Source organism: Coregonus clupeaformis, chromosome 35 (genome assembly GCF_020615455.1).
Source record: "Coregonus clupeaformis isolate EN_2021a chromosome 35, ASM2061545v1, whole genome shotgun sequence".
Lineage (NCBI taxonomy): Eukaryota > Metazoa > Chordata > Actinopteri > Salmoniformes > Salmonidae > Coregonus > Coregonus clupeaformis.
Window position 1 is genome coordinate 28,716,129 of NC_059226.1, and position 65,995 is coordinate 28,782,123.

Below are 65,995 nucleotides of genomic sequence, written 5' to 3' on the forward strand. Positions count from 1 at the left end.
CATCATACTAAAGCCATTATATATAGTCAACACATCATACTAAAGCCATTATATATAGTCAAGATATCATACTAAATCCATTATATATAGTCAACACATCATACTAAAGCCATCATATATAGTCAACACATCATACTAAAGCCATTATATATAGTCAACACATCATACTAAAGCCATTATATATAGTCAACACATCATACTAAAGCCATTATATGCAGTCAACACATCATACTAAAGCCATTATATATAGTCAACACATCATACTAAAGCCATTATATATAGTCAACACATCATACTAAAGCCATTATATATAGTCAACACATCATACTAAAGCCATTATATATAGTCAACACATCATACTAAAGCCATTATATATAGTCAACACATCATACTAAAGCCATTATATATAGTCAACACATCATACTAAAGCCATTATATATAGTCAACACATCATACTAAAGCCATTATATATAGTCAACACATCATACTAAAGCCATTATATATAGTCAACACATCATACTTAAGCCATTATATATAGTCAACACGTCTCATCAGTAAAATCTGAACTACAGAGAGTAGAATAAAGGACAGGGAGAAGAGAATCAAGGAATAGAATAGAAGATCTCTCCCCTGTCAGGATATTTAAACCTCTAGAGGGCGGTCTATGCAAAGTCTCCCTCCCCCTTCATCCCTTTATAATCAGACACTGAGCTCTGGCTTCTCATTATAGGCAGCTTGGACTGATATTACAACATTACAAGTCCTGTATTAACTAATACTGAACAATGGAGCTTATGACTGTCTGGAGATTAGTTCTCATAGTGATGTCCATACACAGTAAGTAAAGCATTACATGGTGACTGAAGAATGTGTGAGTATCATGGTAAAACTCAAAATGTCTGTTAATACCAGATCTTCAACTGAGCGTCAACATTTTTGTTTTGCAGGTGTTTTCTGTGATGAGATGGATCAGTCACCTTCTCAGGTGAAAAGACCTGGAGACGCTGTTAAATTGTCCTGTACAATCTCTGGGTTTGATATGACAAGCTACTACATGAACTGGATAAGGCACAAACCAGGCAAAGCTCTGGAGTGGATTGGGGGTGTTAACTCTGGTTCAACAGATGATCCAGACTACTCAGACACCCTGAAAGGCCAGTTCACCCTGACTGAGGACGTCTCTACAAGCACACAGTTCTTAGAGGCCAAGAGTCTGAGAGCAGAGGACTCTGCTGTTTATTATTGTGCTCGAGAGACACACTGACTGGAGCTGGTGAAGCAGCTGTACAGAAACCCACACCCCACCTAACAACACGGATAGGTGGTGTACTACTTCCTCTCTTTGTGTCACACTAGAATAGTTCTGGGTATCATTACTGTAAATAATACAACATCAATATCACAAAGCACTACACAATAAAAGACTCCAGCTTCTTACATTCAAACTACACAATCACATGATCTCTTGCCCAGTCTGGTCAAGCTTTCTTCTTGTCACACAAACAAGTAATTAACAAAGTATTCAGAACGTATGAATCTGTTCCCCATCTCTGAATTCTCTATTTAATCTCTGTGTGATCTTCCCTGTGAGGAGGAGTCAATGCAAAACTCTGAGGTCATCCATCACTACTTATCTCACTGCAGAGTGGAGGAGAGGACTGAAGCTCTGACTAGACTGAGGAACAGAGACACACCATAACTACTAATAGTTCATCATGACATTGAATATTGTGGTTCTACTGATGACAATAGGCTTGACAGGTGAACACTATTAGATAGTTTATTGTTTGATAAAGAATAATCACAGTGGTTTTGAGTCCAGGGATTTTCTCTAATGTTACTTTGTTTCCACAGGTGTTCAGGGTCAGACACTGACTGAGTCTGGACCAGTTGTTAAAAAGCCTGGAGATCCACACAAACTGACCTGCACAGCCTCTGGTTTGGACATGAATAGATACTGGATGGCTTGGATCAGACATACTCCTGGGAAAGGAGGGAGGTTGCAATTATTACCTGTGACAGCAGTGGCACTTACTACCCCCAGTCTGTTAAGGGTCAGTAAACCATCTCCAATAGCATGAAACAGGTGTATCTCCAGATGAACAGTCTCTGCTGTTTATTATTGTGCCAGAGACACAGTGACACAGGATCCTGCAGCCCTGTACAAAAACTGATCAAGCACTTCTCTCACTAGCAAATCAAAAGCAAAGTCAAATGTGATGTGAGACAGACAAAATAAGGATCCAGCATAAATTCCAAGTTTATTCAAAGCATACCATTCCTTATCAAGCTCAACGCAGCTTAATCCACTCTTCAGGCCATTTTAGTCAGTAAACATCATCTTGATGACATCTTATTTACATTCACCTGTATATCAGTCTAATCCAATTAAGAGTTTTAATTACTGATAGCAGACTTTTACTGTTATCTAAAAAGAGTAATGGGTCAAGCATATACTGTATCTTTGGGGACAACAATAGTTAGATTCTCACCATCTGTGCCTTTTGTGCAGTTCTCCAAAGCATCAATGATAATGATTATAATAACATACTGTAAGCAATGAGCAGAACAGAACCATTCATAATGCAAGTCATTGCATCCCATAATAGATCATTGTATTATTATTAATAGTATTATGATACATAATTGTTCTACTCAAAATGTCACTGTGATTCTAGTAATTTTACTGTAGTACTGTAATCCTAAATCTCTGACTTTGATGCAAATCAATTATCCTCTTTGTATTAAAGAAGAGTCTGTTTCTCTTTCACTCAGTTGGAGTAAATAAGTATTATTCCCATCAGTTCAGCTTCCTCACAAACCATGTTCCCTGCATTTCTCCTGCTGCTGCTGGCAGCAGCCTCCTGTTTCTTTTTTAAAAATACATTTTACTACAACATAATCAAACTGTATAAATGTATCATGTACCTAATGTTAGACCATTTTCAAATATCTAGATTTTTCCCCTGGCAGGTATGCATGGTATTGTTGACCCAGAACTCAGCAGCCAAGCTCAATGGTTGTAAAGCCAAGATAATCTTTGAGCATCACCTGTAAGGTCTCTGGGTATTCTATCAGTGATGATAGCTATACCACAAACTGGATTAGATATCCTGTAGATAAAGCTATGGAATGGTTCAGATGGAAATTGCAAATATTCTTTCAAAAGCAGGTTCATCATCTCCAAAGATGTTTCCAACAACATAGACACTTTAGAAGGGCAGAGAAGTTAAACTGAAGACACAACTGTCTATCACTGTGTCAGATATAATTACACACAGTGGTGTGAAGCAAAGCATGACCTGTACAAAAACAACAAAAATGTCTATTGCAGGAAACCATCGTTCCCTAAGGACAACACAGTTCATATTGTCACAGTCAAAATTGACACTTCCTGGGAATGTGAGATAAACTGTCTAAAAAGCTTTATACATAATTAATACATGTATCTGCAGTCATATTCAAACCATGAATAACAGACTTGTACATGTAAGTTCAAAACTGTTTAATGTTTATAAGCAGGTTATAAGCAGGTTTTTCTTATAAAGTGATACTATGTGTTTTCTTCATTATTTTAGTGATAGAAATAATGAACATCCAAATGCACCAAAGGGGCTGGAGTGCCTAGTATTAAACAGAAAGGTTAAACCATTCATTCATAATGATGCTGACTAAATAACAACTATTAAAGGTTAAACCATTCATAATGATGCTGACTAAATAACAACTATTAAAGGTTAAACCATTCATAATGATGCTGACTAAATAACTATTAAAGGTTAAACCATTTATAATGATGCTGAATAAATAACAACTATTAAATCTTAAACCATTCATGATGACGCTGACTAAATAACAACTATTAATGGTTAAACCATTCATAACAATGCTGACAAAATAACAACTATTATAGGTTAAACCATTCATGATGATGCTGACTAAATAACAACTATTAAAGGTTGAACCATTCATAATGATGCTGCCTAAATAACAACTATTAAAGGTTAAACCATTCGTAATAATGCTGACTAAATTACAACTATTAAATGTAAAACAGTTCATAATGATGACGATTAAATATCAATTATTAAAGGTTAAACCATTCATAATGATAATGACTAAATAACAACTATTAATGGTTAAACATTCATAATGATGCTGACTGAATAACAACTATTAATGGTTAAACCATTCATAATGATGCTGACTAAATAACAACTATTAAAGTTAAACCATTCATAATGATGCTGACTAAATAACAACTATTATAAAGTTAAACCATTCATAATGATGCTGACTAAATAACAACTATTAAAGGTTAAACCATTAATAGTGATGCTGACTAAATAACAACTATTAAAGGTTAAACCATTCATAATGATGCTGACTGAATTACAACTATTAAATGTTAAACCGTTCATAATGATGCTGACTAAATACCAACTATTAAATGTTAAACCATTCATAATGATGCTGACTAAATAACAACTATTAAAGGTTAAATCATTCATATTGATGCTGACTTTGTAACAAATATTAATCAAGGTTAAACCATTCATACAAATTCTGACTAAATTATTTTGAGTGAGTTGAAAATTAAAATTTTATAAAGCTCATTAATAAAAAGTCTCATAGATGTTTATAACAGTTGTAAAGCATTGTACCTGCAGGACTTAGGTAAAATGTTCTAATTTTAAAGAATACTTAAATCATGTTATAATATATAATATTTTAAAATATTCAAAAATATTTGAAGAAATAATATATATGTGTGTTATTACCTATCCACATACCATCTGAATGTGTTGCTATCCTCATAGAGCAGGTGTTTGGTACTGGTGGGAGGTTTTTGTTATGGTGTGTATCACTGTGACTATACGGGGGCCACAGTGATATTACGCCGTACAAAAACCCCTTTGCTCCTGTATGGACACATCAACACTGAACAGGTCAAATAAACACCCCCCACGACAATGGTACCAATGTAAACCTAATGAAACCTCACCATAAACATGATTTGGCCATAGCCATGATATTGGATTTTGTACTGTGACATAAATCCATACATTTGCAAACAACTGTCACAAACTGACAATGGATACACCTTTAGTCACAAACAATAATAACAAACATTGAAGATTAATCCACCAACCCATAGATAATTTAATACTGTAAGAATCTGTATTAATGCTACAATGTATAGTTTTAGCCATGGTTTTATGTTTCTTATACCTGACTGAGAGCAGACAGTCATATGCAATCCCTATGGAGATGTGAAGGAGGTGTTTTTGTGCTGGGGTATATCACTGTGATATGGGGTGGGGGTACACAGTGACATGAGGCTGTACAAAAACCTCAGAGACAGAACTTGCATTATATCTGCCTGAGGATAGGGACAATGGGGGAGAAACCATACAATATTCTTCAAATGATCGTCTGATATTGATATAACCCCATTGTAAATTGTTTTACATTTTTAAAAGTATGTTTTGATGGAGTGAGTGATGTCATGACATGGACCTGAGCATCAGTTTTTAAAAGGTATACAAAACTGAATTCACAACGTATGTCCTTAAGAAATCAGGTGTATGATAATATTACAATATTGCGTTATATCTTCATGTCTGTTGGATTCAGTGTCATGACTTTAAAGCTGCCTATTGAGGTGCAGGGTTTTTGTACAGGCAGTGAATGGAGACATAGCACTGTGATGCTTTTGACTACTGGGGTAAAGGGACACAAGTCACCGTCTCAACAGGTAAGCAAACGTACATTTATTACATCCATCAAATGTTTAATTTTCCCATTCTATTTTCTGTGTAGAAATAACATATGTTGTCTTGTGCGTTTTGCAGATGCAAAACGTCATTGAATAGACCTGTTCATAGTCCACTAAAGGAATGGTTTACTTATTTCCTTGAAAGTCAAATAGTTCCTCAATTTCTAGGTTCTGCTGTTGTAGAATAATGCAGAAGTTTGTTTCCTAAAGTCTTATAAATAGAAAACCCTTCGTTCCTCAGAAGAAAATGACAGTCTAAGAGAAAATTATCCATATTGTGGAAATATATTGTTGACCAAGTGTGACTATGTTAGAATGTAGTATCTATTTAGATTTTTTTTTACAAACCAAATTACTTTGGTTTAGTGATGAAGTTATCAAGATTAGTTGAAACCAATTGCTGTAAAGAGGGTAGTTTTGTATTGCTTGGCATACGCCCTTGTCACACTGTGTTCAGCTACTTTGACTATTGGGGAAAGGGACAATGGTCACAGTATCATCAGGTAAGCCATTGTTTTGTGTCTTTTTTTACGCAGTTAAATTGCTATAGTTTGAAGATAAATCATTGTTTAATGGAGGAAAGTTAAAATTCTGACTTGGATACTGTTGTTAGTGTAGTACACCTAGGTAGGGCAGTATGTTGTTTGGTCATTTCCTCACATACTTCTTTCACTGTTTGTGATTGGTGTTTAATTGGTTAATTATGTAGGCTTTGCTTTATGTCGAAAATGACACCATGAAAATGAAAATGTAGGAGTCAAACACATAAACCAAATGAAGGGTATGATAATATGAGCAGAGTTCATCTTAGCCTATATTGAATTGAGTGTTAATTGGCATCACCTTAATCCATATAAATCATTTATTTAAAATTATTTCAATTAATTGGTATTAGAGGAACAGCATGTTTTATGTTATGGTTGTTTTCACTGGTAGAAATACAAAGAAATACACTTCTTTGAAAGAAGAGAAACACTGCTTGTATGAAAGCAACGCATGCACGCACACACCCACACAAGCACACACCCATATACAGTATATAAATATATATATTAACAAAACCCTAAGTATTTTAGTGCTTTTCCTATGTATGTCGTATGGTCGTGTGAACATGGGTGTGTTGCTTTGTATTTCTAGAATTGGGCTACCACGCACACAATATATATTATCTTATGTCATAAAAGTCATTAATTTCGTTCAAATGTAGGTTTCTTTTCTAAGTTGTTGATTATTTGGTAACTTAGATCAGTGGTTCCCAATCGATGTGCCGCCACACACTGGTGTGAGTTGAGGAACTCTCAGGTATGCTTAGAAACTTTTCCTAATCTAGTTTTTTTTTAAATGAAACACTCAATAAATGAATAAATACATAATTTGGACTTAGGAGCACTAGTGGCGGTCAGATAATACATTAAATGGCACAGGGTTACATCTGTATCGTTGTTTCAAGTCCAGTGCCCTCTGGCTATTGAGGGGCAACCAACAAGGGCAAAGTCATTTGAATCATTTCACTTTGTCTGTGAAAACCATTTAAGCACAGGAAAGTATGATTAGGTTTAGCCAGAGTATTTTATTTCTATATGGCTCTGGGCTTAACTATACCACAGCCTCTGCCATAGATACAAATGGAGCATGGCTTTAGGTACGTGGTTGTGCCTTTACAATGCAGAAAACCGCTTGTCTCTAGCTCAAACCATTCAAAACCTATTTTACTGGAGCTAAAAACATATATTTCTGGAGCAGATTCGTGGACACTCTTCACCCTAAAAGTTTAAGCCTTAGGGGAGGGTGGGGGTGGGAGTGGGGGGGGTTCCACTAACATATGGAATTGTTTTAAGATGGTCAAAACATGGATCATTTATGTATTTGATTTTGAATTTTAAGACCCCTTTAGGTCTCAATAAAAATATATAAACAAATTACAGTATTTGATAAAATAGTGAACTTGGCCTTTACTGCTATATAGTCCACAGAAATGCATTCATTGAATAACACATTTATAAATGGCAAAAAAGACAAATCTATCAAAAGTGATATGGTTTTGAAGTGTCTGTCCTATATCTAGGAGATATGAGAAAGCTCCGGATATTTTATTATCAAACCGGTAGTGGGTTACCTTCATGATACTTCTTTGGGTTGTAGGACAAAACGGAGAACACCATTGTGTTTGTGAGAGTCTCATCCTGTTGGCCAATCCATTCAGACACTACAGATTTTAATGACAAGACCGATTTTAGAGATGTCCCCTGGTCTGGAAAACAGCACTGTAGCTCTGCCACTTCCCACCTCAGATGCCGAAGGCATCTCATACACAAAACAGATATATCCCTAGCTTAAACTGACAGATTTAGATTTAGATTTTTGTTATTATTTTAGTTACGTTTACACGGGACTAATCAACGTTTAAGGACAAATTAACCATAATGAGTAAGAAACTATAAAAACTATGAACATATTTATCATAAACGCTAAGTAATTTATTACTAAAAAATATTTGTCACAAGAAATAGATGATTTGTAGAATGGATCAGATGAGATGGAGGTCGTTACCACTAAATTAATTAATAGGGAAAGTTTACATGTGCCACAGAATGTTATATCCCATCACGGTTGTGAACCACTGACTTAGATAAAGGCCACTTTCTAGGTGTGCAAATGCTACTGGAGACTAACAGGCTGCCAGGCATCAGAGCTGCTATCCACAGCAACACTTATATTCAGTGCATGAGGCTACTTCTGCTAACAATTACAGGGAGCTTGAGGACAGCAGCTCTTGTTAAGCAGCTAAACACTATCATTTAGTATGAAAAAATAAAAATAAAAGTGTATTACCTCACTAACTGTAAGTCGCTCTGGATAAGAGCGTCTGCTAAATGACTAAAAATGTAAAAAAAATGTAAAATGTAGTGAAATCTGAAGTCACACCATGAAGGAAGTATTTTTTTACTGTAATAAGAGACGGCCCTCATCTCAGCTATATATAATACAATAAGTATTTTTCAGAGAGAATGATGTTGAATAGTGCTGGAGATCAAACCAAATCAAAAGTTTATTGGTCGTGTATATGATTCGCAGGTGTTATGGCAACTTTGATTTGATCTCTAGTGCTATTCAACATCATTATTTTTGAATATGGAATGAAATGATGGAAAATATGGAAAAGGTCTATCCTATGCAGCATTTGGTAATAAATGGTAAGTCTATTCAGTGACAGGTGTAGAACCTACAGGAGATAAGTTAAATAGCCCAGTGCCAGTTGTGGCCAACCTCCAGAGGGAGAGCTATGCTAACATACTTCCCCTTCCCCTCTGTATATAAAGCAGCATGTTGCCAACTCATCACTCAACTCATACAATAGTTATTAGAGTTATATGACATTTCAGAAACCAGAATAATTTTGAACAGCTGTGGGTTTGTTATTTTCACACTAGCATGCATATAGGGTGAGTATGAAGCCAGTACATTTTCACCAGAAAAGTTACATCTGTTGAATTAATAATTTACTACATGAACTGGATAAGGCAGAAACCAGGCAGAACTCTGGAGTGGATTGGGAGAGTTGACTCTGGTTCAACAGATGCTCCAGACTACTCAGACTCCCTGAAAGGCCAGTTCACCCTGACTGAGATTGTCTCCACAAGCACACAGTTCTTAGAGGCCAAGAGTCTGAGATCAGAAGACTCTGCTGTTTAATAATAATAATAATATGCCATTTAGCAGACACTTTTATCCAAAGCGACTTACAGTCATGCGTGCATACATTTTTGTGTATGGGTGGTCCCGGGGATCGAACCCACTACCTTGGCGTTACAAGCGCCGTGCTCTACCAGCTGAGCTACAGAGGACCACTTTGTTTGTTATTGTGCTTGAGAGACACCTTGACTGAAATTGCTGGGGCAGCTGCACCAAAACTGCCCAGCCAAAACTATGCCACATACGCACACGCAATACCTCTGTGGCCCACCTAGGGGTCACTGCCCCGTCTTAAAATACCACTGTTCTACAGTATGATGTCCCAATACTGTACCATAATATGTAACACTCTCCACATTCTTACAAATTCCATTCATATTCCTGTAGTGCAAAGAGCATTTATTTGACAACCTAAAGAGATGCTGCATAACTCACTATAAGATGTATTATTATCCATGCTCATCTGTGCACTCTCTCCTTCAAACGCAACGGCCTGTGAGAACGGAATGGATTGGCATTTTTTCATATACATTCGGATTATAAAATCTGGCAAGATCAACTCTACTGGCTAAAGACACATTTCCAAGGTAAAAATAAGATCATTCATTGAATCAGAGAGACTTGTGATGACTCCAGGGAAATATGACAGGTCCCTGATAGATGTACTGGTCTCTGGTGTGTGGAGAGGTTTTTGTATGGGTGTGCGTCATCGTGATAACTAAGGGCGCACAGTGGTAAACGCCATAACAAAAACCACTGTGGTGGAATATGGCTACATACTAAGTCTCAAACGCAATTACAAGAGAAAACATTTAAACAGCTACTCCAATTATTGGATTCTGACAACAGAATGTATTTGTTAAAAATATATATACATATATTTTTCACTTTAAATAAGAACAAAAAATTAACTTAATTACTGTGTATAAAACTGTCCACAGCAAGGTTCTTTAATCATTGTCATGGTCAAAATGCCTGACAGATGAAAAGCTGAAAGCCCAAACTAATCAAAGAGTTATTAATAAGTAGTAAAACATAATGTTCATCAGATTAAAATCAATAGATCATGTTATGGTTGTTGTGAAAAGTTGCACATGTTTATTCCAGCTTTGGCCCTGCACAGAGTGGTGGGGAGGTTTTTGTACAGGGTTAAAGCACTGTGCCATATAGCAGGTCACAATGATACAGTCCATGACAAAACCTACCACCTCTACCAAACACAGAGTGTGAGAGTGCTGACACCAAAGGCACACAGGCATATACATTCTGATTGTCTACAGGTAGCTAACCTAAATGTGCTTGTACGTTTCTACACATTATCAACTCAAACAAATGTCCATACTCTTTAGGCCTGTTTCAGAGAAAGAACTCTCATCATTAAAAACTTTAAAACAGACACACTGGGGAACAACTATTTTCTGTACACTGTAAATCATGTGATCTACAAATTAGCTTGAATTGAACTTCAATGGTTGTTGTAAATTACACAGGATTGGAAAATGCATGGTCCACATGGAGACATTGGAGGTTTCAGTGAGTTTTACTGAGAGGATACCGTGGCTGTGTGTGACACACAAGCGCTAGCACACACACTCTACACACACGTACAGTGTAATATTGTTGGATGGTGGTATTATACATTTTGTATTGTAGATATGTAGTGGTGTAATAATGCTATATGATGTACTGCTTTATCTTTTGTTTTATATGTAATGTAAGTGCCTTAATGTGTTTGGACCCCAGGAAAAGTAGCTGCTGCCTTGGCAGGAACTCATGGGGATCCTTAATAAATACAAATACAAATACATCGGTTTTTGTAATGGCGTGAGTCACTGTGTACCTGAGTGACCACAGTGATAAACATCAATACAAAAACCTCTCCATGGACATGAGGGTTGACAGGATTGTACTGTCTGCACACTGCACATTGACTGCACTCTGGACCCATATGGGAGATAATTTTACTGCTTGAATTTGAATGGTCATATTCTCATCTCAATTCCATTATTGGTTGCTATTCTGCTATTGTGTCCTATGTTTCTGATTTCATACTGATTTCTACTGTGCTGTTTTTAGCCAAATTATTGAATGACAATCATGTTTATTTTTCTGACATTCCTGTCAACATAAATATTTAGTCTAGCACCCTTTCAAGGTGGTCTATCCTGACATTAAATATGTAACAATCAAGGTTATCATGTTGCCCAGACATATAGCTTAATTTACAGGAGGTATTGACATTTTGAAACAAAACCCATGCCCTGTTAAGTAGAACCAATGAATTGTGAACATGTAGAGACTTGTTAACTAAACTTAAGGCCCAGTCTATCCTGTCTCAGGTGCCAGATTTATTATGGACAGAGCACTCCATCTTCAGTGGACTGTTACTTTTCAAACCGTTATTATGCTTTAAGACATGCAAATATACAGAAAATATGAAAATGCAGATGGTTTCAGCTACAGTTGTGGTCTGTAGCACCACCAAGGACTATTCAATGACGTAGACCCTCTGAGAAAACTGAACCAGGAGAACATTACCTTGTAAGAATCAGATTTTCTGGGCCTGAGATATTGAAACTGTAATGTCATATTTAAGAGGTAAAATGTACAAGTAGCCAAATAGTCATAGATTCTGACAAAATTTACTGAACATATCAAAATAAACGGACTATTTATTCGTACATACTTAGAGTATGGAATAAACATATTTATAGATACTTTTGTCGTAATTATTATGCTTTAAGTCATAGAAACAGCATATTTTCCATCATTTTGGTCAAACTGTATGAGAAGTAACTATTAATGCATCCATTCCATAGTCTAAGGGTTTATGTTTGATAATCCATTCCGTTCCACACTGTCACGCCCTGGCTCTAGGGAATCTTGTATGTTGAGCCAGGGTGTTCGTTTCTTTGTGTAGTGTCTATGTTTCGTTTTCTATGTTCTGTTCTAGGTTATGTGTTTCTATGTTGGCGGGGTGGTTCTCAATCAGAGGCAACGAGAATCAGCTGTTGCTTGTTGTCTCTGATTGGGAACCATACTTAGCAGCCTTTTGTGCACTTGTGATTCGTGGGATCTTGTTCCGTGTTGGTTTGTGTTATGACCGAGGACTTCACGTATCGCTTTTGTTATTTGTTGAAAGTACCTATTAAAGTATGTACTCATATCACGCTGCGTCTTGGTCCGCTCATTATGACGATCGTGACAGAAGATCCCACCAATACAGTACCAAGCAGCGTGTCCAGGAGCACACGCAGGAGCTAACGTTAGTGGATGTCCTCCTCGGTTGGGGACAGATCACGGAGGAGGAGGCCGTCCGTTACTGGAGGGCTATGAAGGGAGAGACCCAGGCAGGAGAGGAGAAGCGGCGGCAACCGGGCCGTCGTCGGACAGGCGAGAGGCACCCCCAATAAAACATTTTGGGGGGGCACATGGCATGGACGACGGGGCTGCTGGAGGCAGATAAAGGGCGAGTTTGTGGACATGGAGAGAAGGCCACCAGGTTACGGGGGCCATTGGTCATTAGAGGGAAGGAAAGTGTAGAGGCACGGCGAGAGGTACTGAAGTGTGTTACCAGTCCGGTCCGGCCCGTTCCTGATCCCTGTATAAGACAGAGTGATGTGTGTTCCCAGTGCGGTCTGACCTGTTCCTGTCCCTCGCACCAAGCCTGTGATGCACGTCGCCAGCCCAGCCCGGCCTGTTCCTGCCCCTCGCACCAAGCCTATGGTGCGCGTCGCCAGCCCGGCCCGGCCTGTTCCTGCTCCCCGCACCAAGCCAATGGTGCATGTCGCCAGCCCGGCCCGGCCTCTTCCTGCTCCCCGCACCAAGCCTATGGTACGCGTCACCAGCCCGGCCCGGCCTGTTCCTGCCCCTCGCACCAAGCCAATGGTGCGCGTCGCCAGCCCGGCCCGGCCTGTTCCTGCCCCGCCCGCCAAGCCAATGGTGCGCGTCGCCAGCCCGGCCCGGCCTGTTCCTGCTCCTCGCACCAAGCCAATGGTGCGCGTCGCCAGCCCGGCCCGGCCGGTTCCTGCTCCCCGCACCAAGCCTATGGTGCGGCGTCGCCAGCCCGGCCCGGCCTGTTCTAACCCTCGCACCAAGCCAATGGTGCGCGTCGCCAGCCCGGCCCGGCCTGTTCCTGCTCCTCGCACAAAGCCAATGGTGCGCGTCGCCAGCCCGGCCCGGCCTGTTCCTGCCCCTCGCACCAAGCCAATGGTGCGCGTCGCCAGCCCGGCCCTGCCTGTTCCTGCTCCTCGCACAAAGCCAATGGTGCGCGTCGCCAGCCCGGCCCGGCCTGTTCCTGCCCCTCGCACCAAGCCAATGGTGCGCGTCGCCAGCCCGGCCCGGCCTGTTCCTGCCCCTCGCACCAAGCCTATGGTGCGCGTCGCCAGCCCAGCCCGGCCTGTTCCTGCCCCTCGCACCAAGCCAATGGTGCGCGTGCCAGCCCGGCCCCGCCTGTTCCTGCCCCTCGCACCAAGCCAATGGTGCGCGTCGACAGCCCAGCCCGGCCTGTTCCTGCCCCTCGCACCAAGCCAATGGTGCGCGTCGCCAGCCCGGCCCGGCCTGTTCCTGCTCCCCGCACCAAGCCAATGGTGCGCGTCGCCAGCCCGGCCCCGCCTGTTCCTGCCCCTCGCACCAAGCCAATGGTGCTTATCGCCAGCCCAGCCCGGCCTGTTCCTGCTCCCGCACCAAGCCTGTGGTGCGCGTCGTCAGCCCGGTCTGGCCCGTTCCTGCTCCCCGCACCAAGGCAGTGGTGCGCACGTCACCCGGTCCGGCCCGTTCCTGCTCCCCGCACCAACCCAGTGGTGCGCGTCGTCAGCCCGGTCCGGCCCATTCCGGCTCCCCGCACCAAGCCTGTAGTGCGCATCGTCAGCCCGGTCCGGCCCGTTCCTGCTCCCCGCACCAAGCCTGTGGTGCGCGTCGTCAGTCCGGCACAGCCCGTGCCTGTTTCACCGGTGCCTGGTCAGGTACCGGTCAGCTGCTCCACACCGGAGCCTAAGCAATCCGCTCCACCGATGTCCAGTCCAGCTCCAGCCAGCGTGGCCAGACCAGACCAGGGGCGCTATGGGGGTGTTGTTAGAGGGTGGTGGTCACGCCCGGAGCCGGATCCGCCTCCGAGGCGGAATGCCCACCCGGCCCCTCCGCTGTTGGGTTTATGTTGGCGCGGTCGCAGTCCGCGCCTTTGGGTGGGGGGTACTGTACACCCTGGCTCTAGGGACTCTTGTATGTTGAGCCAGGGTGTTAGTTTCTTTGTGTAGTGTCTATGTTTCGTTTTCTATGTTCTGTTCTAGGTTATGTGTTTCTATGTTGGCCGGGGTGGTTCTCAATCAGAGGCAACGAGAATCAGCTGTTGCTTGTTGTCTCTGATTGGGAACCATACTTAGGCAGCCTTTTGTGCACTTGTGATTCGTGGGATCTTGTTCCGTGTTGGTTTGTGTTATGACCGAGGACTTCACGTATCGTTTTTGTTATTTGTTGAAAGTACCTATTAAAGTATGTACTCATATCACGCTGCGCCTTGGTCCGCTCATTATGACGATTGTGACACAGAAAGGCCCTGCTCTCCTTTTATCAGTTGTGTCTGTTTCTCTCACACACCCCACCCCTCTCTCTTCCCCTCTGTGACCCTCACAGCTGTATGGCACCACGCCTGGTGAACTCCAATCTGTCACCTGAGCATTTCAGGGTCCCAGTTTAGCATCTCTGATGATTCAGATAGACAGTTAAAGCAGTTAAGTAGCCCAGGGACTGCAGGGACTGTCCCTATAAACTTTCAAGATCTAATTCTCACTACCTTGTTTCAGTTGAGGAGAAACAGCCTTTTGCATAAACCAGCTGGTGGCTGGTAACCATACAATGTTTCAACCACATGAACACGATTTGCATTTGGTTTGAATAAATGGTGAGATGGATAATTTAATCACTATTTCATTTATATTATAGGCCATTGTCAACAGTTGTATTAATTATATTATTTAATATTCTCAGTCATTCACCGCTACTCATCACACACAACTTTATTGACAGACCATATTCATGGTTTGTGTTTGTAATAAATATAACACACTTTTCAAGAATTGCATTAAACAATGAGTCCTTCTCTAAAATAACAAATTCCTCTATGTGGTTTCTCATAGCTGTCCTGGGCACCTCCCCCTAAATACTTTAGTATGTCTTGATTATAATTGTTTATAGGGGAGAGAGTTTAAGAATGTGTTTTTATAAGGCATCTATCAAAATGAGTGTTGGGCGCAGTAGTTCAAAGCTACCCAAGCATGACTTCTACCCCATGATGCACCTGTACTCTGATAAATCAATTTCCCTGATATAGTATATTGATTAACCCTAAAAATGGACCAATGTATCATTGTAAAAGTGCAGTAACACATTTAAAAACTAAATAGATTCACTGTTGCTATCGAACTCATTCCAAATGGTAGGTTTAACAGAGCAAATGAAATGTGACCATACTTTCATATGATAGGGAAGCTAATCAAAACGTTGCAGAGAGCCTATCTCTTCGAAAAATATATAAATCATTGGAACCAAGATTTAAAAATAACAGATATTGGCACAAGATGGAGGGAATGTTGGAACATAACTAACGAGATTACAGTTAACTCAAATGTAGGCTTAATCAAGTATACATTAATGTATAGAATGTATTATACAAGAGACAAAAATCACTAATTTTACAGCACAAGGGCAGAGTCATGTCTGAAGTGTAAAACTAATTATTCATGCCTTTTAGGAATGTTAAAAAGTCCAAAAGTTATGGGCAGAGTTGGAAAGATGGCTGTCAGAAGTATTACACTCTAAATGTAATTAAGTCTACTTATTTCAAGACATGGAAAATGAGGGTGCAGTGAGAGACCCGATGGGTTGGACAATACTTTACCCATCAATCACCTTAAAACAACTGTATACTTAAAAACTGGAAATCAACCAATTGTCTGTCGTTCACGCAATGGAAAGGTCAAATGCTTTACAATCATAAAATTGAAAGTGCGTGCGAGCGACGGGGAGAAACAGAATCGTTAAGTTTGAGGCCCTGTGGCAGAAAGTGACCCGGGAGGTGGAGATAGGGGTGAGGGCTAGTGGGTCTGAGCAGGTGTGATTTAGTTGATGTTTGCATGATGTCGTTGTTTGTATGTGTATGTTTTGTATTGTTGATAAGAGATAACATGCATAGGCCATCTGCAGGTCTGTGGAGATCTTCACAATTGCACCAGCATTGATCACCTGCACCATGTATTTTTTATGTAATCTCAACTGCAATCCAGGCCATTTGGTTCTGATATTAGATGAAGCACAGCAATATCACATTAATATGTTGTATAAATAAACAAAATATCTGATATTGTATTCCCATTTGAACTTCGCTGTGCTTTTTGAATGGTTGAAAGCGCAGCGATATCCATTTGGGTGACAACCAAACCAAAAATCTGACATTGTTTTTTCCTTTGGAATTCGGTTGTGCTTTTAGATGGTTGAAAGCATAGTGATTACACATTGGAAATTCAACAAACTTTTGGCTTTCTTTTTTCAGAGGGTGAATATACCCAATTCTGCACGTTGAAATGATGTAGTGCGACCAGTCGGTAGCCATCGAAGGCAAGTAGTTTGGTGACAGTTGCTGACCATGTGACGTTGAAACAATAGGAACACATTTCAGGGTACATTGCATCAGGATTTTTGTCTTGTTTTATGTGTTTAATAAAAAGTTTTAACATTTTAAAGGTATTTTCTGACTATTGAATAGATAGAGAGAGAGAATGACAGTGATAAAAGACAGAGAGAGGTTGTGTCAAAGGGCAGTAGGACGGATTCAAACCTATGCTGATAACGTGACAAGATACCGCAATTTCTTTAAGGCACCACTTGTATGAATGTGTTTGTGATATTGTTGTGATAATATTAAAGTGCAATTTGATTAAATATAAATTATTTAATGACTGTTCTTTATGTCAATTGTTGAAAAATACACAAAAAAACTAAGACTTTACTGTCTGAGCAATACAGAAAAAGTTTGCTGATCGACAGTAAACGCTGATGTCTGGCGTTGTCTTAGAATTGAATATATACTTTGAAACCTCTTTTATATGCATGTGACATAATACCACCCAACCACGGTTGTCATGCAAATTCTGTCTCCCAAGTCTGTGTACTTATATGATGTTTTCTACAATGGGTGAATTGTCTTCCATCCTGAAAAGATGACAGGCAAACTACACCTCCTCCTGGTCTTGCTGGGCCTCTGTAGTATGTACTCAATAATCTAGCAATTTATTGGAACAAAGTATTTTACGTATAGAGATAATGATCATATCAATTGAGTTAACATATTAGTGATCTATTGTCTTCATTCTCTTTTCTCTATTAGGGGTGTATGGTCAGAGTCTGGAGGCCATTCCCTCCAGTCCAGTCCTGAAAAAAGCCTGCAGAACCTCTCAGCCTCTCCTGCAAGGGATCTGGATTTACATTTAGTAGCTACAACATGGCCTGGATACGTCAACCTGCAGGAGGAGCACTTGAATGGATAGGCATTATATGGAATGATGCTAGTGGAACTGCATATGCAAAAGGTGTTGAAGGACGGATTGAAGTCACCAGAGACAATTCTAACAGCATGGTGTATCTGAAGCTGTCTGGTCTGAGAGCAGAGGACTCTGCTGTGTATTACTGTGCAAGAGACACAGTGGTGTGAGTGAGAGGAGGATCTGTACAAAAAACCCTCAGAGAATCTAACTGCCAGCAGAGTCAACAGAGGGCAGTAGAGCATCAGTACAACAGCCTATAAAAACTGCACATATTCCACTGAGAACATAGCAACCAGTAAACCATCAACTGAACTACTATTAACATGAGCATTGTCCTATAGGCAAGAGTAGAAAGTTAGAAGTTAGAAAAAATGATTAAAGTGTCACTCCACAATACATACTGAGTTCCATCTGAAAATGATCACTGCACCTCCATAAGAATATCATGTTCATGTTGCTCTCCGAATCGTCTCTTGTATTTATCTCAACTTGCACATTATTTCCCCTTGCTTCCAGCCTAGCATTTAGTTTGGTATAGTTAATATAAGCCTAACTTTCTGCCTATCAGACCTCAGAAGATTTGTTTTACTTTTTGAAATGCGAACTCCCCTGTAGAGAGAATGGTCGCGTTCCCCTGCTCAGACGTAGCATGCATCAACCAATGGTTGCGTGCCACATCATTGACTGTGTCATCGACTGACACATTGCCATAGAGATCCTATCACTTTTCTAATTCCTAGTTCTATGCAGATTGCAATAACATACAATGTGGTTAGCTGATAGGTAAAATACCTATCCAGGTGTTGTAAGATTTGGTAGGCGTCAGCAACGCCTGGGCTATCGCCGGGCCGAACAACGCCATTTACCTGTGACTGAAGGTAGCACATAGCACAGACAACAAGTCCCTTACTGCTTCATTACATCATCTATACACATGTATGCAGAAACAAAACAAAGTACAGGCTATGTGAGGTGATGCATCTTATTAAGCTGTGTTCATTCATGACAGAATGTATAAATGTAAAACATAATCTTTTTTTGAAATGATTGATTTTGCTTAACTGCCCCATTGGAGACATGTCCTGTGAATACTAGTGTACTATTTTTGTCACCCATGCCTTTTATGTCTATGATTGTCAATACTTTAATTATTTACATTTACATTTACATTTTAGTCATTTAGCAGACGCTCTTATCCAGAGCGACTTACAGTTAGCACATACATTATTTTATCGAACCCACAACCCTGGCGTTGCAAACGCCATGCTCTACCAACTGAGCTACATCCCCTGCCGGCCATTCCCTCCCCTACCCTGGACAACGCTGGGCCAATTGTGCGCCGCTATTTCCTTGACAAATGGATTTTTATACAGTATATGCCATTTAATTGAACCCGCAATAAATTGAAATCATGAAGGTTCTCAATATTTAGAAAATGATCATGTTCCCCACATTTCCTCCAGTCCTTGAGTCAGTTATGTGTGTGGTGAGTAGGCCCTGGAGGTTTTTCTGACTAATTGACCTGACCAGGAAAAACTCCTGGCACTACTGATGAGCCATAAATTGACCTCTGACCTCAGAGTAATCAGCCCCTCCCCCATGACATCATGATGTAAATCCAGATCCCTCAGAGTTCATATATACTTATGTTCTGCTGCTGACTTGTTGTCTTGTTGTCTTGTGTGGAGCAGCTGAGTTCATATCTCCACCCTCAGTATGACGGGCAAACTCTACCTTCTGCTGCTCTCTCTCTGTCTGCCCTGTGAGTTCTGCAGTCACCTACTCCTTTATCAACTACTTTTACTATGAGGAGTGACTGAACATTGACATTATTTTGTTATAACCTCAATTTCTTTAATATCTCTTTCTCTTCATCAGGTTTAAATGGCCAGAGTCTGGAGTCCATTCCCTCTGGTCCAGTCCTAAAAAAGCCTGGATAAATTGTCAGTATCTCTTTTAAAGGATCTGGATATACCTTTAGTGGCCATGGCATGCGCTGGATAAGACAACCAGCAGGAAAAGCTCTAGAATGGATTGGCGCTATATGGATTGATGGTAGTGGAACTGCATATGCAAAAAGTGTTGAAGGACGGATAGAAGTCACCAAAGATAATTCTAACGGCATGACACACTTGAAGCTGTCTGGTCTGAGAGCAGAGGACTCTGCTGTGTATTACTGTGCGAGAGACACAGTGGTGTGAGTGAGAGGAGGATCTGTACAAAAACCCCTCAGAGAAGTAGAGCCAACAGAGGGTAGTAGAGGATCAGTGTGTTCCATCCCCCTCCACACACAAACTGCACACCTTCCCTGAGACCCACAGCTACCAGTACACTACACCATCAACTTAACAACATCAACACAAGGAGTACATTTTCCTGGAGAGTTGTTGTAAAGAGAGGGACATTATCATAAGTGGAATCGGTCATCAGACCCAAAACACGTTTTCATGGTACCTCAAGCTAGATGAAACGTGTCAGTGAGCAACTATTAACCTGGTGATTGGTGGGCATAAGGGGTTCCTCCCCCATGACATCATGTAAATCTAGATATATACTTATGTTCTGCTGCTGCCTTGTTGTCTTGTTGTCTTGTGTGGAGCAGCTGAGTTCATATCTCCACCCTCAGTATGATGGGAAAACTCTACCTTCTGCTGCTCTCTCTCTGTCTGCCCTGTGAGTTCTGCTTGGTTTTACTCCTTTCTTAACTGTTCTTATGCTGAGCAAAGACTGAAGACAATTTTCCATTGTAACCTCTATCTCCTTCATGCTTTTCCTCCATATTCCACCCTCTCTCCTTTCTCCTCTCCCTCTGTTTCCTCTTTCTCTTTCTCTCCTTCAGGTTTAAATGATCAGACTATGGTGTCCATTCCCTCCAGTCCACTCCAGAAAAAGCCTGGAGAAATTCTCAACCCCTCCGGCAGAGGAACTGGGTATACCTTTACAACATATGATATGAACTGGATTTGCCAACCTACAGGGAAGCCACTGGAATGGATGGGCTGGATCAACACCATACTGGAGCAGCAGGCTATGCCAAAACCCTGGAGGGGTGGATTGAACTGACCAAACAGAGCTCAGTGAGCATGACACATCTGAAACTGTCTGGTCTGAAGGCAGAGGACTCTGATGTGTATTACTGTGTACGCTGGGTCCAGTGATGTGAGTGGTGGTGGAGCTGTTCAAAAACCCTTCAGACATAGATAGAGACAGTCTGTGGAACATGTACAGAAGCACACACTTCATTATCCTTCTCTGTAAACAGCGGGATAGACAACCTTATACTTTAATATGAGAGCTCCCCACCTCAGAAACACTGTCTATGCTTCATGAATAAGGCCTCTGAGTTTTTCAGAGTTTTACCTTACTTTCTTTTGAGAAAGAGCAGAAAATACAGTAAATATGTAGGGTAGGTAACAACACATCTGCCACACTGATCCTCAACACGGGGGCCCCTCAGGGGTGCGTGCTCAGTCCCGTCCTGTACTCTCTGTTCACCCATGACTGCATGGCCAGGCACGACTCCAACACCATCATTAAGTTTGCCGACGACACAACAGTGGTAGGCCTGATCACCGACAACGATGAGACAGCCTATAGGGAGGAGGTCAGAGATCTGGCCGTGTGGTGCCAGGACAACAACCTCTCCCTCAACGTGACCAAGACAAAGGAGATGATTATGGACTACAGGAAAAAAGAGGACTGAGCACGCCCCCATTCTCATCGACGGGGCTGTAGTGGAACAGGTTGAGAGCTTCAAGTTCCTTGGTGTCCACATCACCAACGAACTATCATGGTCCAAACACACCAAGACAGTCGTGAAGAGGGCACGACAAAGCCTATTCCCCCTCAGGAGACTAAAAAGATTTGGCATGGGTCCTCAGATCCTCAAAAAATTCTACAGCTGCACCATCGAGAGCATCCTGACTGGTTGCATCACCGCCTGGTATGGCAACTGCTTGGCCTCCGACCGCAAGGCACTACAGAGGGTAGTGCGTATGGCCCAGTACATCACTGGGGCAAAGCTTCCTGCCATCCAGGACCTCTATACCAGGCGGTGTCAGAGGAAGGCCCTCAAAATTGTCAAAGACTAAAGCCACCCTAGTCATAGACTGTTCTCTCTGCTACCGCACGGCAAGCGGTACCGGAGTGCCAAGTCTAGGTCCAAAAGACTTCTCAACAGCTTCTACCCCCAAGCCATAAGACTCCTGAACAGCTAATCATGGCTACCCGGACTATTTGCACTGCCCCCCCCACCCCATCCTTTTTACGCTGCTGCTACTCTGTTAAGTATTTATGCATAGTCACTTTAACTCTACCCACATGTACATATTACCTCAACTACCTCAACTAGTCGGTGCCCCCCGCACATTGACTCTGCAACGGTACCCCCCTGTATATATAGCCTCCCTACTGTCGCTTTATTTTACTTCTGCTCTTTTTTCTCAACACTTTTTTTGTTGTTGTTTTATTCTTACTTTTTTGTTTAAAATAAATGCACTGTTGGTTAAGGGCTGTAAGTAAGCATTTCACTGTAATGCCTGCACCTGTTGTATTCGGCGCATGTGACCAATAAAATTTGATTTGATTTGATTTGATTTGATATGTACAAGTAATTGTGTGTAGGAGTCATCTTTTACAATGGCAAGGATTTTGCTCTAGCCCCAATCTAACTCAATTAATCAAATCAGCTGCCCATAAGGACCTTGACTGCCAAATCAGATTTGTAAAAGCCTGCACACCCAGTAGCTCTCCAGGAAGAGGGTTGGCCAACCTTGACTTAACAGGATGGAACCCAGTGACAAACTCTGAATTGTGAAAATCAATTTTATTTAATAACAAAATGACATTTGACAACATTCCTATCTGAAGATAATGTAAGACTTTTTCATAATTAGTTGTGATACTCGAATTGAAAGAAGAGTGCTACGATTCTATAAAATCACACAGAAGTATTTGCTGAGCATGGATTCTACAGAAAGGTTTTTAACAGGGTGATCCTGGAAACAGTAAAAACAGTGGTGGATTCCAAACTCAGAGACCACCAAGCAGGGTTCTACCAAGATCTCTCTTGGAAAGAACCTTCAGACAGAAGACACAGCTGTGTTTTATTGTTCTGGTGGCCACAGTGATACAATGCAGCACCAGACCTGTACAAAAACCCATTCTCTGGGGATAAACTGTATAAGAAGCTGTTTATAACCACACAAACTTTAAAACACAAATATTTTACGTACACTACCTACTCATTCAAGGGTTTTTCTTAATTTGTACTATTTTCTACATTGCAGAATAATAGTGAAGACATTAAAACCTCTGTAGCTCAAATGGTAGAGCACGGCGCTTGAAACGCCAAGGTAGTGGGTTCGAGCCTCGGGACCACCCATACAGAAAAATGTATGCATGCATTACTGTAAGTCGCTTTGGATAAAAGCGTCTGCTAAATGGCATATTATTTATTTAAAACTATGAAATAACACATATGGAATCACGTAGTAAACAAAAAGTGTTTAAAAAATCTAAATATATTATATTTTTGAGATTCTTCAAATAGCCACCCTTTGCCTTGATGACAGCTTTGCACACTCTTGGCATTCTTTCAACCAGCTTCACCTGGAATGCTTTTCCAACAGTCTTGCTGCCTTGTGAAGGGAACTAGACACGGACACGAATTATCTGTTTAGTGTGTTAACACACTCTTGGTGGTTTGTTGTAACCAAGTATTGGTGCTAAACTGTGTGTTGTTGGATGCTAGCATGCTAGTTAGCTATGGCGTCATAGTCAGGCATCGTGGGCTGTTGTGGGTAGTTATTGTAGGTAGCACGAAGCTAGCTAGCTAGCCGTTTTCCAAACAGGGTCAACACAGTAGCCATTGCTGGCTAGCCAACACGACCAGCTAACTGTACTGTAGCAGCAAAATACAATATATCTGTGCTAGCTAGCCAACGTAATTCGTTAACACATGAATTATCTGTTTAGTGTGTTAACACACTACTGGTAGTTTGTTGTAACCAAGTATTGGTGCTAAACTGTGTGCTGTTGGATGCTGGCATGCTGGTTAGCTATGGTGTCATATTTGGCTAGCTGAATAAAGTAGGTTGAGTCTATTCCTTGTAACATTGAACCGCTGTAGTTCGCAACAATTCTGATTTCTGAGGTGGAAGTTGGGAGAGTTTTTTGTTCGGGTGGTTCAGTGAAACAATTATTGTTTCTGAGGTGGAAGTTTTGGTGAGGGAGGCCCTACTCTCTCCTTTCCCTGATGTCTGGTTCATTTCATTCCGATCTCCTCTGCATTATTGTGGCCATTTGCTACAGCCTGTCGACTATGCCTCTGCCTATCCCTGTTCTCTCCTCTCCGCACAGGCTAACAGACGCCTCACACCGCGTGGCTGCTGCCTCTCTAACCTGGTGGTCCCTGCACGCACCCCACACCTGGAGTTCCAGGTCTCAGGCAGCCTCTGGAACTGCCGTTCTGCTGCCAACAAAGCTGACTTCATCCCAGCCTATGCTAACCTCCATTCCCTCGACTTCCTGGCGCTGACGGAAACATGGATTACCACTGAAAACCCTGCTACTCCTACTGCTCTCTCCTCGTCTGACCATGTGTTCTCGCATACCCCGAGAGCATCTGGTCAGAGGGGGTGGTGGCACAGGAATCCTCATCTCTCCCAAGTGGACATTCTCAATTTTTCCCCTAACCGATCTGTCTATCTCCTCATTTGAATTCCATGCTGTCACAGTCACTAGCCCATTTAAGCTTAATATCCTTGTCATCTATCGCCCTCCAGGTTCCCTTGGAGAGTTCATCAATGAGCTTGACGCCTTGATGAGCTCCTTTCCTGAGGATGGCTCACCCCTCACAGTTCTGGGGGATTTCAACCTCCCTACGTCTACATTTGACTCATTTCTCTCTGCCTCCTTCTTTCCACTCCTCTCCTCTTTTGACCTCACCCTCTCACCGTCCCCCTACTCACAAGGCAGGCAATACGCTTGACCTCATCTTTACTAGATGCTGCTCTTCTACTAATCTCACTGCAACTCCCCCTCCATGTCTCCGACCACTACTTTGTTTCCTTTTCTCTCTCGCTCTCCTCCAACACTACTCACTCTGCCCCTACACAGATGGTAATGTGCCGCCGCAACCTTCGCTCTCTCTCTCCCACTACTCTCTCCTCTTCCATCCTATCATCTCTTCCCTCTGCTCAATCCTTCTCCCTCCAATCTCCTGATTCTGCCTCTCAACCCTCCTCTCCTCCCCTTTCTGCATCATTTGACTCTCTGTGTCCCCTATCCTCCCGGCCGGCTCGGTCCTCCCCTCCAGCTCCGTGGCTTGATGACTCATTGCGAGCTCACAGAACAGAGCTCCGGGCAGCGGAGCGGAAATGGAAGAAAACTAAACTCCCTGCCGACCTGGCATCTTTTCACTCCCTCCTCTCTACATTTTCTTCATCTGTTTCTGCTGCTAAGGCCACTTTCTACCACTCTAAATTCCAAGCATCTGCCTCTAACCCTAGGAAGCTCTTTGCCACATTTTCCTCCCTCCTGAATCCTCCCCCCCCCCCCTCCTCTCTCTCTGTGGATGACTTCGTCAACCACTTTGAAAAGAAGGTTGACGACATCCGATCCTCGTTTGTTAAGTCTAATGACACTGCTGGTCCTACTCACACTGCCCTACCCTATGCTTTGACTTCTTTCTCCCTCTCTCTCCAGATAAAATCCTGCGACTTGTGACTGCAGGCCGCCCAACAACCTGCCCGCTTGACCCCATCCCCTCCTCTCTTCTCCAGACCATCTCCCGGTGACCTTCTCCCCTACCTCACCTCGCTGATCAACTCATCCTTGACCGCTGGCCATGTCCCTTCCGTCTTCAAGAGAGCGAGAGTTGCTCCCTTCTCAAAAAAACCAACACTCGATCCCACTGATGTCAACAACTACAGACCAGTATCCCTTCTTTCTTTTCTTTCCAAAACTATTGAGCGTGCCGTCTTTAGCCAACTCTCTTGCTATCTCTCTCAGAATGACCTTCTTGATCCAAACCAGTCAGGTTTCAGGACTGGTCATTCAACTGAGACTGCTCTTCTCTGTGTCACGGAGGCTCTCCGCACTGCTAAAGCTAACTCTCTCTCCTCTGCTCTTGTCCTTCTAGACCTGTCTGCTGCCTTTGATACTGTGAACCATCAGATCCTCCTCTCCACCCTCTCCGAGCTGGGCATCTCCGGCGCGGCTCACTCCTGGATTGCGTCCTACCTGACCGGTCGCTTCCTACCAAGTGGCGTGGCGAGAAGCTGTCTCCGCACCACGTGCTCTCACCACTGGTGTCCCCAGGGCTCAGTTCTAGGCCCTCTCCTTTTCTCCCTATACACCAAGTCACTTGGCTCTGTCATATCCTCACATGGCCTCTCCTATCATTGCTACGCTGACGATACACAACTAATCTTCTCCTTTCCCCTTCTGATAACCAGGTGGCGAATCGCATCTCTGCATGTCTGGCAGACATATCAGTATGGATGACGGATCACCACCTCAAGCTGAACCCTGGCAAGACGGAGCTGCTCTTCCTCCCGGGGAAGGACTGCCCGCTCCATGATCTCGCCATCGCGGTTGACAACTCCGTTGTGTCCTCCTCCCAGAGTGCGAAGAGCCTTGGCGTGACCCTGGACAACACCCTGTCGTTCTCCGCTAACATCAAGGCGGTGACCCGATCCTGCAGGTTCATGCTCTACAACATTCGGAGAGTACGACCCTGCCTTACACAGGAAGCGGCACAGGTCCTAATCCAGGCACTTGTCATCTCCCGTCTGGATTACTGCAACTTCGCTGTTGGCTGGCCTCCTGCCTGTGCCATTAAACCCCTACAACTCATCCAGAATGCCGCAGCCCGTCTGGTGTTCAACCTTCCCAAGTTCTCTCACGTCACCCCCTCCTCCGCACACTCCACTGGCTTCCAGTTGAAGCTCGCATCCGTTACAAGACCATGGTGCATGCCTATGGAGCAGTGAGGGGAACGGCACCTCTGTACCTTCGGGCTCTGATCAGTCCCTACACCCAAACGAGGGCATTGCGTTCATCCACCTCTGGCCTGCTGGCTCCCCTTCCTCTGCGGAAGCATAGTTCCCGCTCAGCCCAGTCAAAACTGTTCGGCTGCTCTGGCACCCCAATGGTGGAACAAGTCCCTCACGACGCCAGGACAGCGGAGTCACTCACCACCTTCCGGAGACATTTGAAACCCCACCTCTTTAAGGAATACCTGGGATAGGATAAAGTAATCCTTCTACCCCCCCAAAAAAAATTGTAAAGTGGTTATCCCACTGGCTATAGGGGAGAATGCACCAATTTGTGAGTCGCTCTGGATAAGAGCGTCTGCTAAATGACGTAAATGTGCCCTTGAGCAAGGCACTTAACCCTAATTGCTCCTGTAAGTCGCTCTGGATAAGAGCGTCTGCTAAATGACTAAAATGTAAATGTAAATGTTGAAGGAGTTCCCACACATGCTGAGCACTTGTTTGGCTGCTTTTCCTTCACTATGCGGTCCAACTCATCCCAAACCATCTCAATTGGGTTGAGGTTGGGCGGTTGTGGAGGCCAAGTCATCTGATGCAGCACTCCATCACTATCAATTCCACTCATTTTCTTGAAAAATAAATGTTTTATCCATAACATACTAAATAAGAATATCTAGCCTATCTTCTTTGTTAATAAATCAGAGGAGAAATAGTCAATATATCAAATACACCTCAAATAACAGGGGACAACTTATACTAAATTGTGTTGCAAAATATTGACTGGCCTTGTCACCAGGTTCTGTAACAATACATGGAGTAGAATACCACAATTACTGAAATTATACATGTGACAAGCTATAGGACACAGCCATTCATCTTCCCTGGCCAAAAGACGGTGCCATTACAACACAGTTACTTACTGCCACAACTGGCACTCATTATTTACATATACAAAATGTATGCATGTATGTATGTATGTATGTATGTATGTATGTATATATGTTTACTTGTTTATTTTGTTTGTTTATTTAGATCACCATTACCTTTTACAGAGGCAGCAGCTATTCTTCCTGGGGTCCACAAAAAACACAAAACATTAGAAGTAACAAAACATTGATAGACAAGGCCATTCACACAAATGTAAAATAAAACGATGTACAGCAATACAATAAATACAAATGTACGTACGGATGGATAGATGTGTATATATTATGAGTACATTATGCATATAGAATGCATCCAGTGACGTGTCAAACACCTGTCTTTGTAGCACAGATAGTACACACCCTCCCTCTGCTATATCAATGACCTGTTCTGACACAACCTTCATCACCACAACCACCCTGTCTGTTAGTACCCAGACAGACACCGTCTGCCATACAACAGAGAAACATGCTTCTTACATCCCTCCTCCTCCTGGCATTCCTGCAATATAAGTGGGGGATTTTAGTCTCTTTGAATACAGAACACAAAACATTGTGTTAGTCAGATGTTTTGTGATTGTGTTAGTCAGTTGTTTTACCATTGTGTTAGTCAGTTGTTTTACCGTTGTGTTAGTCAGTTGTTTTACCATTGTGTTAGTCAGTTGTTTTGCTATTGTGATATCGTTTTTGATGAAGGCCTCTCATCTCTCTTTCTCTACACTCCCATCTCTTTCAGATATACATTTACATTTTACATTTACGTCATTTAGCAGACGCTCTTATCCAGAGTGACTTACAAATTGGTGCATTCACCTTATAGCCAGTGGGATAACCACTTTACAATATGTTTTTTATTTTTTATTTCTTTGGGGTGGGGTAAGGGGGGGTAGAAGGATTACTTTATCCTATCCCAGGTATTCCTTAAAGAGGTGGGGTTTCAAGTGTCTCCGGAAGATGGTGAGTGACTCCGCTGTCCTGGCGTCGTGAGGGAGCTTGTTCCACCATTGGGGTGCCAGAGCAGCGAACAGTTTTGACTGGGCTGAGCGGGAACTGTGCTTCCGCAGAGGTAGGGGCCAGCAGGCCAGAGGTGGATGAACGCAATGCCCTCGTTTGGGTGTAGTGACTGATCAGAGCCTGAAGGTACGGAGGTGCCGTTCCCCTCACAGCTCCGTAGGCAAGCACCATGGTCTTGTAGCAGATGCGAGCTTCAACTGGAAGCCAGTGGAGTGTGCGGAGGAGCGGGGTGACGTGAGAGAACTTGGGAAGGTTGAACACCAGACGGGCTGCGGCATTCTGGATGAGTTGTAGGGGTTTAATGGCACAGGCAGGGAGCCCAGCCAACAGCGAGTTGCAGTAATCCAGACGGGAGATGACAAGTGCCTGGATTAGGACCTGTGCCACTTCCTGTGTAAGGCAGGGTCGTACTCTCCGAATGTTGGAGAGTGATCCGTCATCCACACTGATATGTCTGCCAGACATGCAGAGATGCAATTCGCCACCTGGTTATCAGAAGAGGGAAAGGAGAAGATTAGTTGTGTGTCGTCTGCGTAGCAATGATAGGAGAGGCCGTGTGAGGATATGACAGAGCCAAGTGACTTGGTGTATAGCGAGAATAGGAGAGGGCCTAGAACTGAGCCCTGGGGGACACCAGTGGTGAGAGCACGTGGTGCGGAGACAGATTCTCGCCACGCCACTTGGTAGGAGCGACCGGTCAGGTAGGACGCATTAGTTATACACAGCATTAGTTTGACCTCCTTCCCTGCTCAACTCAAACCTCCTGGACAGTCAGTGAAACTATCTTGGCAAGTCTCTGGCTATGCCCTGACGGACTATGGTACAGGTTGGATATGACAGCAGCCATGGAAAACACTGGAGTGGATTGGGATCATCTGGGGTGGTGGATCCATCAACTCTGGAGCCTCTTTTAAGAGCAGATTCACCATCTCCAGAGACAGTAGTAATGTACTGTACTTAGACATCACCAGTCTGCAGGCTGAGGACACAGCTGTGTATTATTGTGCAAAAACTGGAGGCACAGTGCAACAGCTCAATGGAAGACCTGTACAAAAACATCATACTAACATACAGCCTACTGTAAGAACAACAGAGTATGATAGAATGACAGCTTTAAGAGCTAAATGTTCAAAATCACAAACAGTGAAATTCAATATACAACAAATACACAGTAAATTGTTCTGTCGATTTTTCAGTGTGAAAGTTGCACAGTGTTGATTTCTAAACTATTTGACTCTAAATGGAACACTCTATGGTCATAAATGCACCACTCCCAGAGTTAAGTTAACCCTCATGAATGAAATAAGCCATTATTTTAATTTTTTTGTAAAGGGTAAACATTATGAGTCCTATGGCTGTTTTTGTAAACATTCTATAGAGTCCCTTCCCTATAATTGATATAATTGAAGTGTCAAAAGTCAATATGGTTCACAGAGTTTTCTGAAATGTTTTATTGAGAGAGCTAAGTTATTATGATATACTATTTAAATGTCCTATGGCTGTTTTTCTAAACATTCTATAGTATAGAGTTCCATCCCATAAGTGAAGCGTCAAAAGTCAATATGGTTCCCAGAGATTTCTGAAATTCCCAACCCTGTCATACTGTACCTGCCTTCTTATGCAAATTACCTATAGCTCCTCTCTTTCATCTCTCTTCCTCTGCCTTATATAAACAGTCTCTCTGTGTGAATCACATCTCTCTCTCTGAGTCCTGGAGAGTAAAGAAGGTAAACTTCAGCTTCAACACAAACCATGTTCCATGCATCCCTGCTGCTGCTGGCAGCTGCCTCCTGTGAGTCTCTCTGGATTTAAAGCAAGTTTATGATTAATAAATTGGCCCATTAGGTTAATGATTTTGTTTTGACAACATGTGTGCTTTCTTTCAACAGGTGTTCAGGGTCAGACATTGACTGAGTCTGGACCAGTAGTTAAAACGCCTGGAGAATCACACAAACTGACCTGTACAGCTTCTGGGTTCACATTCAAGGACTACTGGATGGGTTGGATAAAACTGGCTCCTGGGCAAGGACTAAAATGGATTGGTTGTATACATGGTACTACTGCTTACTACTCCCAGTCAGTCCAGGGTAGATTCACCCTCTCCAGAGAGGACTCCAGCAGTAAGCTGTACCTTCAGATGAACAGCCTGAAGAGTGAGGACACAGCAGTGTATTACTGTGCCCGATGCACACAGTGAGAGAGAGAGCGGTGGGAGAGCTGTACAAAATCCACTTCCCCATTCAGCACAAGCGATCTCAGTTCAAAGTTTTGAGCACAAAATGGTCAGCCATGGATATACACTTTCCATAATCCCTTGTTGGATATTAGGAATAGAAAAATGCAAGCACATATCCATATCATGTTATTCCCATAGGGTGTTTTTCCTAACCGTATTAAAGAGTTCCTTCTCCTATAAGAGTAGGTTCACTACATACAGATCCTATTAAATCACTAGAGGGGTTATATCAGATATCCTAAAAGGTCCATAATGGGGAGAAAATGGCAACCTTCTTGGTCAGGGAGAAATCCAAAACCAGTCTAATTGGAATGAATGGCAGTAGAGCCATAGGTGATGCATTTTCTGCTTTTACTTATGCAGGAAAATAAAAGTAAGGCATGTGATGTATCATAAATTGTGTAATGGAATTATAGTCAACCTAAAATATTGTCATATTATCATAAATACAGTTTATATGGGGTTTATACCAACTGTCTGTATAAATAGCCTCTAAAAATATATATAAACAGAACATAAATGTCTCAGTTTTTGTTTTCTTGGAAAGCTGTGAGTGCTATTATATGATACAATATCAGTAGTTGTTGCATTTCCAACTTGTCTAAATCCTATCATTAACTGATTTGAGCCAGTGTATGGCTGTGGATTGACAGCAATGTTTGAATGGAATGTTGGCATATTGGCAGTTAATTTGAAAAATTAATGAAATCCTTCCTCTAAAACTGGCTGGTTCCAAGCTAACACACATACAGTGCAGATAAATTATTCACATTCATTGTTTTACAAAAATATCTTATCACAGCACTGGCAAAACAAAGTTGACAAAGTCCTTGACCAACATGGCTAACCTGTGGCCCATCATCAGAAGGTCAATGTCCATTCAAGTATTCTAAATCCTAATGCTATGCTATGGTTCACTACCTCTCTGTATAGTTCTCTGTATAACAAAATATACAGGGGCCTTCTCACAATTCATTGTTGTGATACATATTGGAAAACTGTATGAAACATAGTATCAGTCAAAAGCCTCTAATCTAATATTATCCACCACCAATCATTTACAAGAGTAATATATTCAAGTGTTACTGTCAAAGCTTTTTTATTATAATTTGTTTATTCCCACTTTCATACCGTATGTGTTTCCTTTCCTTATGCAAATGTTCACCTCTATTCCTTTCACTCCCTCTCCCTTATAAACAGCCTCACTCTGTCTGTTGGTCCTAGTAAGTGACGTCTATGGAGAGTAGAGAAGAGCAGCTCCCTCCAGTTCAGCTTCAACATAAACCATGTTCCCTGCATCTCTGCTGCTGCTGCTGGCTGCTGCCTCCTGTGAGTCTCTGAATTTGGGGGGAACAACAAAATAATTAGTGATGGCTTTAGTTTTGTTAAAACTCTATGATGCTATTGGGCGGCGCACAATTGGCCTAGCGTCGTCCAGGGTAGGGGAGGGAATGGCCGGCAGGGATGTAGCTCAGTTGATAGAGCATGGTGTTTGCAACGCCAGGGTTGTGGGTTCAATTCCCACGGGGGACCAGTATGAAAAAAATTAAATAATGTATTCACTAACTGTAAGTCGCTCTGGATAAGAGCGGCTGCTAAATGACTAAAATGTAAATGTCTATTGCAATGGGTAATGTTTTAAATGCTTTGTCCACAGGTGTTCACTGTGAAGAGCTCACTCAGCCAGCCTCTATAACTGTCCAGCCAGGTAAACCACTGACAATCTCCTGTAAGGTTTCGTACTCTGTAGGTAGCCATTACACAGCTTGGATTCGACAACCTGCAGGGAAAACACTGGAGTGGATTGGAAGCATAATTACTGGAGACACTTCCTACAAAGACTCCCTGAAGAACAAGTTCAGCCTCACTTTAGACTCCTCCAGCAATACAGTGACTATAACAGGACAGAACCTGCAGACTGAAGACACAGCTGTGTATTATTGTGCCCGAGACTCACAGTGATACAAACCAGGGCCAGACATGTACAAAAACTCACTCATCCCTTAAACAGCTGGAGTTATATGTATCAATCAGGAGGGGGCGATATTAACCTTCTTAATAAACACAAGTCAAGTCATTCCTTATTGGATTACTTTTAAATTAAAAAAGGATGTTTACAAAACAATACATTGTGGCACCTTTCTGTTTTCTCAATGACATTCAATTAATGATTGAAAAAACACGCAAGTTGAAGTTTGTTCCACCTGAGTGAGTCTAACCACAAGTCAGAGACCACTATGATGACACACCAAATGTGTTTGATGGATCCTTTTTGTCTTCTTCTAATACCTCTTAAGGGGAAAGTAATGCTTAAGTAACTGAAAGTAATCAGATTACGTTACTGAGTTTGGGTAATGCAAAAGTTACATTACTGATTACAATTTTGGGCAGGTGACTCGTAACTGTAACGGATTCCATTTAGAAAGTAACCTACCCAACCTTGTCTGTCATTGTAAAGCTCCAACCTGTTATTTCTCCATACATATAATATATATTGAAAAGTTCCAAACTGTGGACATGGACCCTCTCATTAAGACATGATACGAGCTTCAGTATGCCCACCTCTACAGTATACACCCTCTCCTCCCCCTCCATCTCTCTACCTCAATGCAAACCCTCCCTTCTTTCCCTACTTAAACAGTGTCTGTCTGTCCTAGTTGGAGAGTAGAGAAGAGCAGCTTCAACACAAACCATGCTCCCTGCATCTCTGATGCTGCTGGGGGGTCGGGGGACACTGTACTTAGTTACTGGCACTTGGACAGCTTGGATTCGACAGTATGGAGGGAAAACACTGGAGTGGATTGGAATTAAATATACTGGAGGCACGCACCACAAAGACTTCAGCCTCACAGTAGACTCCTCCAGCAATACAGTGATTTTAACAGGGCAGAGTCTGCAGACTGAAGACACAGCTGTGTATTACTGTGCTCGTCTCCAGAGTGATACAAACCAACACTAGACCTGTACTAAAACTCCCTCCTAACTTGTACAGTTGAAGTGAAATGTATCTACACAGGAGGGGGCGATCTGAGTCTGAATCTCAAACCTCCCATGACTACATGAAGTTTGTTCATGAGATAACATACGATAAGCATGGTATATAAAACAAGAAAACAAGAAACACAAACCTCCACTTCATTATCATATAACCTCAGAAACAGTCACAGCGGAAAACAGCTTATTGAAGGTGATTGTCAACTTACATTTACTGTAACTGAAATAAACTTATCCACATGAAAGGTATATATCCTGAACAAAAATATAAACGCAACATACAACAATTTCAAAGATTTTACTGAGTTACAGTTCATATAAAGAAATCAGTCAATTTCAATAAATTCATTAGGCAATAACGTATGGATTTCACATGACTGGGAATACAGACATGCATCTGTTGGTCACAGATACTGTACCTTACAAAAAGGTAGCGGCGTGAATCAGATAACCAGTCAGTATCTGGTGTGACCACCATTTGCCTCATGCAGCACGTCACATCTCCTTCTTGATTAAGCTGTTGATTGTGGCCTGTGGAATGTTGTCCCACCCTCTTCAATGGCTGTGAGAATTTGCTGGATATTGGGCGGAACTGGAACACGCTGTCGTACACGTAGATCCAGAGCATCTCAAACATGCTCAACGGCTGACATATCTGGGGAGTATGCAGGCCATTGAAGAACTGGGACATTTTCAGCAAAGATTTGTTTCATTGCTCTATCTGTATTTTCAGCTTGCAGGAATTCTGTACAGATTGGGCCGTGCATTATCATTCTGAAACATGAGGTGATGGCGGCGGATGAATGGTACGACAATGGGCCACAGGATCTCGTCACGGAATCTCTGTGCATTCAAATTGCCGTCGATAAAATGCAATTGTGTTCGTTGTCAGTAGATTACTACATCATTCCAAATGTGTTATTTCATAGTTTTGATGTCTTCACTATTATTCTACAATGTAAAAAATAGTAAAAATAAAGAAAAACTTTTGAATCAGTAGGTGTGTCCAAACTTTTGACTTGTAGTGTATGTACACATTAAAATACAAAAACACAGACATGGGAAGCACAAATAAAACATCACAAATCACCCAGAAAAACAGTTACATTCCTCAACCAATAAGTCCCTAATTAATTATTTCAATTGCCCAAAAGTACACCAGAACATCAAGACGAAATCTATTTTGAATTTTGTTCCAGCAATACCTTGCATTAATACTAAAACAGAATACATCCTCCCGAGTGGCGTAGCGTTCTAAGGCACTGCATCGCAGTGCTAGAGGCGTCACTACAGACCTGGGTTCGATCCCAGGCTGTATCACAACCGGCCGTGATCGGGAATCCCATAGGGCAGTGCACAATTGGCCCAGCGTCATCCGGGTTAGGGGAGGCTTTGGCCGGGGGGGCTTTACTTGGCTCATCGCGCTCTAGCAACTCCTTGTGGCGGGCCGGGTGACTGCAGGCTGTCGTCAGTTGAATGGTGTTTCCTCCGACACATTGGTGTGGCTGGCCTCATGGTTAAGCTGGCGGGTGTTAAGAAGCGTGGTTTGACGGGTCATGTTTCGGAGGATGCATTACTCAACCTTTGCCTGTGGTGGAGTTGCAGCGATGAGACAACATCGAAATTGTGGAGAAAAAGGGGGTTAAAAAAATTAAAGTAGAATACATAACTCATTACTGCTGTTTCAGTACCTCCCTATCAGGTCTCCATATATTCTCCTCCCACCATCTCTCTACGTCAATGCAAACCCACCCTCTGGTTCTTTCACTACTTAAATAGTGTCTGTCTGTCCTGAGAGGCCCTCTGCGTCCTGGAGAGTCGAGAAGAGCAGCTCTCACCATTTCAGCTTCAACACAAACTGCATCTCTGCAGCTGCCTCCTATGAGTCTTTTTGGATTTTTTAAACAAATCAACCCATTCGTTTTAGATTCTGTTTCGACAACATCTGTAATTTGTTTCAACAGGTGTTCATGGTAAGACACTGACTGAGTCTGGACCAGTGGTTAAAAAGCCTGGAGAATCCCACCAACTGACCTGTACAGCTTCTGGGTTCACATTTGGTAGCTTTGAGATGAGCTGGATCAGACAAGCTCCTGTAAAAGAACTGGAGTGGATTGCATATATTAGCACACAGAGTAATCCAATCTCTTACTCTTACAAGTATTTGATACACTGCCGATTTTGCAGGTTTTCCTACTTACAAAGCATGTAGAGGTCTGTAATTTTTATCAAAGGTACACTTCAACTGTGAGAGACGGAATCTAAAACAAAAATCCAGAAAATCACATTGTATGATTTTTAAGTAATTAATTTGCATTTTATTGCATGACATAAGTATTTGATCACCTACCAACCAGTAAGAATTCCGGCTCTCACAGACCTGTTAGTTTTTTCTTTAAGAAGCCCTCCTGTTCTCCACTCATTACCTGTATTAACTGTACCTGTTTGAACTCGTTACCTGTATAAAAGACACCTGTCCACACACTCAATCAAACAGACTCCAACCTCTCCACAATGGCCAAGACCAGAGAGCTGTGTAAGGACATCAGGGATAAAATTGTAGACCTGCACAAGGCTGGGATGGGCTACAGGACAATAGGCAAGCAGCTTGGTGAGAAGGCAACAACTGTTGGCGCAATTATTAGAAAATGGAAGAAGTTCAAGATGACGGTCAATCACCCTCGGTCTGGGGCTCCATGCAAGATCTCACCTCGTGGGGCATCAATGATCATGAGGAAGGTGAGGGATCAGCCCAGAACTACACGACAGGACCTGGTCAATGACCTGAAGAGAGCTGGGACCACAGTCTCAAAGAAAACCATTAGTAACACACTACGCCGTCATGGATTAAAATCCAGGAGCGCACACAAGGTCCCCCTGCTCAAGCCAGCGCATGTCCAGGCCCGTCTGAAGTTTGCCAATGACCATCTGGATGATCCAGAGGAGGAATGGGAGAAGGTCATGTGGTCTGATGAGACAAAAATAGAGCATTTTGGTCTAAACTCCACCCGCCGTGTTTGGAGGAAGAAGAAGGATGAGTACAACTGTCACGAGTTGCTAAGCCAGAACCCAGAAGCAGACCAGGACAAGGTAAGTTGAAACGAAGGTGAGTGTTTATTACAAATTCAAGAGTGATGCTGAATAATCCAGGGAACAGAGCGGGCGGCGTTGATTAGTTGTTGGGGGGTGCAGTGGTTGATCCCATCCTGGGTCGGCAGCCGCCGACCACCAGGCAGAGGTTGGATGAAGGTTCCGGACGGGTGACTGCAGATGGAACAAAACGGGGGTAAGTAAGCAACAAACCAACAAGGTGCAAAAACAACAAAACTAACGCTAGGCTCTAAGACTGATACTCTGGTAAACCTACTGTTCATGGCTAACGATCCGGCAGGGAATGGATGTTAGGCCAGAGCCTAAGAAGGGTGATGATCAGGACCAGGTGTGCAGATTGCTGATGGGATGCAGGTGCGGAAATCAAGAGAGCTCCCCGAGCGTTCCCGAACCCTCGGGAAACTGGAGATCACGAACAGAAAAACTAGTCACCAGACAGGACCCGACTCAGACTGCCGGGATCGTTACACAACCCCAAGAACACCATCCCAACCGTGAAGCATGGAGGTGGAAACATCATTCTTTGGGGATGCTTTTCTGCAAAGGGGACAGGACGACTGCACCGTATTGAGGGGAGGATGGATGGGGCCATGTATCGCGAGATCTTGGCCAACAACCTCCTTCCCTCAGTAAGAGCATTGAAGATGGGTCGTGGCTGGGTCTTCCAGCATGACAACGACCTGAAACACACAGCCAGGGCAACTAAGGAGTGGCTCCATAAGAAGCATCTCAAGGTCCTGGAGTGGCCTAGCCAGTCTCCAGACCTGGAACCCAATAGAACATCTTTGGAGGGAGCTGAAAGTCCGTATTGCCCAGCGACAGCCCCGAAACCTGAAGGATCTGGAGAAGGTCTGTATGGAGGAGTGGGCCAAAATCCCTGCTGCAGTGTGTGCAAACCTGGTCAAGACCTACAGGAAACGTATGATCTCTGTAATTGCAAACAAAGGTTTCTGTACCAAATATTAAGTTCTGCTTTTCTGATGTATCAAATACTTATGTCATGCAATAAAATGCAAATTAATTACTTAAAAATCATACAATGTGATTTTCTGGATTTTCCGTCTCTCACAGTTGAAGTGTACCTATGATAAAAATTACAGACCTCTACATGCTTTGTAAGTAGGAAAACCTGAAAAATTGGCAGTGTATCAAATACTTGTTCTCCCCACTGTACATGAGTCTTTAAAAGAATAACTTGATTTTACAGTATAGGATTACCAATAATAAGAAAACAAAGTTGAACCATTTTACAGTTTCATCTCCAGTAAGTGTAGTGTTAAAAAATGACACATTATCACATAATTTCCCCCCGTTTTGCACTGATATTACATGTCCTTTATACCTGATTGTCATTATGCAAATGTAATCTTAACCCTCTCTCTCCCTCCCTCTCTCCCTCTCCCTTATATAAACAAGCTCTATATGTCTGTCCTAGTACGTCCCTCTGAGTCCTGGAGAGTAGAGAAGAGCAGCTCCCACCAGTTCAGCTTCAACAAAAACCATGTTCCCTGCATCTCTGCTGCTGGTTGTGACTAGATGGAATAGAGCTACAAATGGAAGGGACTTTTCGTAGCAGGTTAGGAGAGCATTTGAGCTAACCCTAACCCTTTTCCTAACCTTAACCTAATTATCTTAACTTGCCATGTTAATTATCCTAGCCTGCTGCGTAAGTTCTCCTAACCTGCTACGAAAAAGTCAGTAGCTGTGTACCACCCAGTCAAAACCCATTAACACTTCTGGGTTATAATAAAAAGAAATGGCAGATTGTAAAACTCATTGTATCACAGTCCTGCCTAATATTACATGGACAACACATTACAGTATTTATAGCTTGCACAGTTATTAAATATTTTTTTATCTTCTGATATTCCCATTAATTTTATATATCCTCTCCTTATGCACATTTCAACTAGCCCCTCTTCCTTTCTCCCCCTTCCTGTGAGTGTCTTTTTTTAAAGGTTTATGGAGAATAAATTGACTAATTAAGTTTTAGATTCCGTTTTAACAACATCTGTGATTTCTTTCAACAGGTGTTTATGGTCAGACATTGACTGAGTCTGGACCAGTAGTTCAAAAGCCTGGAGAATCCCACCAACTGACCTGTACAGCCTCTGGGTTCACATTCAGTAACTACTACATGGCTGATGAATGTTTTAATAGCTAAATGTTCACAATCACCGCTATACAATAGTCTATAAAAGAATAACTTGATTCTTATGTTACGCCCCTGAAAAAGGGGAGAAATAATCACGAGAGTGATGCAGTTATGTTTCCTCACTGAAAACTTTAGTATCATCCTTTTACAAAAATACCACATTTTACAGAACAACAGATCTACAGGAACCAGAGTTTTGTAGGGTACAAAGCTTATTCAAGTCACAACAGCATAAACTGTAATTCACTAAAACATATACAAATGTTTCAATATAACTGTCAAACACAAAGTAGATTTAGCTCAGTAACCCATAACTACATTTATCAACCATGTCAACAAAGTATTCGAAACACATTATACAAATAACCCCAAATATATTATTAACAGCGCACATGCTCATTCACAATTAACATAAAATGGTAGCTACTCTCAGTACGAAGCTATTCTTCGCTGCAACCAAGCAGGTTTCACTCACACACGCACCTATTACTCTCTTCAACTTAACTCTAACTTACTCAAGATGTTACTAACACATACCTTAAACTCTCTTGACATGTTAGCAAGTTATTACATTCAAATTAAATCGTTTTATATCAATAACGTACCTGAAAAATGGGAGAAATAATCACGAGAGTGATGCAGTTATGTTTCCTCACTGAAAACTTTAGTATAATGAGAAAAAAGACCGCGATTTCCCCATAAAGTTGGGTGGAGACCAGAGCAATCGATCTCAGGCTCATAGATTAAGAGCATTTAGTAGATCACAGATTAACACTTTTACCCTTAAATTAGGCACCACAAAATAAAGTAGTCAATCTAACGTTTACACATTCCTCTTACAATATTTACCCTTTATACACTTGACGGATTTTAACACAATTATGAATTTTATCAATCTCTATGAACTAGTACTGAATGCATGATCTTTTTAACCTTAGATATTTTAAGATCCTTACATACCATGAACTTACTAATACGTTTTAGTGTATAACAGCCTATGAATATGTCCTTTAACCTGTCACACTTACAGTATAGGATTAATAATTATAAGAAAACAAAGTTTAACCATTTTACAGTTTCATCTCCAATTAGTGTAGCGAGAAAAACTGCCATATTATCGCATAATTTCCCCCCATTTTGCACTGATATTCCCAGTCAGGTTAGGTCACATGAAGGGGAAGGAACAGTTTATTACCCACATCACTTAACTTCCTGCCTAGCAACAAAGATGTCATGTTTAGAGAAAAGGAGGAGACTCCACCTAAAGTGGGGTATATATACTTGTGCTGGTGGGAACATGTCTTTGTCTTGCAGCTGTTTGACCCATTGGGTGAATAAACTTGGTATGAGCTTTTCTTAGTCGTCCGTGAGTTTTTACTTTGTTTATTTAGAATCTAATAGTTGGCGCTGTGAGCAGGGTTCACCATGATTTACAGTCAAACTACAGTGTCCGAATCAGTGAAACAGGAGCTGGCACCAAAAACAAGGCAGGCACAGTTCCTACACCTGTTACCACTCATTCTGACATCTTGGGGAGATGAGAATTGTAGGCTGAACAATAATAGAATACGGACCTAGAAAGCCTGAGCTTATTCAGAAGTCCCATTGTTTTACGACCAGTCGTAGATAAAGGGTCAGTCCCGAACAGGGTAGTCCCTGTGGAGGGTAAATCCCGAGAGGGTAAGTCCTGAACAGGGTGGTCCTGTGGAGGGTAAATCCCTCGTGTAGCGGTTTATCGGCCAGACCCGTAAGGAGGGTGAAAGCCCAGCCGCGGTTGCTGTGAGGCAGTAGAGTGTGTGTGGATGGATAAATTGTCAGGCGTGTGTACTAGTATAAAAGGTTGCAAATATGTTTTGGAGAAGAGCCTCATCCATGGTTAGAAAATTACAAAGATATTCAAACATTGTTTGAACATGATTTGAGTGTATTAGCAGAAGCGATAAAGAGAGAGGTTGGGTTATGCCCTATTGGGGGTGGGGAACCATGACAGATTATGTGGAAATAGGAAGACAACTGTGGATCATTTTGGTAATGTGTGTTGTTAACAACAGTGATATTTGAGGCGTACCACTGGTATAAGACATTAGGTCACCCGTATTCTCCAGTAGTAAATTGGCAGAAGCTTCAGTATTGTTTCTAATACAAGGTATCAGGTCCAGTGACCAAATTATTAGGTACTGAAACCGTAACTATATCTCTGGGAAGTGGGATAACTATTAAAAAATATATATATATATATATATATATATATATATATATATATATATATATATATATATATTAAAATTGCCGAGTATTACAGCAGTGGGTGAAGAAATCTAAACTCTCTGGACACAGTCGAGAGAAGCGTCGGAATAATAACTATTGAAATGGCCGACGGCCCTGATTCTTCCTGTAAAGGGAGCTAGAGGAAGAAGAAAAGTTGAATAAAGTAATGGATGTGCTAAAAGTAGCGCACAAGAATTCTACCAATTCGGCTCAGATAGGGGAAAACTTCAGCAAACTGGATAAAATTGGTCAGCATTTCCGTGCTGACGGAAAATTCCAATCAAATAAAGAACTCAGAGATGCTGTTGTGGTCTGGCACAATGACATCAGTGAGAAATCGCAAACTCAATATACAAGCGTTTTGATGTCGGCGTTTATCAACAAAAAAGAGTATAACCAATTAAGCTGAAATTAAATAAATACAGAGTCATCTTGTCCAGGCGACTGACAAGTATGAGGCAACTAATAAAACAATTAGAAATAGCAGATGGGTGGGCTCATGAATTACATGAAAAGAACCAGGACCTCGTGAGGGCTCTGTAAAATAATCTAAATAAAGTCCAACAACTTAAGGCTGTCCTCCAGCAGAATCAGAGCACCTCTGGGGGGTGGGGGTATATAATCCCGCCACTTCCCCACCATTCACCCCGGGATATCATGTTTCCCAGGCTAAACAGATAATTCCTCTCATATAGAGGAAAAAAGAGCTTTACGGGTATAGAGAGGCAGCAGAGGCATGTATCACAATTCCAGACTAAAGCAGTTTCGTACTGAATCATAGATCCAAGGGATTTCGGGAAACCATAGAGAGGTGCACCCGGTTAGTACTCATGCAGTTGCGATTAATTATTATCCCGGGCAGAAACTCACAGAGGGAGGGAATCCAATTCCTGCTGATGGCCAAAATATAACACGATTCCAAATTCAACACCAACCGCTGAGTATTGGTGAAATGCGCAGCATAATTAAAGATGCTAATGTTGTACGTTATGTGCCAATATTGCCGAGAGCAATATTGGCACATTAGTCGTACTCCCGCCTGGTCGTCCTCTTGTGAGGCATGTGACCCAGCGACTTCTCAGGAACAAATTTAAATATTTGTGACAGCTATTGGAAATATTTTGTTTAACAAATTAGTAAATGTACTCAGTGTCAAAATTAGGGGGTACGTGAGTACACTGATAGAATGTGTACGTCTGCTTTGATGGCAGGTTTGAAACCTGTTATCAAAACGGCTTTTGCGGGGATGGTTGACCAACATTTTCATTGGGATGAAATAGATGTACATTTTATTTTGTCTTATTCTGACATAGATTTATAGAATTGACGAAAGGGAGGAGGGGTCACGAGAAATTAGATTGCTGTTAATATTGTGAGTAATTGTTAGTTGAGTTTTGAAAGAAGCAACTCTTTCAAGCGACAGCATTGGGGTTAACAAACTTAAAATGACCTTTTAACATTTTTGTCATGGACATGAAGGGCATTATGGTGCGGTGGATAAGGAAAATCATGGAGAAAAGAGAGACCAGTCATATATGGGAGTAAATCGTTAGACTCAGTGGTGAGAGAAATGGCGCCGTGTCTAAGGGTAGTACATGCTGAATAAAGGGTACATAAACGTTGTGATGGATTAAAACAAACGACTAATGATTGAAGGGAGGACAGTGGACTTATCATTATCATGTTTTGTTTGTAATTCCAATATTTGGGTTGCTGATTAAGATGTAGCATAGTGAATACTAATGTAAAGTACACTGTCTCTTCCAGGAGAGGATGGAATGTCATTATCTCTCTCTTTAAATGTTTCCAGAGGCTGTTGTCTTGGGAGAGCAGTTAGTGAAATTCTGCAGTTTTATAAAGTATAAAGGTATCCGGAGCCGGCCGTAAAGGGAGATCCTAGATAAGTAAGGCCTGGCCATTTGTGTCTTTTGCCCTACATTTTACCACACACACCAACAGGCACACACAACTCACCGGTTATGAATAGTTGTTAGTGGTGTTAATACCGTGTTTCATTTATTGTGTGGGATCTTTTTTATTTGGTTATAAACTAGGAACGCTGAATGATGAAATGTGTTTAATGTTTTTAAATGGTTTCTGAAGAACAGTGAAAGAAAAGGGAAAGAAAATACTTAATGGTGTTGAATGACCTTTGTCCTGATTTTCTGGTGAGGCCTGATCAACCTCACTAGAAATGATAGAGACATTAGGTGATATTTAAGTATAATATGAATGAGGGACACCAGTTTCTAGTCTATTTTACCATTACCTTATGGGATACAATTATTTCCTTATGGAGTTATCAAGGGGTGTAATTCTAATTCTATTTGTTATTCTAATTTGTTTATTTTTTATTTAACAGGCAGTGTTGTTTTTGTTTTTTTATACGCATGAATCACGATGTGAGTCATATATCCAAAGGGGAAATTACCAGTTCCCTGGGGCCCTGGCCCTTTGGTAAATATGCAAATTGATTTTATTCAGTATGCATATAAAAGGAAAATATATGTTGATAATGGTTGACAGTTACTCCAAATGGATTGAGGTTTCCCCCACCATGAGTGATATATGTGAATTGCTGTTGTTGTTTTAGTTCTTGTTTTTGTCTTTGTTTCGATACAAATCTCACCAGATTGGCTCTGCTGTACTGTCGGAATTTCTCCCTAAGAGTTAGCGCTTTAACTCTCTGACCCTGTAACTCTGCGGTGAGGTTGCCAGTATGATAAGGGAGTATAAGCCAATTCGGAAAATGGTTTCAACAGTGTGTTGTTATGCTCTTGGACATTTGTCTTAGAGATTTTGGTATTAAGAAAATTGGGAATGTAATAGTTTGTCATACGGTGAATAGATGGTCTGGATTTACAGAATCAGAAATGTCTTAAACTGTTGTTTTGCTGTGTCCTCTCTCTCGAGTTATGGCGAAGGTGAACACAGATGGTGTCTTGATGCATGGAAGGGATAATTTGACCAATAACAGTGTGAACCTCAACCCCCCCCTAAACTGCTGAAGAAATAGCGTCAAAGGCGTTCACTACAACCTTGTCTTTCACCACTCCTATCTGAGACCTGAGTCCGAGCTAGCAACCTGTGTATGAGTGGTAGGAGCGCGGCATGAGTCCTGAGACCGTGCATGTGGGGTTAGCATGGAGAGAGATCACGTTCAAACTCCTCTCATGCTGCTGGTGCACTGGTGGGAAAATGGACCAGACAGAATGGACTCTTACAGAATGGTGGTGGCGGCTCAGGTGAGAGATTCGTGGACTCTGGAAAATCAGATTATTCCCCAGATATTGAAATCGGGACATTATCACGGGCATCAGTTGTAACAGGCATGGGTTACATACGTGCCGTTGGGAAGATGAACTGTAACGCTATCTGAAGAAGAACATGCAGATACGCCAGAAGATGAGTGCCGGGAAGAAGGGGGGTGGTCAACTGTGATTTAGGTTGCCCTAAAGCTGTTTATTTGGGGTATCAGGTTGATTGTGGCGGTCTCACACACTAGGAAATTCATGGTAATTTAGGTTAAAATGCATTGAGATACCGATCTGTCATTAACATGCCACTGCGCTACAGTAAATCAGGGACAAACAGGGGCCGTAATGAGACAATATAATATCTGTAATATAAGTAGTACATATTGTTTATATATTTTCCCTGTTTGTAAAAGTACATTCTAAAAGTGTAAGTTGAGAGTCTCGAATTCGAGTGATAGACTCAATGTGAAGCACTAAGGACTGCCATTGTAAATTTGGTTTGGATAATGTATCAAGTGTTTCGTAAAGGAGATAAAGAGCACTACCCTAAGCTGTGAGGAGAGCACATTTTAGTCATTTAGCAGACACTCTTATCCAGAGCAACTTACAGTTAGTGAGTACATACTGATTTTTCATACTGGCCCCTCGTGGGAATCTAACCAACAACCCTGGCGTTGCAAGCGCCATGCTATAGCAACTGAGCTACAGGAGGGTGCACAAAGTAAGGGGGGAGGGTGCACTGCTCGAATCTATTGAGTCTAGGGAGGGTTTCCTCCCAGGAAACCTTATCTTCTCGTCTCCTACGAGAGGGAGGTTATTAGAGAACCCACTAGATGATAGCTTGGGCTAACCATGAGAGTAGGGTTTCGTTTTATCATGTAACAAGAATCCTAATGTTAAAGTGCATCAATACATATGGCTTGCTGGAGGATACACTATAATTAATTACGTACAAGACTCATAGTCTGTGTCTTGTTTTGACACCCGAGGATGAGGCTGAAGGAGACTAGCATTCCATTGGCATAGAACGGATGGACGGTTCTTTCCCCAGTCTTATTCACTTCAAGGGTGGTGTGAAATTATTAAACATGTATTTTCTCTCTTCCGTGTTCAAGTCACTATGTTTTCTAGGTGTCGTGGAACATGAGAGTGATCATTGTTCCAGAGGAGGGATTGTTGGAAATTGACTAAATGACTTGAGTATGTTTTAGTAGTGACTAACGTGTTATGGGTTAGATGGAAGGATTATCATGGATTGGGAACACCTCTTGGAGCCTGTGGCCTGACAGGGGGAAGTCTGGGTGAAAGCATGAGGAGGTTTTTTAGGGCCTTCATTTGTGTGGAACCGAGCAGAAAAAGTATCCCGAAGGCATAGAGTCAGGCGAAGAGAGAGTGGAAATCGTCATGTTATCAAACTTTGGTTTTTCTTTGCATATATAATTATGCATAGCTTAACACATTATTAAGACTTCTTATGTTTTGTGTTTCTTTTTGCTTTTCAAGTCTTGTGCTATCACTCTCATAGGAACCAAAATGAGGAAATATAGAAAGTCAAAAGCTCCAGCTGAAATGTCATTCTCAGTTGTCCGACGAGAGATGGAAATAGGAGTGTACATAGTGTGATTATAGAACAGAGGCCATAAGTCTGAACTGCGAATGTTAATCATGTTTTATAAGTAATTTCCAAGTTTATATAATGTTGAACAGTATGGAGTTATTGTTCAAAAGGGGGGACTGATGGGTTCTGACTTCTAAACTGGAAATATGAATATCCTTATTCATGTTACAGAGGGAGAGAGGGGAATGCAGAACATTTACATTCTGTCAGATCATGTTATTGTTAGACATCAGGTAGCCTATGGATAGGGAGAAGGGCCACAGTCTGGTTTCAGTTGTTGGGTTGTAATTTGAAATACTTGCTACACCAGAAGTTAATGGTTATATGTAGTAGGAATGTCGAAGCGGCAGGTAGCTTAGTCGTTAAGAGCGTTGTGCCAGTAACCGAAAGGTCGCTGGTTCTAATCCCGAGCCGACTAGGTGAATAATCTGTTGATGTGCCCTTGAGCAAGGCACTTAACCCTAATTGCTCATGTAAGTCGCTCTGGATAAGAGTGTCTGCTAAATGACTAAAATGTAAATGAATGTATAAGGGTGGATTGGTGTGGGATGGGGGCCAAGGTCAGGTTAGGTCACATGAAGGGAATGAAAGGCATAGTTTATTACCCACATCACTTAACTTCCTGCCTAGCAACAAAGATGTAATGTGTAGAAAAAAGGAGGAGACCACCTAAAGTGGGGTATATATACTTGTGCTGGTGGGAACATGTCTTTGTCTTGCAGCTGTTTGACCCATTGGGTGAATAAACTTGGTTTGAGCTGTTCTTAGTCGTCCATGAGTTTTTACTCTGTTTATTTAGAATCTAACAGTGTCTTATCAAATCAAATCAAAATTAAATTGTATTGGTCACATACACGTGTTTAGCAGATGTTATTGTGGGTGTAGCGAAATGCTTGTGCTTCTAGCTCCGACAGTGCAGTAATATCTAACAAGTAATATCTAACAATTTCACAACATATACCCAATACACACAAATCTAAGTATGGAATGAATTAAGAATACATATATGGACGAGCGATGTTAGAGCGGCATGGACTAAGATACAGTAGAATAGCATAGAATACAGTATATACATATCAGATGAGTAATGCAGATATGTAAACATTATTAAAGTGGCTAGTGATTTCTAGTCTATGTCTATAGGCAGCAGCCTCTAATGTGCTAGTGATTGCTGTTTAACAGTCTGATGGCCTTGAGATAGTACGTCCCTCTGAGTCCTGAAGAGCAGAGAAGAGCAGCCCCCACCAGTTCAGCTTTGACAAATAACATGTTACCTCATGTTTCAGCATGATAATGCACAGCCCCATGTCGCAAGGATCTGTACACAATTCTTGGAAGCTGAAAATGTCCCAGTTCTTCCATGGCCTGCATACTCACCAGACATGTCACCCATTGAGCACATATGGGATGCTCTGGATCTACGTGTACGACAGTTTGTTCCAGTTCCCGCCAATATCCATCAACTTCGCACAGGCATTGAAAAGGAGTTGGACAACATTCCACAACCCACAATCAACAGCCTGATCAACTCTATGTGAAGGAGATGTGTCGCGCTGCATGAGGTAAATGGTGGTCACACCAGATACTGACTGTTTTTCTGATCCACGCACCTACTTTTTTTTAAGGTATCTGTGACCAACAGATGCATACTGTATTCCCAGTCATGTGAAATCTTCCTAATGCATTTCTTTCAATTGACTGATTTGCTTATATGAACTGTAACTCTTTGAAATAGTTTCATTTTGGGTTTATATTTGTGTTCAGTGTAGTAGTCCAACCTCTCAAACTCTCAGTCAGCCCAGGGTAGATTCAACATCTCCAGAGACGACTCCAGCAGCAAGCTGTACCTACAGATGAACAGCCTGAAGAGTGAGGACACAGCAGTGTATTACTGTGCTAGAGAGTCATTGTGGTAAAACTAATGGAAGAAGCAATAAAAAAACACTTCCCCATTCAGCACAGACAACCTCATTTTAAAAAATGCTTTAATAGTAAAATGTTCACAAGCACCGCCATAAATCTGTGTTTAAAAGAATACGCACTGTGCACACACTGGTTGAAATAACTTTGAAATTACGATGAACCAACATGGAATAGACGTTGAATTGACGTCTGTGCCAGTGGAGTCTCCTCAGAGGAGAAAGGGAGGACGATCCTCCTCAGTGAATTTAATAAAAGTTAAAATAGTGAAACATTAAAACAGTTATCTTTTAAGATAAAACTATACTAAATATAGTCACATGTCACCAAATAATTGATTAAAACAGACTGTTTTGCAATGGTCTACACTAGTCTCAGCAACACTGGGTAGGGTAGCACCATGGTGTAGCCGGAGAACAGCTAGCTTCTGTCCTCCCCTGGGTACATTGACTTCAATACAAAGCCTATTTTTATTTTTACAAAATTCACTGAGGAGTATGGTCCTCCCCTTCCTCCTCTGAGGAGCCTCCACTGATGAAAACAATTTCCATTTGATTTGATGGTGAGATGGATAAAGAAATCAGACAATTGAATTAATTTTATAGACCTTGACAACAGTTGTATTAATTATATTATTTTCAGCCAATCACCTACATTTTTGCAGACACTCTTATCCAAAGCGACTAGTGTTAAGTGCCTTGCTCAAGGGCACATTAACAGACTTTTCACTTATTCAGCTCGGGGATTTGAACCAGCAACCTTTCGGTTATTGGACCAACACTCTTTTTGTTTTAGTTTTTACCCCTTTTTCTCCCCAATTTCGTGATATCCAATTGGTAGTTACAGTCTTGTCCCACTGCTGCAACTCCTGTACGGACTCGGGAGAAGTGAAGGTGTAGAGCCATGCGTCCTCCGAAACACGACCCTGCCAAGCCGCACTTCTCGCTTAACCCGGAAGCCAGCTGCACCAACGTGTCGGAGGAAACACCGTACAACTGGCGACCGAAGTCAGTGTGTATGCGACCGGCATGCCACAAGGAGTCGCTAGAGCGCGATGGGACAAGGACACCCCGGCCAGCCAAACCCTTCCTAACCCGGGACGACGCTGGCCAATTGTGCGTCGCGGCCCGCTGCAACACAGCCTGGGATTGAACCCGGGTCTGCAACGCAGTGCCTTAGACCGCTGCGCCATTCGGGAGGCCGTGGTCCACCAGGCTACTCATCACACACAATTTTTTGGACAGACCATATTCATGGTTTGTGTTGGTAATAAATATAACACACTTTTTAAGAATTGCATTGAACAATGAGTCCTTCTCCAAAATAGCAAATTGCTCTATGTGGTTTCTCATTGCTGTCCTGGGCACCTCCCCCTAAATACTTTAGTATGTCTTGATTATAACTGCTTATAGGGGAGAGAGTTTAAGAATGTATTTTTATCAGGTGTGTCTATCAAAATGAGTGCTAGGCACACTAATTCAAAACTACCCAAGCATGACCTCTACCCCAGGATGCACCTGCACTCAGAGCATAGTAAGACCAATGTATCGTTGAAAAAGTGCTGTAACACATTTAAAAACAACACACAACAGTGATGTATTGCAGATGTCGGAGAAAATGACTTATCCACCAGGCACATACTGGTTACATCAACATTGTTTCAATTTAATTTGTCAATGTATTGTGATGTGGAATCTACATGGAAAATACATTGGAAGTTATCATTTCAACCACAGGATTATGTCATCATGGTAACCACATTTCAGTTTCAAATATGTTCAATTTGTACCTTTAAAACAAGGTCACTGATTTTCCCATTATATAATTATACAGTATATATCCTCTTTCACCTAGCCCCACTTCCTTTTTCTCCCTCTCCCTCCTCCTTATATAAACACCTCTCTGTATCTGAGAGTCCTAGTACGTCCCTCTGAGTCCTGCAGAGTAGAGCAGCTTCAACACAAACCATGTTCCCTGCATCTCTGCTGCTACTGTTGATAGCTGCATCCTGTGTGTCTATTTTTTTAAAAGGTTTATGGTGAATAAATTGACTAATTAAGTTTTAGATTGATTTCTTTCAACAGGTGTTCATGGTCAGACATTGACTGAGTCTGGACCAGTAGTTCAAAAGCCTGAAGAATCCTACCAACTGACCTGTATAGCCTCTGGGTTCACATTCAGTAGCTACTACATGGCTTGGATCAGACAGGATCCTGGGAAAGGACTAGAGTGGGTTGCTTATATAGGCACATCTAGTAGTCCCATCTCTTACTCCCAGTCAGTCCAGGGTAGATTCACTATCTCCAGAGATGACTCCATTAGTAAGCTGTACCTAAAGATGAACAGTCTAAAGAGTGAGGACACAGCAGTGTATTACTGTGCTAGAGAGTCACAGTGGTTAATCTAATGGGAGAAGCCATACAAAAACCACTTCCCCCATTCAGCACAGACAACCTAATTTCTTTTTCATTTTTCATTTTTTTGAGGGAGGGGAGCTTAGCTTAATATTGCAGATAGATTTTGGGTTCAATCAATTTAATTGTTAGCATCATTTATAATCCCCCTTACTTAAAAAAATAACATTCCAATAAATGTTTTAATAGCTAAATGTTCACAAGCACTGCCATACATTTGTTTTTACAAGAATAACTTGATTCATACAGAATAGTATTACCAGTAATAAGAAAACAATGTTTAACCATTCTAGAGTTTCATCTACCATAAGTGTAGTGTTAGAAACGGACACATTATCATATAATTTCCCCCCATTTGCACTGATATTCCCAGTCCTTTTATACATGATTATCTTCATTATGCAAATGTAATCTTACCTCTCTCTCTCCCTGTCCCTCTCCCTTATATAAACAAGCTCTATATGTCTGTCCTAGTACGTCCCTCTGAGTCCTGGAGAGTAGAGAAGAGCAGCTCCTACCAGTTCAGCTTCAACACAAACCATGTTCACTGCATCTCTGCTGCTGCTGCTGGCAGCTGTTGTCTGTGAGTGTCTGTATGGGGACAGTTTACAATTTTAGAATAAGGCTGTAACATAACAAAATGTGGAAAAAGGCAAGGGGTCTGAATACTTTCCGAATGCACTGTATGTACAGTATGTGCATATATTATGATATATTATGCATACATAATGCATCCAGTGATGTATCAGACACCTTCTTTATAGGATGGAGAGTATGCAAATAAACCCCCTCCCTCTGCTTTATCAATGCCCTGTTCTGACACAACTTTCATCACTGCAACCACCCTGTTTGTTAGTAACCAGACAGACACTGCCAGAGATCCAACAGAGAAACATGTTTCTTACACCCCTACTCCTCCTGGCATTCCTGCAATGTAAGTGGGGGATTTTAGTCTCTTTGAATAGAGGACATCAAACATTGTGTTTGTCAGTTGATTTGCCAGTGTTTTAGTCAGTTGTTTTCCCATTGTGTTAGTCAGTTGTTTTGCTATTGTGTTAGTTGTTTTGCTATTGTGTTAGTCAGTTGTTTTGCCATTGTGTTAGTCAGTTGTTCTGCTATTGTGACATTGTTTTTGATGAATGCCTCTCATCTCTCTCTTCTCCCTGCTCTTATTCAGATATACACAGCATTAGTTTGACATCCTCCCATGCACAACTCAAACCTCCTGGACAGTCAGTGAAACTATCTTGCCAAGTCTTTGGCTATGCCCTGACAGACTATGGTACAGGTTGGATACGACATCAGCCAGGGAAAATACTGGAGTGGATTGGGATCATCTGGGGTAGTGGATCCATCAACTCTGGAGCCTCTTTTAAGAGCAGATTCACCATCTCCAGAGACAGTAGTAATGTACTGTACTTAGACATCACCAGTCTGCAGGCTGAGAACAGAGCTGTTTATTATTGTGCAAAAACTAGAGGCACAGTGCAACAGCTCAATGGAAGACCTGTAGAAAAACAAAATGCTAACACACAGATTACTGTAAGAACAACAGAGTATGGTAGGATGACAGTTTTAAGAGTAAAATGTTCAAAAACACTATCAGTGAAATTCAATATTCAAAAAGACACAATAAATTGGGTGTAGATTTTTTTTCAGTTTAAAAGTTGCAGTGTTGTTTTCAAAACTATTTCCAAGATGGCGTACTAGTGCAGTCCTGTTTTTGTCGTGTGTCTGTAAATAGCCTGTAAATACCCTGTTTTTTTGTGTATTTTTCGTACATATTTTCCTATCAGACTTTTCATCCTTCTACAAAATATACTTTCCTGCAACCCGCCTCACTCAATGTGGAACGGATTCTATTATTGACTTACCTTTTATCTAGAATCTCCAGTTGAAACTAGCTAGCCAGCTAACTAGCTACTTGCTATTAGCCACAGTTGCTATTTCACCCAGAACATTGGATTTTCTGCCGGAATAATTTAATCACTGGACATTAATCACCGGATCGCAACTAGCTAGCCGCAACCGAATGGATGTTGCTGTTTGGCTAATCACCACTGCCCCCGATTCAAGCACCAGTTAGCCTCGAGCTAGCCTAGAGTCAGGCTCATATCCCGGCTATCTACCTCTAGGTCTACCGGACGGGAGTAGCCAGCTAACTAGCTACTTGCTATCAGCTACCGTTAGCGGTTTTTCACCATTGTCCGTGGCCTGCACCACCTACCAGCCAGCTCTAGTCTGGACTATTATTCGGCCAGTCTGCACAGCGCGTTATCGACCCAGAACATATCAGTTTTTCCACCGGAATCACTGAATCACTGGACCTTTAACTCCGGATTCATCGCTACCAGCTAGCTGCTACAAAATGGACGTTGAGGTCTGGCTAATCATCCTGAGCTAGGCCCATCTCCCATTGTAACGATCCCGGCTGTCTGAGTCGGGTCCTGTCTGGTGACTAGTTTTTCCTGTTCGTAATCTCCAGTTTCCCGAGGGGTCGGGAACGCTCCGGGAGCGCTCTGGTTTTCCGCACCTGCATCCCATCAGCAATCTGCACACCTGGTCCTGATCATCACCCTTCTTAGGCTCTGGCCGAACATCCAGTTCCTGCCGGATCGTTAGCTATGAACAGTATGTTTGTCAGCGTGTCAGCCTCTGAGCCCTTAGTTAGTTTTGTTGTTTTGCACCTTGTTACTTGCTGTGTACTGACCTCCGTTTTTGTTCTGTCTGCAGTCTCTCACCCGGAACCTTCACCCAACCTCTGCCTGATGGTCGGCGGCTGCCGAGCCAGTACCGGACCAACCACTGCACCCTCAACAACCCATCCACGCCACCCGCTCTGTTCCCTGGATTATTCAGCCTCACTCGGAATCTACTAAATAAACACTCACCTTTCTCTCAACGTACCTTGTCCTTGTCTGCTTCTGGGTTCTGGCATAGTAAACCGTGACAGAACGATCCGGCCAGAAATGAACCCAGCGGACCTGGACTCCGTTCGCCATGCTATTACCCAGCAGGAGAAGATGTTGGGCCATCATAGCACGGTACTACAGGAGATCGCGTTGTCAGTTCGGAACCTGTCTACCGGTCTGGCGGAGGTCCAGAACCAACGTAAGTGTCCGGTGGAGGATCCACTACCGGTTTCACCCATCTCGCCTGCCGCTTCTGAAGCTGTGTCCATCCGTGAGCCCAAGGTTCCGCGCGGATAAATATGAGGGGAGCTGGGAAGATGCCGTTCCTTCCTTATGCAGTGTGGATTAGTGTTCGATCTACAGCCCTACTCTTATGCCACAGACAAGGCTAGGATAGCCTTTGTGATTGAGTTGCTGCGTGGTCGAGCGCTGGAGTGGGCTTCAGCCGTTTGGGAACGACAGGATTCCTGCATGGCTTCATACCAGGGGTTCACGGCCGAGATGAGGAAGCTCTTCGACCATTCCGTCCGAGGGAGGGACGCAGCTAGGCGCCTGTTTTCGCTTCGCCAAGGAACTCGCAGCGTGGGCCGACTTCGTGATCGAGTTCAAGACGTTGGCTGTGGAGAGTGGGTGGAACGAGGAGTCGCTGCAAGCGGCCTTTTACCAGGGTCTGTCGGAGCAGCTCAAGGATGAGTTGATCTCCTATCCGGAGCCTAGTGACCTGGACAGCTTGGTAGCCTTGTCTATTCGGGTGGATAATCGAGTCCGAGAGCGAAGGAGGGAGAAGCAATGGGGTCCGTCCAATCGATCAGCTTCTCAGTTCCCAGTCGGGTCGGGTGGTGGACCAGAACACGTCGATCATTCTCCACCACAATGGATTAGTGGAGAGGTCCTCTCTCCCGATTCTGAACCCATGCAAGTGGGGCGGCACGGGTTAACCAAGGAGGAGCGTCAACATAGACGTAAGACCAACTGCTGCCTCTACTGTGGTAGCTCGGGACATTACATCTCCACTTGTTCCCGGCGGTCGTCAAACTGCCCGGCTCGCTAAAGTTGGGAGGACTTTTAGCGAGCCAGTTTCAACCTCTCAGTACCTCTGTCAGACCCCGTTTCCCGGCTACCCTTGTGAACAGGAATCAGAGCTTAGCGCTTAACGCTTTTATCGATTCAGGTGCCGATGGAAGCTTTCTTGATGCCGAGTTGGTGGAACAGCTGGGGCTTTCCAAGGAGCAATTGCCGGAAGCCATTGAAGCGACCACTCTGAACGGCAGTAGTCTGGCACGTATCACGATGAGGACTGAACCGGTTAAGATGCGGTTGTCGGGGAATCATTCTGAGATGATTTCATTCTTCATTCTGCCGTCTTCCCATGTTCCTCTGGTCCTTGGATACCCCTGGCTGAAGGAACACAATCCCACGTTCGATTGGGTGACGGGCAAGGTAACGAGTTGGAGCCTTGATTGTCATGCTAACTGTCTCAAGACTGCCTGCCCCCATTCGGTTCCCAGTCAGGTGATTGAGGCTAAACCCCCAGATTTGTCCCTGGTTCCCGAGACATATCACGATTTGGGGGAAGTTTTCAGTAAGCAGAAGGCTCTGTCACTCCCTCCCCACCCGACCATATGATTGTGCCATCAACCTGGTCCCTGGAGCTGTCTACCCCAAGGGAAGGTTATACAGTATCTCCCGACCTGAACGTGAGGCGTTGGAGACCTACATCAAGGAGTCCCTAGCTGCTGGTCTCGTTCGTCCCTCGTCATCACCCCTGGGGGCAGGATTCTTCTTTGTGGGTAAGAAGGATGGCTCTCTTGACCGTGTATTGATTATCGGGGGGTTGAATGACATCACGGTCAAGAACAAGTATCCCCTGCCCTTGATGAGTTCTGCCTTCGACTCCTTACAGGGTGCTACGGTGTTCACCAAGCTAGACCTACGCAATGCGTATCACCTGGTCCGGATCAGAGAGGGGGACGAGTGGTTGACGGGTTTCAATACACCGATGGGTCACTCGAGTATCAGGTGATGCCGTTTGGACTGACCAATGCTCCAGCGGTATTCCAGAGTATGGTGAACGACGTCCTGAGAGATATGATCGGTCTCTTTGTGTTTGTTTACCTGGATGACATTCTGATCTTCTCGAAGGAACCTTCCGACCACGTCCAGCATGTCCGGCAGGTTCTGCAGCGATTGTTGGAGAATCGCCTGTTCGTGAAGGCCGAGAAGTGCGAGTTTCACGCCCACACGACATCCTTTCTCGGGTACATCATCTCCAGGGGAGAGATTAGGATGGACCAGGAGAAGGTTAGAGCGGTTCTGGAGTGGGCCCAGCCCGGTACGAGATTGCAGCTCCAGAGATTTTTGGGGTTTGCGAATTTCTACCGCAGATTCATCCGGGATTACAGCCGTGTGGCCGCTCCGTTAACTGCCTTGACTTCCAGTATCAGGACCTTCAAGTGGAATCCGGAGGCGGATCGAGCGTTTCTGGATTTGAAGAGGCGATTCACCAACGCACCGATTCTCTCTCAACCGGACACGGCCCGTCAGTTCGTCGTTGAAGTGGACGCGTCTGATGTGGGAGTTGGCGCCATCCTGTCGCAGCGATGCTCCACGGACAGTAAACTCCATCCCTGCGCCTACTACTCTCGTCGCCTTTCGCCTGCGGAGAGGAATTACGATGTGGGTAACCGGGAGCTTCTCGCGGTGAAACTTGCCTTGGAGGAGTGGCGCCACTGGTTGGAGGGGGCGGAGCAACCGTTTATTGTCTGGACTGACCACAAGAATCTTGCTTACGTGCAATCGGCTAACGCGTCTCAACTCCCGTCAGGCCAGGTGGGCGTTGTTTTTCGGACGATTCAAGTTTGCCCTGACGTTCCGACCTGGATCTAAGAACGGCAAGGCGGACGCCTTGTCCCGGATGTTCTCCAAGACGGAGGAGAGTGGGTCCAAGACCGAGACAATTCTCCCCCGGAACTGCGTCGTGGGAGCAGTTATGTGGAAGATTGAGAGGAGGTGCTGGCGGCCCTTCGGACTCAGCCCGGTCCCGGTAACGGTCCACCCGGTCGGTTGTTTGTGCCTGAGTCGGTTCGTCCGGCTGTCCTCAAATGGTCCCACGCCAGCAAGATGGCTTGTCACCCTGGCGTGGCTCGGACAATGGCGTTTCTTCGCAGACGTTTTTGGTGGCCTGCCATGGCCGAGGATACTCGGGGGTTTGTTGCTGCCTGTCCAGTGTGTGCGCAGAATAAGAGTACCAATCGGCCCAGCTCTGGACTACTTCACCCCCTTCCTATTCCCCGGCGACCATGGTCGCATCTGGCCCTGGACTTCGTCACTGGGTTGCCCGCGTCTGAGGGGAACACGGTCGTTCTGACTATCGTGGACAGATTCAGCAAGTTCGGCTCACTTTGTGCCAATTGCCAAGCTTCCCTCTGCCTCGGAGACGTCCGAGATCCTGGTTAGGGAGGTTTTCAGGGTCCACGGTTTGCCCAGTGATATCGTTTCCGACCGTGGCCCTCAGTTTACCTCTGCTGTCTGGAAGTCCTTCTGTTTGGCCATTGGAGCTACAGTCAGTCTCACATCTGGTTTTCACCCCCAATCCAATGGTCAGGCGGAGAGAGCCAACCAGAAGATGGAATCCACGCTACGCTGTCTGGTCTCTTCCAACCCCACCTCCTGGGTCTCTCAGTTGCCTTGGGTTGAGTATGCCCACAATACTCTTCCTACATCTGCCACTGGGATGTCTCCCTTCCAGTGCCTGTATGGCTACCAACCTCCCTGTTTCCTTCTCAGGAGAAGGAGCTCTCAGTGCCTTCTGTTCAGGCCCATATTCGTCGTTGCCACCGGACCTGGCATCGGGCCAGAAGGGCACTCCTTAGAGTTTCGGACCGGTATCAGCTCCAGGCGAATCGTCGCGGATCCCCGCTCCCACCTATACCATCGGAGATAGGGTTTGGTTGGCCACACGGGATCTTCCGTTACGGACTGAGTCTAGGAAGTTGTTACCGAAGTTCATTGGTCCGTTTGTGGTGGAGAAGGTGATCAATCCAGTGGCAGTTCGACTCAAACTACCGAGGACGCTCAGAGTCCATCCCACCTTTCATGTCTCCTGCCTCAAGCCTGTCTTCCTCAGTCCTCTGTTGCCTCCTCCGCCTCCTCCTCCTCCTCCTCGGATGATCGGAGGTGGTCCTGCCTACACGGTGCGTCGCATCATGGATTCCAGACGGCGGGGACGGGGTTTCCAGTATCTCGTGGACTGGGAGGGGTATGGCCCTGAGGAGAGGAGTTGGATTCCGCGGCGACAGGTCCTTGATGCGGACCTCATCAGTGACTTCTACCGCCTCCATCCTGGCGCTCCGGGGAGTCCGCCCGGTGGCGTTCGTCGGAGGGGGGTACTGTAACGATCCCGGCTGTCTGAGTCGGGTCCTGTCTGGTGACTAGTTTTTCCTGTTCGTAATCTCCAGTTTCCCGAGGGGTCGGGAACGCTCCGGGGAGCGCTCTGGTTTTCGCACCTGCATCCCATCAGCAATCTGCACACCTGGTCCTGATCATCACCCTTCTTAGGCTCTGGCCGAACATCCAGTTCCTGCCGGATCGTTAGCTATGAACAGTATGTTTGTCAGCGTGTCAGCCTCTGAGCCCTTAGTTAGTTTTGTTGTTTTGCACCTTGTTACTTGCTGTGTACTGACCTCCGTTTTTGTTCTGTCTGCAGTCTCTCACCCGGAACCTTCACCCAACCTCTGCCTGATGGTCGGCGGCTGCCGAGCCAGTACCGGACCAACCACTGCACCCTCAACAACCCATCCACGCCACCCGCTCTGTTCCCTGGATTATTCAGCCTCACTCGGAATCTACTAAATAAACACTCACCTTTCTCTCAACGTACCTTGTCCTTGTCTGCTTCTGGGTTCTGGCATAGTAAACCGTGACACCCATCTCCCGGCTATCTACCTCTCTGTCAACCGGACGGGACCACCTAGTGTTGACACGGAGCCCCGCCGATCCAACACGACTGGTTTGCCGACGACATAGTCTGATGTGGTTTCAACAGGCTTCCCGTTACGGCGACCACGAAGATCCATCTGCCAGCCCGGCCCGCTAGCACACGCAAACTACAACTGTGCTCCCTGCTAGCTGTGCTGAAGCACCAATTTGAACTGCTCTCGGACTCACATATTGCTGTTCACTGGACCTTATGATCACTCAGCTGCACAGCTGATGCCTGCTGGACTGTTCCTTTACACGGTACCCTGTCCTGTTTATTCTGTTTAGTCTTAGCCCAAACATTATCGCTATTTCCAGTTGTGTCTTAGCTCTCTCTAATAACACCTGTGACTGCTTTATGCCTCTCTCCCATGTCAATTATGCCTTGCCTATTGCTGTTTGGGTTAGCTCTTATTATACAATTTAACTGTAGAACCCCTAGTCCCTCTCAAACTGCCTCATATAGTTCCTTTGTTCCACCCCCCATACACGCCGAGACCGGCTCAATCGATGCCTCCAATGACGCTATCTCTTTCATTGTTACCCAACGCTTAGGGTTACCTGAACTGTACTCATATCCTTCCATATCCTTTTCTGTACATAATGCCCTGAATCTTCTCTACAACGCCCGGAGAACTGCCCCCTTTATTCTATGTACCCAACGCACTAGAAGACCAGTTCTTAAAGCCTTTAGTCGTATCCTTATTCTAGTCCTCCTCTGTTCCTCTGGTGATGTAGATGCTAACCCAGGCCCTGCAGCCCCCAGTATCACTCCTACTCCCCAGGAGCTATCATTTGTTGACTTCTGTAACCGTAAAAGTCTTGGTTTTCTGCACATAAATATCAGAAGCCTCCTTCCTAAGTTTGAGTTATTCACTGCGTTAGCACACTCCGCCAACCCTGATGTTCTAGCAGTGTCTGAATCCTGGCTTAGGAAGGCCACCAAAAATTCTGAAATTTCCATCCCCAACTATAACATTTTCCGTTTAGATAGAACTGCCAAAGGGGGTGGAGTTGCAATCTACTGTAGAGATAGCCTGCAGAGCTCCATCATACTATCCAGGTCTGTGCCCAAACAGTTTGAGCTTCTACTTCTAAAAATCCACCTTTCCAGAAATAAATCTCTCACTGTTGCCGCTTGCTACAGACCCCCCTCAGCCCCCAGCTGTGCCCTGGACACCATATGTGAATTGATTGCCCCCCATATATCCTCAGAGTTCGTACTGCTTGGTGACCTAAATTGGGATATGCTTAACACCCCGGCCATCCTACAATCTAAACTAGATGCCCTCAATCTCACACAAATTATCAACGAACCTACCAGGTACAACCCTAAATCCGTAAACATGGGTACCCTCATAGATATCATCCTGACTAACTTACCCTCTAAATACACCTCCGCTGTCTTCAACCAGGATCTCAGCGATCACTGCCTTATTGCCTGCGTCCGTAACGGGTCCGCGGTCAAACGACCACCCCTCATAAATGTCAAACGCTCCCAAAAACACTTCAGCGAGCAGGCCTTCCTAATTGACCTGGCCCAGGTATCCTGGATGGATATAGATCTCATTCCGTCAGTAGAGGATGCCTGGTTGTTCTTTAAAAGTAATTTCCTCTCAATCTTAAATAGACATGCCCCATTCAAAAAATACAGAACTAAGAACAGATATAGCCCCTGGTTCTCCTCAGACTTGACTGCCCTTGACCAGCACAAAAACATCCTGTGGCGTACTGCATTAGCATCAAATAGCCCCCGCGATATGCAACTTTTCAGGGAAGTTAGGAACCAATATACACAAGCAGTTAGGAAAGCAAAGGCTAACTTTTTCAAACAGAAATTTGCATCCTGTAGCACTAACTCCAAAAAGTTTTGGGACACTGTAAAGTCCATGGAAAATAAGAGCACTTCCTCCCAGCTGCCCACTGCACTGAGGCTAGGAAACACCATCACCACCGATAAATCTACAATAATCGAGAATTTCAACAAGCATTTTGCTACGGCTGGCCATGCTTTCCACCTGGCTACCACTACCCCGGCCACCAGCTCTGCACCCTCCGCTGCAACTTGCCCATGCCCCCACCGCTTCTCCTTCACACAAATCCAGACAGCTGATGTTCTAAAAGAGCTGCAAAATCTGGACCCCTACAAATCATCTGGGCTAGACAATCTGGACCCTTTCTTTCTAAAACTAGCCGCTGAAATTGTCGCAACCCCTATTACTAGCCTGTTCAACCTCTCTTTCGTAACGTCTGAGATCCCCAGAGATTGGAAAGCTGCCGCGGTCATCCCCCTCTTCAAAGGGGGTGACACTCTAGATCCAAACTGTTACAGACCCATATCCATCCTGCCCTGCCTTTCAAAAGTTTTTGAAAGCCAAGTCAACAAACAGATCACCGACCATTTCGAATCCCACCGTACCTTCTCCGCTATGCAATCCGGTTTCGAGCTGGTCATGGGTGCACTTCAGCTACGCTCAAGGTCCTAAACGATATTATAACCGCGATCGATAATAGACAGTACTGTGCAGCCGTTTTCATTGACCTGGCCAAGGCTTTCGACTCTGTCAACCACCGCATTCTTATTGGCAGACTAAATAGCCTTGGTTTCTCAAATGACTGCCTCGCCTGGTTTACCAACAATTCTCAGATAGAGTTCAATGTGTCAAATCGGAGGGCCTGTTGTCTGGACCTATGGCAGTCTCTATGGGGGTGCCACAGGGTTCGATTCTTGGGCCGACTCTTTTCTCTGTGTATATCAATGACGTCGCTCTTGCTGCTGGTGACTCTCAGATCCACCTCTACGCAGACGACACCATTTTGTATAGATCTGGCCCTTCATTGGACACTGTGTTAACAAACCTCCAAACAAGCTTCAATTCCATACAACACTCCTTCAGTAGCCTACAACTGCTCTTAAACACTAGTAAAACTAAATGCATGCTCTTCAACCGAACGCTGCTTGCACCCGCCCCACCCGACTAGAATCACTACTCTCGACGGGTCTGACCTAGAGTATGTGGACAACTACAAATATCTAGGTGTCTGGTTAGACTGTAAACTCTCCTTCCAGACTCACATTAAGAATCTCCAATCCAAAGTTAAATCTAGAATCGGTTTCCTATTTCGCAACAAAGCCTCCTTCACTCATGCTGCCAAACATGCCCTCGTAAAACTGACTATCCTACCGATCCTTGACTTCGGCGATGTCATTTACAAAATAGCCTCCAACACTCTACTGAGCAAATTGGATGTAGTCTATCACAGTGCCATCCGTTTTGTCTCCAAAGCCCCATATAATACCCACCACTGTGACCTGTACGCTCTTGTAGGCTGGTCCTCACTACATATTCGTCGCCAAACCCACTGGCTCCAGGCCATCTATAAATCACTGCTAGGCAAATCCCCGCCTTATCTTAGCTCATTGGTCACCATAGCAACACCCACCCGTAGTCTGCGCTCCAGCGGGTATATCTCACTGGTCATCCCCAAAGCCAACACCTCCTTTGGCCGCAATTCCTTCCAGTTCTCTGCTGCCAATGACTGGAACAAATTGCAAAAATCTCTGAAGCTGGAGACACTTATCTCCCTCACTAACTTTAAGCATCAGTTGTCAGAGCACCTTACCGATCACTGCACCTGTACACAGCCCATCTGAAATTAGCCCGCCCAACTACCTCATCCCTATATTGTTATCTATTTTGCTCATTTGTACCCCAGTATCTCTATTTGCACATCATCTCTTGCACATCTATCATTCCAGTGTTAATACTAATTGTAATTATTTTGCACTATAGCCTATTTTATTGCCTACCTCCATAACTTGCTAAATTTGCACACTGTATATTATATGTATTTCTGTTGTATTTTTGACTTTGTTTTGTTTTACCCCATATGTAACTCTGTGTTTGTTTTTATCGCACTGCTATGCTTTATCTTGGCCAGGTCGCAGTTGTAAATGAGAACTTGTTCTCAACTGGTTTACCTGGTTAAATAAAGGTGAAATAAATAAAATAAAATAAATGGAACACTCTATGGTCATAAATTCAACACTCCATAGTTAATTTAACACTGATGAATACACGATTTGTTGTTGATAAGGGTAAAATATTACGATTGCTAAAAAATAGTCCTATGGCTGTTTTTCTAAACATACTATAGTCCCATCCCATAAGTGAAGCGTCAAAAGTCAATATGGTTGACAGAGTGTTTTCTGAAATTCCCTATCCCTATCATATTGTACCTGCCTTCTTATGCAAATTACACATAGCTTTCTAACTTTTTAAGTCTTTCATCTCACTCTCTCTGCCTTATTTAAAACAGTCTCTCTGTGTGAATCACATCTCTCTCTCTATACACAAACTAAATGATGAAATCATTCCTCTGTACATTTTACTTTACATGGTGTGTTGTATCTTATTTGCGATATAAGAGGTGTCAATGTTCAAGTAAATACAGAGTTCATACTACCTATCTATAGTTAACCATCGTCACTTCACTGAAAATATCATCAGCAAACAGAATAAAATCTGTAAGTAATAATCTAAATAAAATGTTAATATCAAGTAAAAAAGAGTAATGGTCCAAGTATTTATCCTTGGAGGACACCAGCCATTACATTCTGACACTGATTCTGTGTATAACATGTCACTATGATACAAGTAACATCTTCTTTCACTCTATGCAAAGCAACTCTCCTCTCTTGTATATAAAGAGGAATATATATATTTTACATTTACGTTTTACATTTTACATTTAAGTAATTTAGAAGACGCTCTTATCCAGAGCGACTTACAGTTACTGAGTGCATACATTTTTTCATACTTATATTATAGTTACCATCAGTTCAGCTTCAACACAAACAATGTTCCCTGCATCTCTGCTGTTGCTGCTGGCAGCTACATCCTGTGAGTTTTTTTGGGGGACTGATACATCAACAAATATGACAAATATACCATTTGTGTTCTGTCAGACTGAGCTCACACAGCCAGGCTCTAAGAACCTGCAGCCTGGACAGCCTCTGACCCTCTCCTGTAAGGTATCTGGGTATTCTTTAACCAGGACCAGCTACTGTACAGGGGTGATTCGCTAACCTACAGGAAAAGCACTGGAGTGGATCGGATTCATTTGTCACAATGGTAGCTCATATTACAGTTATAAACTGAATAACAAGTTTAGCATCACAAGAGACACGTCCAGCAGCACACTAACTTTAAAAGGACAGATTCTGCAGACTGAAGACACAGCTGTGTATTATTGATCACGTTACACAGATGAATAACAGAATGTAAGGTTCTGTATTTATTTTCTTAGTCATCCTTGTGTTCTTGAACGTAGCCCTGTTTCTTTGTGTTCTTGATTTCACCTGTGTTAGTTACTCACCTGGTCTCATCAGCTCCATATTTAGTTCAGTTCATCCTGTTTGTGCCTTGTGAGGTATTGTTTGTTTTGACTCTACTAAGCCTTTTCCTAGCTCGTTTGTGAGAACCAGTTTTAGCCTCCAGTCCTAGTTTTGTTTCACCTGCCTGTTTGCCTTCCTGTGTATGACCATTGCCTGCCTGTGACCACAATTCCTGCCTTCTGCGAAGGCGAAATAAACACCTGCCGCACTCTGCGCGTGAATCTATACCTTTTTCTCCCTGAGTACTCATTACACAGAACACACACACAGCCTATTTGATAGTGCAACCCTAAGTAACAGTAGAGATGAAAAATTATCAGACCTACTGTACATCTTACTGTATAAAGTATTGTTGAAAGAAAGCCTTGTTTGGAACTGTTGCTGTTAAAATACAAAACATATTTTTTATTCTGAACTGGAATAAACTGATTGATCACATCACACAGATGTAGACCAGAAAACACACACAGTCCTAATGAGAGGTGTGTGGCTGTGACACTCTGGCTCCATGGACTTTGATTATTGAGCCAGGGTTGTTCATTTTCATTGTTTGGGTGTATTTCTATGTTGGGTATTTCTAGTTGTTCATGTCTATGTTTGGTGATTAGTCATATGACTCCCAATCGGAGGTAACGAGTGTCAGCTGTCGGCTCGTTATCTCTGATTGGGAGCCATATTTATACTGTGTGGTTTCTCTTTGGTTTTGTGGGTTTTTGTTCCTTTACGGTCTGTGTACCGTGGACTTCATTGAGTCGTCTTTTGTTTTGGATTTTGGTTACTTTGCTAAATAAAGTCATGTTTCTTGGACACGTTGCGCCTTGGTCATACTTGGACGACATAGACGACCGTGACAGAAAAACCCACCACAAAAAGACCAAGCAGCGTGTCAAGCGGCAACAGGACCTACCTACACAGGATTTATGGACTCCCATAAAGGATTCATGGACATGGGAGGAGATTCTGGATGGTGAGGGGCCTTGGGATCAACCGGGAGAATATCGCCGTCCTCGTGAAGAGCGGGAGGCAGCTAAAGCCGAGAGGCGGCGATATGAGGAGGCAGCACGGAGGCAAGGCTGGAAGCCCGAGAGTACTACCCAAAAATTTCTTGGGGGGGGGCTAGAAGGGAGTGTGGCGAAGTCAGGTAGGAGACCTGCGCCTACTCCCTGGACTGACCGTGGAGAGCGAGAGTACGGGCAGACACCGTGTTACGCAGTAGAGCGCATGGTGTCTCCTGTACGCAGGCATAGCCCGGTTCGGTACATTCCGGCTCCACGTATCGGCCGGGCTAGACTGAGCATTGAGCCAGATGTCATGAGGCCGGCCCCACGCATCCGGTCACCAGTGCGTCTCCTCGGGCCGGCTTACATGGCACCAGCCTTACGCATGGTGTCCCCGGTTCGCCTACATAGCCCGGTGCGGGTTATTCCACCTCCCTGTACTGGTCAGGCGACGGGGAGCATACAACCAGGTAAGGTTGGTCAGGCTCAGTGCTCAAGGGAGCCAGTACGCCTGCACGGTCCGGTATTCCCGGCACCACCTCCTGTCTCCAGTCCAGTACCACCAGTGCCTACACCACGCACTAAGCCTCCTGTGTGTTCCCCGAGTCCTGTGCGTCCTGTTCCTGCTTCCCGCACTAGCCCTGAGATGCGTGTCCTCAGCCCGGTACCTCCAGTTCCGGCACCACGCATCAGGCCTACGGTGCGTCCCCAGGGTCCAGCATGCCCTGTTGCTTCTCTCCGCACTAGCCCTGAGATGCGTGTCCTCAGCCCGGTACCTCCAGTTCCGGCACC

At 43.4% G+C, this 65,995-nt stretch overlaps 2 pseudogenes and 3 gene segments (V, D, J or C); all 5 read left to right on the forward strand.

The window, feature by feature from the left end:
* The first annotated feature begins 749 nt into the window (after positions 1 to 749).
* LOC123482553 lies at positions 750 to 1,264 on the forward strand. The segment is given in 2 exon segments: positions 750 to 837; positions 948 to 1,264. Coding segments are annotated over 2 exon segments (369 nt in total).
* Positions 1,265 to 17,671: 16,407 nt separating this feature from the next.
* On the forward strand, positions 17,672 to 18,176 carry LOC123482625 (annotated as a pseudogene).
* A 1,549-nt stretch (positions 18,177 to 19,725) lies between these two features.
* Positions 19,726 to 21,167, forward strand: LOC123482630 (annotated as a pseudogene).
* A 9,482-nt stretch (positions 21,168 to 30,649) lies between these two features.
* On the forward strand, positions 30,650 to 31,142 carry LOC123482554. The segment is given in 2 exon segments: positions 30,650 to 30,737; positions 30,835 to 31,142. Coding segments are annotated over 2 exon segments (348 nt in total).
* A 1,282-nt stretch (positions 31,143 to 32,424) lies between these two features.
* LOC123482627 lies at positions 32,425 to 33,159 on the forward strand. The segment is given in 2 exon segments: positions 32,425 to 32,510; positions 32,839 to 33,159. Coding segments are annotated over 2 exon segments (348 nt in total).
* The last annotated feature ends 32,836 nt before the right edge of the window (positions 33,160 to 65,995 follow it).